The sequence below is a fragment of the Hoplias malabaricus genome, chromosome Y (assembly GCF_029633855.1).
Source record: "Hoplias malabaricus isolate fHopMal1 chromosome Y, fHopMal1.hap1, whole genome shotgun sequence".
Lineage (NCBI taxonomy): Eukaryota > Metazoa > Chordata > Actinopteri > Characiformes > Erythrinidae > Hoplias > Hoplias malabaricus.
In genome coordinates this window covers 48285360-48357448 of record NC_089820.1, presented here as the reverse complement: position 1 = coordinate 48357448, position 72089 = coordinate 48285360, and the positions used below count along the sequence as shown (strand labels likewise).

The following is a 72089-nucleotide window of genomic DNA, read 5'->3' as shown; positions in this document are numbered from 1 at the left end:
AATAATGATAAAATGAAATCAATAATACAAATTGGTACAGTAATCATACATCCCAGCTCCCTTAGCTTTATAGATCCAATACTAAACAATAAAAAAACTTCATATATTAAACAAGGGTTGTCTCCTACTAGGGAAAGTGTTTTTGCTTTAATAAAAAGAGAGACCACAAAAGAGATGATTTAGTGTGTAACAATAGCATGCAGTGAGGAATTAATAGACTCATGCTGTTCAGCCTTGACTTGTCTCAGTGGTGCTTCTAACAGAACATAGAAGGAAGGCATAATCATTTACCTAAAGACTTCTCTTAAGAATTCTAGTGGAAGACAATTTTAGATTGTGTTGTAATCTGTCTGCAAGACTGGTGCTGCATACATTCTTACAGATGCCCTTGAGGGCCCTAAAGAAAGAGAAAGAGGAAGAGAGAGGAAGACAGGCAGCTGTAGATTGGATGCACAAACAGTGGATGTTAAATTGTGATGATAATCTCATTACCGACTCCCTCTGGGATTCTACGATACATTTGTTTGATGATGATTGCCCATTAAAGCCACACCTGATGCCAGAGTAAAGGTAAAACACAAAGCCTTTAGGCTGCCAGTGTTTGAGGCTGGCACACACATGTCCAGCTGGGATCTGGCTGGGGAAAGCATGGAGCTGTTCCATGCTCACTCTGCAGTAAAAAGAAGAGGCAGTTCCAGCCTGGGGTATCCATCTCCAGATGTGAACACAGCTTTTTGTTCCTGGCCCTGAAACACAAACAAGATCCAAAACCAAGAGATGCACTCACCTCCAGCGGCATGTTATGGGACTAATTTTCCAGTTATCGATACTGATTACACAGTGCAATGAAACAACTGGCCCAAATGTATTAGCAATATTTTCTTCATCTGCCCTTGTGAGGTAAAACAGTCATAAGATCTTATTAGAATTATTATATATAAATAATGGAAACCTAATAAACTGCCTACGTCCTTAAACTACTGCATCAATCAGTCTTATCTCTTTGACATTATTCTCAATTATTTTCTTTGCCAGATAGTGGGGAAATGTAATTTCTCAGTGTTTCAGCAGTCTTAGCGTTGGCTAGCGAAAAACATATATCTCCATTTTTGTCCGTTTTTAGTATACGACATCATTTGAACACAGCAGGTGTCCTGCACATCGTGTAAAACTCCATGATTAATGAACCAATAGAAATGCTCCAAAATTAATAGGAATTAAATATTTGTACATTGACTAACACTGAAAGAAGGCATTTTCATCTCCTATAAAGTTACTATTTTTGGAGATTTGTATTTTTCATTGGACACGGACAATGAGAAATCAAAGGTTTGAGCCCAAGTTTTGCCTCAGCTCTCTGAGGTCAGGGTCCCCAAAGAGTACAACAGACCTTGCTCTCTGTGTGGGTAGGATAGCCTCTCCACTTCCCATATCTCTCTGCTCACTGTGCTAGCTAGCACAAAGATTAGTCAGCTGATAGGACAGATCTTGGCTGTCTCTTATTCTCCTCCTGTACGTTAAGCTGTTCAGTGGTGCTAGATCAGCAGTTGTTAGAAAGGAAGAAATAGGCTGGCTTTATGTTTTCCAGAGGAAGCATGTATTTGAAGCATGTGATCAGTTGAGTGTCATTGACAGGTAACTGTGATGACTTATTATTAGGCAGAAACTTCAGCAATTTTTTTTTCAGGCAGTTTTCATTATAATATTTGATGCAGAATGCGGCGGCATGTTTATAACAGATATATAAATTATCACATTTTTATTGTTGCCCCTCTAAAACACTGTTTTTATGTTTGTGTTTTATCTTTTGTATCTTCAGTTGTCTTGTGTATTCTTATCTTAATGCACAGTACCTTGGTAAATTAAAGTTTTAAGAGGGCTTTATAAATAAAACGTACCTACTTACTAAATTTACCAAAATTGTCTGTTGTTTTTCATTATAATATTAGCTGTCTTTATGTGCTTATTAGTTTTTTCTGTTATATTTTGCTTCTTTATGGCAATTACTTCAACAGGTTTTGCTTGTAAATCATTATGTAGCTTACAAATATCAAGTTTATGTCAATTACAGTCTGAGAGCTTGAATGATTTAAGGGGGGAAAAAATGTTGGATTCCACTTAACTTTGTGCCTGCTCAGCTTATGTTGATCCTTATCAGAATGTTCAAAGCACTTCAGCTTTATTGATGCTTAAGGCCGGCATGATCAAAAGATGAGTTTCCTTTCCATGAATCCCTATCCTTTATTCTGTCCAAACTCCTTGGCTTCTGCTCAAGCCACTAATGTACATCAGATAGAGAAAATAAGCATAATTATTCGTAAAGAAAGATGGAACAGAAAAATATCGCTTGGCTATTGTTTCCAGTATGAACTGTTGTTTGCCCCCTGGGTAAAAAAATTTTCTTTATGACAATTTTTCTGGGGTCTTTGCAAATCCAGACCAGATTTTGATTTCAGGGCTTATTAAATGTGAGACAGCAAACCTACTCACAAGAGAGAAAGAGAGAGAGAGAGAGAGAGAGAGAGAGAGAGTGAAAGAATAAGAGAGCATGGAATGGATACCAGTTCTTCTGATTTATTTTTAATATGTTTTAGGCCGAGTGTTATCAATGTGTTTATATAGGAGGAAATTGTGTTTACTGTTATTTATATGAATTCTTATTAAATATGAATAGTAATCGACTGGATTTTCCTACATTTCCTTTTGGTCAGAAGTGAAGTGCTGTCTTTAGATTGTGCTCTACCTGTAAAAGGGAAAAAAATAAAAATGAATATATATATAATAAAATATTTGTGCATGCTTTTCTGAGGTGATTATACAAGCTGTGTCAACATTAGCTGAATTTACTATTTATTAAGGGAAGTACATCTTTGGGACATTAAAAATGGATATGCAACGTGCTGGATTGACTTTTCGTGTGTTTGGAGCTCTTTCAAACTCTCAGAAAATGGCATCGCAAAAGGAACTGCAAGAGTGTAGCAAAAATAATTCACAACTGAATTTGTGTGTGGGTGTGTAAGTGTGTGTGTGTGTGTGTGTGTGTGTGTCCGCACGCCTATGTGCAAGGTACACTTGCACCCTGTACTAAAGTAAGCCTGTGTGCATGCTTGCTCTCAGGTGCCATCAAATACGTCAAGCTGCAACTTTGTTCTTAAAAGTACAATACTCATCACCTACCAGGGAAACCTTTTTAACAGGCGCAGTGTTATTCACTAAAATACTTCCTTAACAGTGCTTTTAGATGGAAGAATAATCCAACACTAATAACTCTGATCAAAAAAACAATAAGGAGGATTCTTCTGTTGAAAGCCATCGACTGTTGTTTATTAATTCAGAACAGTGTTATGATCTTTACAATCTGTATAATCAAATATTCCTCCACTGCATTGAGTGCAAACCCATGTCTGTGAAGTAATGGCGCAGAGAGCGGAGTGGGGGGCACGGTATAAACTATTTACATGCAAAGGAAAGATGGGTACAATCGCTAATGTTTGTAGCATTAGCCCATCTGACATAGCCTGCCAGAGAAAACCATTCTCCAGGTTTTAACGGATTGAAGAGAAAGCACTTGTTTATTCTTGTGTCTCTTTCCACCTCTTTCCAGAGATTGCAGTCTTGGTAAGGACAGCATAGTCTCTACCTGTCTTCTCTTTTTGATGACCTACATTATGTTTGACATAGGCTTTGATGTCTGTGTGTCTGTGTGTGTCTGTCTGTCCCCCTCTCACATGAAAGAGAATATTTAGCTCCTTGGGGACCCCTCAGTAGTAGACGTCCCTTCCTCATTACCTGTAATGCAATGATCCAACCCTTTATCCTTCCACTATGTGCCTGATCTTCCTGTAGCTTTACGTAGCTGCTCATCAAACACTCAAGTCTGTGAGTGTGTGATGACAGGACTGACTTACTTTTTGATGTGTGCAACCATTTATAGACTACCTCTAGGTATAAAAATCAGCAGTGAACCTAGTGGGCCTAATGTTTTCCTTTTCCACTGACAGTGGGCCTAGAATTTTTGATCCATTTAAGGGGACGGTCAGGCAAAGAATTGTATTTACAAAGTTTTCTCTATTAACCCAAATGTAACTAGCATTTGTTGTCCTAAGTTTGCTTCTGAAATTTGGGCCTAGATCTATAATTCTAATGTACCTAGCATACATAAAGAAATCTCCTGTTTATGTGCTTATTTGATAGTGTATGATATGCTATTGTTTATGAAAATTGATAGACATTTTTGATTAAAAAAAGACAAGCAAGTAAATTCTTAACTAAACCTTCAAACACACACTAAAAAGTAATATATAACTCCTTTCTACTTTCTGACATTCTGCAACATACTTTCTATAAAAACTGATTGTAAAAACCACATCGTTATACACAAAAGTAGCAGTCTTGAAGTGTGAATTTTCTCTTTACTTTTGTACAGCCAGCATGTTTACATGTACAAAACAATCTGATAACTACAGAAAATTTGATTTTTACAAGCACTTCAACAAACTGATCTTGAGAAATCTTTGGGTCTGCATGTCAGTGCATGATGTATGCTACTACCATTGCCTAGAAGCCTGTCAGTAAGCTCACTGGTTAAGCATAGCATGTGATGCAAAATTCAAATTTCTTGCAGCAACAATGATAAATATTTATTAGGGGGTATATATGGCTCCAAGTTGCACATGTTGTAGTCATTTGTTACCATTGCGTGGTCATCTCCTCTCTGTTTTTATACAGTATTTGCATGCATTTAGAAAAAAGAAAAATGAAAGATCAGAGGGTATATGATTATAGATCACATTATTTTGAATTAAACTTATAAAGAAATTAGTCAGAATTTGAAGAAGGCTTAATCTGTTTATATGATTGCTGGATTAATCATATAACTGTTGGAAAAAGTTAACATGTTATCATTAGTATGACATTCTCAATTTGTCATACTGTCAGTAACTACAAAAGAAAATCTGTTTATGGTTAAAATATTTTGTTTATCGTATTTTACAGAAACTGTGTGGATTATTTAGCAATGAACCGCAGATATAGACTCTCCATATGAACTTTATAAAGCTCCTGCTTTTACAAGAATTACCTCGGCTGCCTGCAGATTTGCAATGTTAAGTTCATATCTCTCTTTCAGCATGTCTAAACTCCCTGGAGCATTTTTAACTCAGACGAGCTACTGGACACTTATCTGTCTGTGTTAAACCCACATGCACCAGACACTACTTTGTCGAACACGTCGCACGGGTGTCTGTTAACATCTTAATCACAATCTTGCTTCCCCAAAGTGACACTTGGGGATTTTAAGCTCCTGCTTGCGTTCTTAGGAAACTTTAAGTTTGGTGTTATCCCTGTGAGCGTCGCCGGACGGGAAGCCAGTTTAAGCCCCATTAGGAGTGATTAGCCCCAGCCAATCTCATTGCAGGAAGAGCCGAATAAAAAAAATTATATTGCCTGGATTAATGTTTTAATCCAGCTCTTTAAAATGCTAATGTCCATTTTATGCCCATTAAATCTCAGTGTGCTTTTTCTTTGATGCATGCAATTTCTATCAATTAAATACAGCCAGGATGGAGCAAGCGTGAGTAGATTAGCTATTTCGCTCCAAGCGAGAAATTCTGCCTCTTTTTTTCAGTTTTTCCATATTTTCACTAAATGAGGAGTGAGAGAGAAAAAGAGAGAGAGTATAAAAGAGTCAATTACTGAATTATGGGAGCTTTATGTTGTCTTCTCTCTCAATTACACAAATCATCCGTCTATTAGAAGCTTTATTGGCAGGATATTCATTTTTATGTCCTTGATTCTGTCTTGTTTTATTGTAAAAGAGGTATAACAGCTCATGGGACTTCAATTCCACAATTAAATAAGTAAATACATGAATAAAGTTTTTAAAGTTTTTTCTTTTTTTGGTACAGACAGTGGTTCTTTAAACTTCATAATTCCAATTCTAAAGTTCTCTGTCCTGAATGTTTTTTTATAGATAGAAAATGTCCTAAAAAATAGATTCTATGTAATAACAAATGTGTTTCACTATTGTCATAAGCTGAAGATCCCTATTCAGTACTGTACAGAAAACGTTTTGAGTGTATGATTACAGTGTGCACACTGTGGTTAGCTTTGAAATAAACCAGTGAATGGATATAGGCTGCAGAAATTTGTCACACAGAGAGTGACATTTGGAAAACACTCTTGCAAACTGAAATGGCACCAAATGAACTAAAAGTAAAGTTGACCTTAAAATGTTTCCAGATTCGTCACCACACACAGGCAGATCTTTACTGTTCATTGATTGTTTCCAGTAGACGCACATTTATCAAAGCTATGACTATTTTGAAGCTGAAACCTTTAAATGATTTACTGATTTTCTGCTCCTTCCATCCAGATTCCATTTAGACAAATCTCTAATGTATCATATCCAGATTTTTTAAGAAAACGCAACAAAAACAAGAATCTATGATTTGTTCATTCTCTTGAATATTTGTAGTACAATTCCAGTGTTTTGCATATGAAATACATTACCAATGTGTGACATCACATTTCATTTTAATTAGTTATTTGTATGTTAGTGAAAGGGTGGTCTGTCCAATTGCACTTTACTATACATTTTAGTTGATTAAACTTTTTTAGTTGATTAAACATTAAACAATTGCAGAAGGAGTGCTGTAACAAAATTACGAGTCAGGAAAAACTGTTATCCCATAGGCATACATTACAGTAGTTACCCTACAGCATTGCACTTTAACCCCTGGAAGTTTTAAATTTTAAGCCTTAATATTCAATAACTAGTATTAATTATTCAGCAACTACTATGAAATTGAGTTATGCAGTTATGAGAATAAGAAGCTGAAATTTGAAATTATATACAGCCTTGATTACTAGAGCAAGTGCTTAAATAAATTATACTTATGGCTCATAATGGTCCTGATGCTTTAAAGCTTTCTGGGTTGGTTACAGTAGTTCAGTTGGAGCCCTGAACTCATCAACATCTCTTCAGAAGAAAGTCCAAGAGGACTTTTCAGTGGGATTCTAGAGAACTTTATTAATATCAGTCTATTTTTGTTTGATAAATGAAAGCTGTGGTTGGTGGTTCATGGCTCGTTTGGTTCTGAGTGTACAGAGAGCTGAGAACAGAACTGGAAAATGAGGCTAAAGCTCATATTAGCCAGCAGTCACTCAGAGACACTGTGCAGAGGAAAAGGATGACTGCCCAAAAGATGCATTAAAACCATGGTTATAGTGAGATAAGTAGAAGATATTCTCATCATTATAATGTTACACTATTATATGTACTGAACTGCATCCACAAACTCTCACAAACTCAGTGTTTTAAGTTAATTAGTTAATATTCGATGCAAGGATCTTCAAGGATGTCTGTTAATAAGAAAAATTAATTTAAGAAAGATGACTGTAAACTATTGTGTTAGACACTTATCTTAGCTCTACTGGGAATAAGAAAACTTACCCCTTCTGATCTCCTAGGGTTAGCTCTTAGGGTTATGGTTAGGGTTTAGTCATTTTTCACACTGGATAGATATCAGAACTTGCATATCTTTGGGAGGCAATATATAGTTTGTACACACTGTACAAATTCAAGAATTAGTATTTAATATGAAATCTTGAGAGCCAGCTTGATTTAGAGAAGAACTATATAAAAGGTTTTCTCTTTTGGATGAAGATATGGAATAAAAAACACAATGTACTATTTGTATTAGCACATTTCTAATACAAATAGTTACCAGTGGTATAACTACTTAAACACAAGGCACTAAGAGGTTTAGCACTCATATAAAACAACATGAACATGTATTTAAATTAATAAATGGTAAAATTAAGATTTGTAGTCATATTGCGAGGAAATGTTTACTGCTGAAGGAGGACAGGAACTACATTATTGAATTTCTGTCATTTCATTCACTAGCTTTTGCATTTTAAGTAATTTTGCAAACCAAATTACGTACAGCACTGATGAGTCTATGCATATGTAGAAAAACCACGTCTTCTTGGGCAAAACAACATGGTGTTTGAGTTTGAATTGTCATGTTCAATGCTCTGGGATCTCCCCCAGCATCGTGATTGGTCTTTACCACTGTATTATGATTTAAATATATCTACTGCTATGGTTAAAAAAAAAAAAAAACATTAAAATGTTTTAAAGTTAGTGATTTCAATTTGAATTTAAGGAATCACAGACACACATGCATTCTCACTTTCCCCAAGCCATTGCAATGTAGTTACACCCATGTTGTGTTGAAACAAAATTAGCCGCATCTGTGGCTTGTGTCTCTGGGACAGTAATGCAGACGAGCGCTTCCCTTCTGCTCACTGTAATTATGTCATTTGTAGTTTCTGGTAGCTGCAAACAGGATGTCCTTAAACCAAGCCATTCCCACAGGGGGGAACCAGTCAGTTCTGGCTGAGGTGGTAAGGCAACCTGATAGAAGGGGACACTTCCAGCATGATGCGGTTATCTGACAGTGGGTTCATTTCCCTCTCTTTCCCTTTCTCTCTCTATTCCTCTTTCTCATGAGTAAGTGCTGGCGACTTTGTTCAGTGACAGGCTAAATGTTCTTTTATTGGTTTACCACAAGGTCTTTTTTGCAGAAGGAGAGTTTGTAATGCCAGCCCTCATGTGTTCCCTAGTCCAGGGTGTTATTACCATGGGACAAGTAGTCGTGTGTGGCCTATGGCTGCTTTTCAAGGGAACACTGATGGCTCTTGCTGCTGTAGCTAGTTCAGCATGAGGAAAAGGTCTTAAACAGATCATTTCTGTAACTGTTAGGAGGGATATTTTTGGTCTCTGAGTGATGAAGGCCTGTGCTTGAATTATAGACCATAAACATCACATACAGCAGAGCAGCAGCATCTGGGCCACAGATATGAGTATACATACATCCACTGTCACTCTTCTTTTTCAGAAAAAAAAAAAGCCCACAGATTTTGGCTGTTTGGTTTGTTTGGCTCCAAAGTGCTGGCGACAGAGCGTACAGTCTGATTTATGTAATGTCATATGTTATGGACTTAAGCATTTGCGATGGTGAGCCACAGAGGGAAAAACATGCAATCACATCTGAACAACGGCCCTTAATCAAACAATTTTACTACTTGATCTCTTGTTTTTTGGGACCTCTCCCAGTTCTCTCTCACTCAGATCAGTTCATCCTCTGGCTGGACTTACACGTGCACTAATCTCTGCACAGATGTGAACCTGCAAAATAATTCAGTGGTATTTTATTTAATCAGTCTGTTTTACAATTGACATTGTCAAAAAGCTGCTTTACTAAAAGCAGGCCCACGACTTAAATGAGCAAGCGAAGTGCTGGGTGCATTTATTGATTCAGATCAATTAAATAATTTTTAGCAGTTTAAACTACTTATCAAGGCATTTATCTGAGCTTCAAAATGGAAATCTACAACTAAACCATGAATTCACAAAGTACCTTGGCCATAGGTGTGTGACAGTTCTTACATGATTGTGTGATTGGAGTTACATTTCATATTTGCTAGCTTTCATAATTTTAATGTTTATGCTGCAAAATAAAGTGAATTATGTTCAGCTGAGTTGAAGCTAATGCATGAAAAAATAAAACATTAAATTATTTTAAAATGTCATTAATCTTACAAACACAAGAAATGTTTCTGATTTCTCACTTGGCACCTCACAGTGAGTAATATGTCTTCGTAGGGGCCTGTTTCTGTCTTCAGTGCAGCGCTACTAAGTATCTTGATAGCTAGAAAGCTAGGAAACAAACAGGCTTATCTGGCAATCTGTTTTGAGTCTGTAATGTCATTTTTGTCAACCATAGGGCTATAACAACAGTCTACAATTTTGTTAGTTCTTATAAATATTAATTTTGAAGAAGCAATTCAGAAAGAAATTGGACTGGTTGCCAGTTTCATGTAACATATTTAGAGCAACCAAGGAACAAGCTAAAAGGAAGCTCACTTACTCTTCAGTCTCCAAGTGTGTATTTGTGCCTGTGTTCCTGTTTCTGATTGGGCTGTAATGAAGACGGCCTTCATTAATATTCGCTTTGAGGCAGACAGGCCGCCAGGTACCGATCCTCCATTTGTTCCTGCACGTCTGAGACACTGCCACATCAATAAGCTACACTCCGGTCTTAACAAGAACAACTGTAGCCCTTTCATCTCCTCTCCTCAGGTTGCCATTGTGCTCTGAATAATGAAACGCAATTAGGTAGGTATACAAAGCCCCGCGGCCGTCCAGGGTTTTGTTTTCATTTCCGTCCACAACAACAGACAACACAAATGTTGAAGTGTATGAACAAGGAGGAGATCCTTTGGGCCATGGCTGAGACCAACTCTGCCAGCTAGTTCTTATATCTGATTTTTTTTTTATTATTATTATTATTTAACTTGGTATATCTTCCATTGAAATGGATGGAAGATGGAGAAGGCAACCAAGAGGTGGGTCATGTGGGGGAATTGCGACAGACCGAGCAGAAGGAAATAAGAGAGGGCAGCACAGATTGTAACTGGTGATTAATTATTCAGCGTCCAGCTTCTCTATCCAATGACCCCGCTAACAGAACACAAATTATTTAGTGAGCTGCCAGAACAAATGCTAGCGACACACGCGTGAGGCCACAGCCTTCCCAAAGAGGAACTATGGCCATGCAAGGCCACCAGGGGAAGGATACGACAGAGAAAGAGACAGACAGGCAGACTAATACATATTCAATAGTGGTATCACCTCACCAAGGCACTGATCTCCAGTTGCAGTTAATGCCCCTCTCTTGCCAAGTTACCAGGTTAAAGCAAGGGCTGTATGAGTGCATTAGGGAACTGACCTATCTATAGTCTGCATTCTTTCAAAGCAACTGCTGTAAGGTTGGACAAGCTGTACACCGAATGCTGCCAATAAATCTCTTCAGCCCAGTATGGAAATTAATAATGAATTATTCCTTTAGAAAGTACGCATGAGAAAGTAAACACTTTTAGGACAGCTTGTGTTTAGCTTGGTGAGTACAGGTGACATTCTGCCACTAGATGTCGCAACAGAGCATTAGCATTTCAGACTAAAACAAATGCTTCATAATCATCTCGACATTAACTTCAGTCATGCCTTCCTTGTGCCAAGGGTATACACCTGCTTAACACAGATGAGCACAACAGAGCAGTTATATTTCTCAGTCAGATGTCGATTTAGCTATGTATGCCTCTATAAAGCTTTTTGTGGAGGCAATATAACATATGGGGCAGGTCAGAGTTTCTAAAGAGCATTACTAAAGTGCACACATGGCTGGCTACGAAAACAAAGAGCAGAAAACAACACATACAGAGAGTGTGTAATTTCACTGTCAGCACATGATGCCTTTCCTCCCCTATATATTTACTTAGAATTTATATAAATTTTAATGCAGTGGGACGTTATACCCTTCAAGCTTGTGTTTGGCATTGGACAAGGTGGCATTAGGTTTACGTTGGTTTGGGACAGTGGTGCAATGTTAAAAGACACTGGTAAAAGTGTCTTAGGTATCACCTCCAACTGTCACTTGCTACCTGTAACCTGCAAGGAGAGACACACCTGAAGTCACTGAGCTTTAAAACTGCATGTGTTTGGTGCTACGCTCTTGCGTAACAATTACTTTCCTCAGATGATGTTGCGTGGTGTGGATCAGATGGGGATTAATTAGACTCAATTACCCAGAAACCCGAACTGTGGCTTTCCTCTCCTCTGCAGTCACGCTCCAACAAGCTCAGCTAGATATCTCAGTCTCTACCTAAAGAGTTTCGTTCCAAAATGCTGTATATATTTTGGTACCAATATTATTTTTTTCAGATATTGGTTGGACAAAAACAGAATAACATTTTTAATAGTTTATATTGCTTGGTATTAATCATGATGTAGCCTTGACATTTCTTGCATATGTAAAGCCCACTATCAAGACATATGTTCATTCATTCATAATTGTTTCACCTTTATCAGGGACCTAACCAGATTCACACTGAAGGAATATACATCTGACAGGGCAAGGAATAGTTCAGAGAGTTAATGTTGCAGACAGACAGCTAAAATTAATTTTCATCAACTTATACCATTGTCTGTTCCTAAGCAAATGTATACAAACTATACAAATTTTAACCTATATTATATCTGCAGAGAAGTGTGGGCCTTGTGATTGTGCAGCACATGGTAATATTTTTATGCAGGCCTTCCATAAGTGCTAGAAATCCAGAGTGTGCCCAAAGAAAGTGGAAGGGAAGGTGGGGGTGTAGGTTTTGGAGGGTAGTAGTGTTAGCTCTTGATCTTGTTAGCAGTGATTGGCTCACTAAGACCTCACACTGGGCCTGTGCTGTAATTGCCTCTGGCAGGCGCAGGGCTGAAGAGTGGCAATCGGGGAGGAGAGTGCCATGCCTTTGTTTGTGGCAGCCACCACATGCCGCTCTGTGTGGCACAAGCTTTGGGGAGATGATGGTTACAGCCCTGGTGCTGCCTTTTAAAATCGCTTTAATGGGGGGAATGCATTTCACAGGCAGAAGCAGAGAGACTTGGGAAACTCACATCACAGAGCACAGCTCAAGAGAACAGCAGTGGGCCAACTGTGGAGAAAGTCTGCCACCTGCTGTCCACAAGTTAAGAATCAATGCAGAGTTTCTCATTTTTATGTTTATATATATATATATATAAATATATTGATCCAGTGCTGGAATTTGATGGAGATTTTTTTGCGTTGTGTTAAAACTCCTGACTTTTAAATCCCTGACTGTTAAAATTGCACTTTAAAATCACTGTTGTACCTTTAGTGACCAATACGTACCAGTTGTACCTCTACAATACCATTTTTTTCTGATAGTGTAGGTTTTCTTAAAACCTGCTACCTATCTTTGCAAAAATACTGAAATTAAGCATCTCCTCAAATGTCCAAATATATAAAAGCATCTGGCAATAGGAACCAGATTTCTGGAGACTTTGATGCATCTAAATATTCCTGCAAAGAAAGGCATTGCAGAATGTGTGTGTGTGTGTGTGTGTGTGTATATATATATATATATATATATATATATATATATATGGCTTGATTCCTGAGATATTGCTTCCAGATTTATATTTAAGTTGTTTTATTAAGTAGTTTGCCTAAAATATTTATCAGTTTTATACAGAAAAAAAGAGCTACATGTACAGTGCTAAATAACACCCCAAATTCCCTTTTCTGGAGTGAATAATTTATTTAATGCTATCAATATCGTGAATATAAGCTTATTTTATATAATTTCATCTTAGTACTACAAAAAAAAACTGCCTCCACTGCAAAAATGACACTTAGTCAATATGTTTCTCTACACAACACAAATATACATCAGACCACCAAGAATGGCTGCATGAATTATTCTTTAACCCCACTGGAAGGACATTTGTTACTGTATATTTTAGTGCAAGGTGTGCTAAGCGAGCTACTCATGTATGTCAGATATATACAGACTCAGGTTGCCAGAGCTGTTTGTATTATAAACGCAGATGGAAAGTGAAAGGGGCCACAGGCATTAGCTCATGAATGAAGTGAGCAGCTGGATTGTAACAGAGCAGAGTTGTGCAGTCTCTAATGTGTTTGCCCAAACGATCCTTAAGAGTAGCTCTAAGTAGATGAGTTCCCCATGCCCCGCCTGCTCTAAGTGTCTTCTTTAATTTAATTCAATAATCCTGATAAATGAAATAAATCCCTTTTGGGACACCCATCTCTTGGCTAGTGCGATAATGCGAAATGAGGTTCTGAGAGGGAAAAATTAGGACATTATGGTTGATTGAGCTTTCACAAAAAGGAGAAATATTAATACGGAGATATGCTTTATGTTTATAATTTTAGTTTAATGAATGGACGCATCCATGCGCAGCACAATCAGTCCAAATGGATGGAAGTGATTGGTGCAGGCTTAGTGTGGGAACAAATTAGCATTGCATCCAATCCCAATGCAAATTGTTCTCTTTTGACTTTTCATTTTTAGTTTGTGTCCTGACTCATGCTCTTCACTTCTGCGTTTCGGTGGCTTGCATATGTCAAAGAGGTGATTTTTTAATTGAATGCTTTAATAAATTTTATAGTAGTATTTACAACAGTGTTATTGTTCATATAAAACATGTGATGTGAGTGATTGTACACACTAATTTCATCTCACCTGTATATTTTAATACAGATAATATTTTAGAATATTCTGTTAAGCTAAATGCCAGCCATAATCCATGTTTCCATCGTCTATCTCTATGTCAATGTTACCTAACGACGCCCTCTAGTGTCAAAAGCAATAATCAGGCAGTCCTCACTAATTTATCTTCAAGTTACTGCAGAAAATTAGCAGCGATTATGTGATATTCACAAGAGCTGATTATATATAGGTGCTTTAGTCTGTGATGCTTCATTTAATAATGGTGCACTACATGGACAAATGTATTGGGACACACCTCCTGATCACTGAATTTAGGTGAGATTTTGTTTTCCGTCCCACTGCTTTAGGTGTATAAACTCAATCATCGTCATGTAGGCTGCCTGTACAAACATTTGTGAAAGAATGGGACATTCTAAAGAGCTTACTGAATTTCAGCACGGCACTATAATAGGATGCCACTGATGCAGCGAGTCGGTTTATGAAATTTCTTCTCTTTTAGATTTTCCACAATTAACTGAGGGTGCATAGCAAATTCTCCAGTGTTCCTAAAACTATTAGTGTTAACGTAACACTGAGAGTGTTAAATTGTTACACTAAACGTGTTAATTTAACACTAATAGTGTTGATTCAACACTTGTGAATTTACTGTGTGGTATTATTAAATATGGAAAGGTTTAGGAACCACAGTAAATCAGCCACAAAGTGACAGGCCATGAAAAGTAGAAAAAAAAAAACCCAGAAACATCTACAGTAGCATGAAATAAAACACAAAAAATGACCTTGAATTCTTGGCCAAATGTAGAATAAATTAACATGTATTCACATTCCAGTGCTCACAATCTGTTTATAGTTAATGAAATTATTGTCAAACAATCACCTTTTTTATGTTTGTTGTTGTGTCTATAGTGAAAATGAAACAGCACTATTTCTCTTGTGAAGAGTTAAGCTACCTTGGTGCACTACCTTTCATCTCTCTCTCTCTCTCTCTCTCTCTCTCTCTCTCTCTCTCTCTCTCTCTCTCTCTCTCTCTCTCTCAATCTCTCACTGGCAGCAGCCATGATGACGGCAGCCACTCTGTGCTAAGTAATATTGAATGAGTTGTCCTTGAACATCTGTTGTTCTGCCAACCCTCAAAGGTAATCACAGTAATGGACTTCTAACTTATCTACATACACACATAAATAAATATGTTTCCAAAGAGACTTGCTCATTGACTGACTTGCTAATCAATTGTGCGGCTGCATCTGTTGATTGAGGCTTGGGAAATGCAGAGTAAGATATACGTGTAGATCGATGCCTGATGGCTGAGCTGCTCCAGCTTCTAGCGACACTAGGCTCCAGCTACACTGGCACTTTAGGTCTCTGCAAATTTGAGCTTTATACTAATTATCACAATCTAAAACGGCTCAAAATTGACACTTTTCTTTATTTAGTCTATAATAGGTCCTCAACTGTATCTTCAATTTTTTTTTCTTTCTGATGTTGATAATGTACATTTTTTTTGGTGTGAAGGGGTGGGGGTTGGTTTTTGTGATATTTAAATGTAAAGTTGTTGTATTTTGCAGCTTGGTTTCCACAGACCATGTGGATTGAGGAGTGAATGGAATGCTGTGAAACTGCAATACGTTCCCATACTACATCAGACTTTTGCGTGTCCATTATATGGACTTCGGTGAGAATCTAATGCACAGTGATCAACTGGCAACCTGTCCACGGTGTGTTCTAACTTGTGTCCAATGATTACACATACTCTGGACTCTGGACTCAGGTCAAGTCTTGATTAGAATGATGTGGTTACAGAAGATGAATGAATAAATAAATATGGACTTAAATTCACAGGTTGCATTTAAGTCCATGCTTTATAAAATCTGAACACATCCAACATGAAAGGAGGCCAAATAATGGAGATATGCTATAGTTTCTATATTTATGAGCAGTATAAATGCAATGCTATAGACCTGCCCTTCTCTGGAATAGAATAGAATACCATGGATTTATTTTCAGTGTGCAAAAATGATATTTGTTTTTGACTAAATAATGTAGCCTGCAAAATAGTAGTTAAAATCACAATAATATAAAATTAGATAAATAATAAAATACATAGGAAATTATGCACAGAGTGCTACTGTAATAAAGTGCAAAGGAACAGCTCTCATGACTCTTGTCCATGTTTTTATGAACTGTATTCTTTGATGTAGTCTCTGTTAATACCTAGGCCTTTGTGACATGTGCTATGCAGTTCAGCAAGGCAATGAAATGGAGACATTGTTCACCTAGTTTACATATGGTGTGTTTGTCCCTTCCTGGTCCATTTCTGTTTATTAAAATGCTTATTTGAATATCTTGGTTCTTAGTGGTTGTCTTTAGAAGAACTCCTCACCCTCTCTTCCTCTCTCTCTCTCTCTCTCTCTCTCTCTCTCTCTCTCTCTCTCTCTCTCTCTCTCTCTCTGAGCCACATTAGAGCGCATCTACTTCCAGGACTGACAGCTGAAGCCTGGCTTTTTTGGGATAACCCCTGCCTCTGTGCAATATTCATAAATTTAATTTCCAATCCTCTCATCCTTTTATTAGTTTGGGTGTTATTAAATGAGATTGCTTCATCTTAATATATATCCAGAGCCAGGAAGGCGCCTGTGAGCTGGTATTCAAATCCAATAACATGGCCTGTACTTAGAGCACAGCACTAATAAAGGGTGTCGTGTGCCATGCATATGCAGACACACTGCACACAGGACTCAGAGAAGGCAATAATGCGCCCACTGGCCTTCAGAGGCCCAGGGCTGCTTCCATTTTTCCTGAATGTGAAAATAAAAATACTGTGAGTCCAGGCCACTATAGGTTGGTAGAGATCAGGGTTGCACTTGTTGGACAGAAGTTGGTCTGGGATACTGATTGAGGTGATATTTGGACAATGGCCATACATGTTGAGTGCTCTAGTTCAGGTCAGTCAGAACTGAGAGAGAGAGAAGCCCAAGCTAATAAAAATAGCCTGGTATTTTCAGCAATTTGCATAGGCTGCTATTTCTGTTTGTGAGTACTATTACATTTAAAGCTTCATCAGGATATTCCTTGGCTTGGATGGCTAACTTAATGTAGACATACACTACAGCTCTTCTGTACACATCACACAAGCATGAGAACTGCTTCCAAAATGAAACGTCATTTCGGAATGGGATTTATTCTAAGCAATATATCAGTGGGCGGAACATATTTGTTTTTGTCAATTTAGGCCTAATTTAGTGTTCTATATTAGAACCTTCCTTCATAAATTTTCTTTTATGGACTTATCAAAGGGCGGCACGGTGGCGCAGCAGGTAGTGTCGCAGTCATACAGCTCCAGTGGCCTGGAGGTTGTGGGTTTGATTTCCGCTCCGGGTGACTGTCTGTGAGGAGTTTGGTGTGTTCTCCCTGTGTCCGCGTGGGTTTCCTTCATTCAAAAACACACGTTGATAGATGGAATGGTGACTCAAAATTGTCTGTAGGTATGTCTGTGTTGCCCTGTGAAGGACTGGCGCCCCCTCCAGGGTGTGTTCCTGCCTTGCGCCCAATGATTCCAGGTAGGCTCTGGACCCACCGTGACCCTGAACTGGATAAGTGCTTACAGATAAAGAATGAATGGACCTATCAAAGTCAACATCACACTTAAAAGCAATACACATATATCTGAACCTAAATGAACATGGTAAATCATCATTGTGTAAATTCAGCACTTTATTATTAGTCTGAATTAAGGACTTTTACACTGAACAATCACTTTTGTAATAACCCAGTATGGATTAAACATGTTAAACGAAGTAGTCTGTATAATACAATCAGGATTTTAACCAGGCTTTAAATGCTCATATTTATGGCTTGTAACTCACTTCAAATACAATGGAAGAAATTTTGTAAAACAACTTTTGGTTGTGCCTGTCATATTCATAACTAGTCAGAATCAGTCTGGAGTATTGTTTCAGTTTTAAATTAGTTTCCCTATGGAGCTTTAGGGGCTATTTTATACACTACAGCAAAATGGGATATAAGGAATACAGGTGTCAAACTCATTTTTCCCTCCCTCTCTCTCTCTCTCTCTCTCTCTCTGTCTCTCTCTCGTACTCTTTGCCAAGAAAGGTTGCAGCTTAGGTAAGCTTAGCCCATTCTGGAAATGACCTTTTACTTTTAATATGAATATTTCATTTTCATCATTATTTTTATTATTATCATCCTACAGTGAAATCTATGCACATGATCAGGCACAATGGATTTTCCTTTTTTCATTAGTGCAGTAAAATGCCACTCACTGGGCGGAAGGGGCTTCAAGCTCAGCCAGATTACCCTGACCCTCCATTTCTCTAACCAGGGCTCAGAGATGAGAATTAATATGTGTACAGTTCTACTCATTCTCTTTCTGTCTCTCTCTCCCGCTCTTGGCTGGGGTTCAACGGGCAACTTTATCAGGGGGAACATTATTGAGAGCTTTGCCGGAAGCTTCTTCATCACGTTCACATCGGAGCCAGCCCAACACTTGTCACTGTCAATCACTAGGTGGTAATACACTGAAGATTCCCTCATTTGGTTTAATAAAATCTCCAGGCTTATTTGAACTGCAGTCATTACAGCTAATAATTGCTGCATTGAGGTGTTAGCTGGGCTGTAGCCTAAGGGATAAGACAGACCTATTGCTCTATGAAGGACTTGGTAGTGCTCTCTTTTTCTGTCTCACGCTCTCTTTCTCTCTCCTTTTCCCTCACTCCCTAGTCACGCATATTCCAACAATGAATATTGCATTTGAATCCAGCTTTGCCTTTTCTTATTCAAACTAACATTGTTATTACTTAATATCTAGATGTGGAGTCATTCGTTCTGCCTCCTTTATGGCTTCTGCTGTCATGGCAGATTTCACCAGGGGCTGCCAATCGCAATTTTTAACTGTCAGCTATACCAAATTGCAGATCAGGCTGAGTGGGACTTCAGACAGAATGAGAGTGACAGAGAGAATGAGAACAGGACATATTTCATCCACAATTCAGCCACCGTGGACTGGAGATTAGCACTTATTGGAAGGGTGGTGCACCTTGTGGAGTGCAAAAGATTGCAGATTGGCGCGATGGTCATTTCCTTAATCTGGTAATTTCATATTTGCAAAATAATCTTTTTTTTTATCCTGAGTATATAAAAATATATCTTTGCGATCCCTGTAGGATGAGGGAGGTGACTGCTGTAAGTGCATCAGGTATCATCCACAAATGCTGCAAGCTGGCAAGCTCCCAGTAAAGCCACAGACTGCGCTAGCATGCTGACCTGTGGCAAACAACACTGCGTCATAACCTTGTAGCAGTTCCGAGGAAAAGCAACTGCTATCTTGTTCTAGCACAGAATTCCAATCAGCCAGGTTTGACCTAACATGCCAAGCGCCAAGCCCAACAGATGAGCTCTCTCCTCCACTTTCACACATTACAACTCCCCCAGAGATCAGCCTATTGTTGTGGCGTCTACACAAGCAAATAGTGTATGAATATTAAACACTTTCATTGTAGAAGGGGGATATTAAAAGTTCAATGTCTCCTTGTCTTCTGCTCCGTATCAGGTCATCATTAAAAAGATTAGCTTCAATCCAACCACCGGATTGTTTTTGTGGCCCTAGTTAATGTGCTCGCCAGACAAAGCAACCAGCCACTACAGCTTCAGCAACAGATCACATGCATCTGGGCTCAGGCAAGATGAAGGGGGTTGGAATATCAAAGCCGTGCAGCGAGTCATCACCTTTTTCCTAACGGACATTTTGAAAATGCCAACGGAAGCCTAACAAATATGAGGCCATTTGTGTTAATGGAGTTTCTGATTTTGAAAGTGTCAGAGAGGCCCGTGACCTTGCCTTGTTTACTGACCGCACAAGGAAACCACAGGCCAATTACCTTTATTAACAGAGTGTAGTGGAAACAAAATGGAATCAGACAATTAAGCAATAATGAAGTCAATAATTAGTTCCTCCTTTCAAATTTGGACAATGTCATTTTCCTCAATTAAGTAAATCAGTGAAGCAGTAAATTAGTTCTTCTTTCCCCCTCCTTAATGATCATCAATAAAAGGGGTCAAGAAATCAATCAATCAAACATTGTCCACTGAAGAAATACTAATTAGAAAGAGGCTAAAATAAACAGACAGGCATATTGTGTATGCCATCTGCAACATGCATCCTAAAATGCATCACGTGCCATGCAATAAAAGTGATCCCATTGGAATCCTGTTAAAATGTGAGTACATACCCCAAGCCAAGTAAAGTAAAATTGTCTAAGCTGAGCACAAAATGTCCCATTTTACATTGTGCTGTATGGATATAAAGTAATTCCAAACCTGATTAAAACACCAGTATCAAACAGATAGCATAGGTTTTTTTGCAGCTGAATGAATATGAGAGTAGTTTAATTTAGATAGTACTCTAGTCACTAAATGGAGTGAAGTTTCGACTAGCATGGATGTCTTTTTTCAGGCCAATAAAAATATTTTTTATTTTTATTCAACAATAATTTCCCTTTGAAAAAAAGAAACACCAAAAGTATCTTTTCACATTCTTGAGCATTGAATAGGACATGCTCAAATAGCACATCTGGTCACACTGTTTATATATATATATATATATATATATATATATATACAAGACTTGGTATATACAAGTACTTAGATTCAAGAACTGAAAAGTTGAGACATTTTCCCTTCTTCTTTAACCCTGATTCAAGAAATCGGTCTATTATCTATTCCTCTGGGAGCTGTCAGGGGATTGGGAGTATAGGAAATACACTGCACTCTGTCTGAAACACCTAACCGTGTCAGTGGCTCAGGACACAATTCTAAGTGTGTGTCTCCCCCTGCTGCTGAAGAAGCGATATGGCAGATTGGTTTGAAAATAAATTTCATTTGAAAATATCCTGTCCTTCATCAGTCCTCCTTTTATCGTCTTCTTTCATCCATTTCTCTTGTTGAAGGTCATGTTTACAATATGTCGATTACATGCAAACAATGGATACAGTTTCATTTTCATTACAGACCACTTTGTTCCCTACATTTGCCTCTCTCTCAAAATTCAGCACAGTATCTAAAATGTCACTAAAATATTCAGTCTTTAAGCAAGGCCTTTGCATATAATATTTCACTGTTCCCCATACTAAACAATGTTTAGTATAATATTTATTTAAATTAGTCAGGCTATGGCAGGTGTACAGTAGACAAGGAGTGACATAATGACACACTGCCCAAACAACATTTCACTGTGAACACTATATGTCCATCCATCCATTATCTGTAACTCTTATCCAGTTCAGGGTCGTGGTGGGTCCAGAGCCTACCTGGAATCATTGGGTGCAAGGCGGGAATACACCCTGGAGGGGGTGCCAGTCCTTCACAGGGCAACACACACACTCACACATTTACACCTATGGACACTTTTGAGTCACCGATCCACCTATCAACGTGTGTTTTTGGACTATGGGAGGAAACCGGAGCACCCGGAGGAAACCCACACAGACACGGGGAGAACACACCATCTCCTCACAGAGAGTCACCCGGAGCAGGAATCAAACCCACAACCTCCAGGTCCCTGGAGCTGTGTGACTGCGAAACCCCATTTCTTCCTATCCAGGATCAAACTTATCTCAGAGATTTTGCCCAAGTTATTCAAAAACATTTTCAGATTGGATTAAGTTGGTCCAGGTATCTCAAGATTTTTTTGTGTGTGTGTGATTTAATACTCCTCAATATTGCCAGATGCTGGACAAAAAAATTACCATTTTTGTTAATGAAAAATAAAATGATTAAATCAAGCATTTTAATAGAGCAATCTATTCCCTTTATTCAATCTCTACACTTTAATTATTTATTTATATTTTAATTGTTTATTTACATTTTATCCTATCTTCAATTTTATTTTAATGGTCTACACTTTACATTTACAACTTTGTCTGAAAAACACTGAGTTAGATGTATATATATGAAACAAATTACTAAAATTTCAATGATCGCAAGATAACTAAAGGTATTTAATAAAGCATTCCTCATTCATAATTGTTTCTTACTCTTGCCAACATATTTTAAAAAGAGTTAAAAAAAATTTTATTGTAAATATGTTTGAGTGTGAGTGCTTTAAAATCACTTTTACAGAACACTGGTTTATTTCCAAGTTCTTTCTATGCCAAGTGTGTCCTCAACACACTTGAATCCTGCTGAAATCCACCTCTCAAAGTGGGATCATGATAATCCTGTTATTTGGTATCAAAACTATCCTGCCAGAAGTTTTGAAACACCCAACTGTGGCATTTAATCCTGATTAAAGATAGGATTGGATTACAGAATCCAGATCCAAATCTTCAGGTTTAAAAAACTTGTAATCTGTTTTGGAAACCCCATTGTTTAAGTTTAATCCAACTAGACTGTTTTAATCTTGTCTGATATCTTTTGAAAAAACGGCTCCTGGAGATTAGGATTAGACACACCCACTCAGCGCTGTTTACATTTACTTCAGTTTGGGAAGTGGCTTGTTAACTAAATCAACTGTATCGTGTTTGTTGTATTCAAGGAAAGTATTGTAATGGGTACGATTGTCGTACCAAGACAAGGATTAAAAATCATTACAATAACAATGTTGTCCAGCCGATGATGATGTAGAAGTGACACAAAGCGGTTGAATAATGTTTTTCAGCTATACAGGTACAGGTCATAAAATTAGAATATCATGAAAAGTTGATTTATTTCAGTATTCCATTCAAAAAGTGAAACTTGTATATTATACTCATTCATTACACGGACTGATATATTTCAAGAGTTTATTTATTTTAGTTTGATTATTATAACTGACAACTAATTCATTCATTCATTATCTGTAACCGCTTATCCAGTTCAGGGTCGCGGTGAGTCCAGAGCCTAACTGGAATCATTGGGCACAAGGCGGGAATACACCCTGGAGGGGGCGCCAGCCCTTTACAGAGCAACACACACACACACATTTACACCTACAGACACTTTTAAGTCGCCAATCCACCTACCAATGTGTGTTTTTGGACTGTGGGAGGAAACCGGAGCACCCGGAGGAAACCCATACACCAACTCCTCACAGTCACCCGGAGCAGGAATCGAACCCACAACCTCCAGGTCCCTGGAGCTGTGTGACTGTGACACTACCTGCTGCACCACCCTGACCACTAATGTATAACCCAAAATAGAAAAATAGAATATTGTGAAAAGTTTCAATATTGAAGACTTATGGTGCCATACTCTAATCAGCTAATTAAGTCAAAACACCTGCAAAGGCCTTTAAACGGTCTCTCAGTCTAGTTCTGTAGGCTACACAATCGTGGCGAAGACTGCTGACTTGACAGTTGTCCAAAATACGACCACTGACACCTTACACAAGCAGGGCAAGACACAAAAGGTCATTGCTAAAGAGGCTGGCTGTTCACAGAGCTGTGTCCAAGCACATTAAAAGAGATGTGAAGGGAAGGAAAAGGTGTGGTAGAAAAAAGTGTACAAGCAATAGGGATAACCGCACCCTGGACAAAACCTTTTCAAAAATGTGGGGGGGGTTCACCAAGACTGGACTGCAGCTGGAGTCAGTGCTTCAAGAACCACCAAGCACAGATTTATGCAAGACATGGGTTTCAGCTGTCGCATTCCTTGTGTAATACCACTCTTGAAAAAGATACAGCATCAGAAGCATCTCGCCTGAGCTAAAGACAAAAAGGACTGGGCTGCTGCTGAGTAGTCCAAAGTTATGTTCTCTGATGAAAGTAAATTTTGCATTTCATTTGGAAATCAGAGTCCCAGAGTTTAGAAAAAGAGGCACAGAATCCATGTTGTTTGAGGTCCAGTGTAAAGTTTCCACAGTCAGTGATGGTTTGGGTTGCCATGTCATCTGCTGGTGTTGATCCACTGTGTTTTCTGAGGTCCAAGGTCAACTCATCTACCAGGAAGTTTCAGAGCACTTCATGCTTCCTGCTGCTGACCAACTTTATGGAGATGCAGATTTTTCATTTTCCAACAGGACTTGGCACCTGCACACAGTGCCAAAGCTACCAGTACCTGGTTTAAGGACCATGGTATCCCTTTTCTTAATTGGCCAGCAAACTCGCCTGACCTTAACCCCATAGAAAATCTATGGAGTATTGTGAAGAGGAAGATGGAATACACCAGGCCCAACAATGCAGAAGAGCTGAAGGCCACTATCAGAGAAACCTGGGCTCTCAGAACACCTGAGGAGTGCCACAGACTGATTGACTCCATGCCACACTGCATTACTGCAGTAATTCAAGCAAAAGGAGCCTCAACTAAGTACTGAGTGCTGTACATGCTCATACTTTATGTTCATACTTTTCAGTTGGCCAGCATTTCTAAAAATCCTTTTTGTGTATTGGTCTTGTGAAATATTCAAATTTTCTGAGATACTGAATTTGGGGTTTTCATTAGTTGTCAGTTATAATCATCAAATTAAAGGAAATAAACACTTGAAATATATCATGTCTGTGTGTAATAAATGAGTATATACAAGGTGCACTTTTTGAATTTAATTATGGAAATAAATCAACTTTTTCATGATATTTCATGAATTTTATGACCAGCACCTGTATATGGATTCATCATCTTCTTGTGCCTTAAAACCTTTTACAATAAATATAATGGAAATAAATTATTCCTCAATATATTCTTCATTTATGAAATTAATGATGTGGTGTGTATACACCCAGCAGTAGTCTGTATGGGCCAGGGGTGGGATGAGAAATCCCAAATTGCTGACCACCTCAGATTACCACACCTGGATGCATAGACATTGACAAAGCAGATACTATTAACACACTGTACAAATCTCAGTTGAATGTGTTGAGCCAAGCACTCCAGTTAAGAGAAGGCCTAACACAGGGTTTATTTTCAGAGATTGGTAGCTCCCCACAGATGGAGAAACCCTCCTGTCCTGGTAAATTCTACCTCCACTTGAAGGAACAAATAAACTTTAAAGCTCTAATATATACACCACCAACTAGAAGGTCTTCAGGAGGCACTCTTTCTACCTGCCAGGAATTTAGGGTGTACTCACACTAGACTATCCATACCATGCCCAAGCAAAGTCCAGGTAGTTTGAAAAGTGTGAGTGCTCTGTACCATGCCCAGGCACAGTTCATTTGGATGTGGTTTGCATGAATGTGAGCCCAACCCTTGCCTGGGCATGGAACGTGAACATGCTCTAAAATTCACTTTTAACACACATAGCAGCAAAAAGATTATTCTGGTTACTCATAGACATATATACAGGGTGTACTGCTGGGGTGCAAGGTTTGCTGCTAGTGTTTGCTGAGATATTTTGTAACATTTTGTAGTGCAGTATGATTAAAGGAACATCATTGCGCAACATAATCAATTAATCTAAGGCATGTTAGAGTCACTACTGAAAAATGACTACAAATAAGCCATAAATTACAATCCTGAGCTTCACTGTGCTGTGTAAAAGCACTTGTTTTCTCAAAATAAATGCCTCTAATACTCAGTCTCCAAATATTTAAACACAGTGTGAAGACAGGGTGGCAGTGGGAATGGGGAGAACCATACTCTGGCAAGGTTTGATTCAATCAGGCCAAGTGTGAGTACACCTTTAGACTGGACACAAGACTTTCTGGATAGCCAAGTGACCTTTTACCTGGTCCTATTGCATTCTGTCTGGCTACCTCTCCTTTGGCTGGCTACCTGGCCTTCAGCTAGCTACTGGCTTTTCAGGCAGCCCCCTGGCCTTCTTGTTGTCTTTTGTCAGGATGCATGCTATTCTGGCTGAGTAACTTAACTCATTGGTTCCCAAAGTAGTGGTGCGGAGCTATTGCAGGGGGGTGCAGCAAGGCAAATGAGCTACGCATATTTGAGCACTGCTAGCAAAAGATGGACAAATTTGTGAGAGCTAAACCTCCAGCAGGTGATGAGTTTTCCAAAGGGAAAACATGAAAATATGAGGCATATCTCAAAGCAAGCTCATACCAGTCACTGAAGAGATATGGGGATTAAATGTGTTATTTATGCAGAGTAAATGTGCAGGTTTTAGGCTTTTTCTCTCAGGAAGCTGTTTTATATATTTTATTATTTTTATTTTTAATTATTTTGTGCATAGAAGCAATTAGGAACAAATATGTTTAACAATGACTGTTAAGCACAATCACTTTATTTTTATTTTTTCTACAAGTAGTTGCAGTTTTGTATGAATCACCTGGCTTTTAGGCTGGCCACTTTTCTGTCCACATTTGCCACACTGGCTAGACAATCCAGCCTGGCCTCTCTGGTTCACGTGGCCAATCTGTCCACCCTAGCCACACTGACAATTCTGCCTATGCCTCCTCCCTCATCCTCCTTCTTCTCCCGTGTTCCTCTTCCTTCCTACACCTACTTCCAAATTTGTCAGAGCAGTTGTATAAGGCAAAACTCCCTACTTGACTTTCAGTATACTTTTTGGTCAAATAAATCATTCATTCATTCATTATCTGTAAGCGCTTATCGAGTTCAGGGTCGCGGTGGGTCCAGAGCCTACCTGGAATCATTGGGCGCAAGGCGGGAATACACCCTGGAGGGGGCGCCAGTCCTTCACAAGGCAACACACGCACTCACACCTACAGACAATTTTGTGTCACCAATCCACCTACCAACATGTGTTTTTGGACTGTGGGGGGAAACCCACGCAGACACGGGGAGAACACACCAACTCCTCACAGACAGTCACCCAGAGCAGGACTCAAACCAACAACCTCCAGGTCCCTGGAGCTGTGTGACTGCGACACTACCTGCTGTGCCACCGTGCCGCCCTATAGAAATCATACTCTCATTATTTTTGTAATGTACAGTGAGGTTTACTAAGGGCCCATGCACACAGATCCAGATATTTTTTAAAAACTAAGGTTTTCCTGCCTCCTATTTTGAAAATATGCCTGTCCAGACAAATAAAAAAACAGTTGCATTTACCATCCAGTCCAGTAGAATTTATTTATTTATTTATTTATTTATTTAATTGGTTTTGCTCCTGGGCCCTCTACCTAACTGTAATTGATTTTACAGTGCTGTACTAAAATCAGTGGGCTGGGGAGGGAAAACTAAAATGGTGCAATGCTGAGCCCAACTTAGCAATGACAGGTGCTCTGTTTTCCATATTACAGCTCAGTGAAGCATCACAATGATTTTGAAGCTGTAATTTTAAAAGAAAAAAATATTCCATATTGTTCCTTTAAGTGACAGCTTTTGTAAAAAAACAAAACAAAAAAAAAAACCAGTGACTGGCATATTAAAAGTGTTACTTGGCTAAGTTTTATACATGACTAAAGTAAAGCTGATCAACCTGAGAATCTGCTTAAGCACGTTTGCGCATGCGCGTCATACACAGAGCCTCTCAGTTCCCTGCTGTAGCCGCTCGGTGACTCGCTGTGTAGGGAGTAGGAGCCATTTGAGGTACAGCCTGAATCCTGAGTTTCTTTTACTTAGACGCGATTTCGCCGACCCCTCGGAGATAGTATCCCGTGTTGTATTTTCACCAGTTTAATGTAAAACTGGACACTCATCACAGGAGGAGAAACACAATAAATAAGGTATATTTTCTTCTTTTCACGGAAGCTCATGAAAATCATTACTCCAACTAACGCTACAACTCCACAGTTGTCTAGCGGGGTTCAGTAACAACACAATACTGAGTTTACAGATCGAAGTTAAACATGCCCCGTTCTCAACTCTGTTATCTCACAGATGTTTCTAGAGCAAATTTCTAACGTTCAGTTTTACTGCAGACTGAAATGTCTCTTATACTCTAACATTTATTTGACTCAAAAAGGAGAGCATCGTTAATGTTAGCTGCTGATCTCAGTTGTAGAGAAAGGCCAGGTCTGGGCCTGCAGTGCTACAGCATAAAATAACGTATTAATTACGACGTTAAGTTTGATTTTTTGATTTTCTAAGTACATTAACAGTTGTATGTCATGTGAGAAAAGTTAACGAAAGATATCTTTGGATTCTAGTTAGATTTCCATTCCACCTTTAATGTTGCAGCAGCGACGTATTTGGTTTAAGGTGGAACGGAGAACTCCAGGAGACAGTTCGTAAACAACAGGGTGTTAAAAGCTAGCTACCTTTTAGCTTTACGTAGTAATTGTTTAATAATACCGAACTACCGACTAACTTATAAACAATATGAAAACTTACACAAGCGAGCTATTAGTCTGTCGCTGTCTTCAGCAGACACTTGATAGCATCTGTAGCTAACGCTACTTTCTTATTTGGAAAGGCAAAGGGTTTAGCACCGTTAAGTTACAATTAGGCTGGGTAACTAATGCTAGCTAAAACCGAGATGTTAAACTATTTTATACCAACACTTAATTTGCTGCATTCATTTGTTCCATAAATGGCGGGTCATCAAGCTTTGCTTGAATGTTATCAGTTAGTTTAGCTAGCTAGCTATAATTTGCTAGCTACAATTTGTTTCTAAGGCAACAAGCTATTACAAGTGGCTTAGTCAAAATATGGGTTAACCCTGAATATCCACGGTGAAATTGGGTAGTTTCAAAAGTATTTTGACTCGTGAGAACAACTGATAGTCGGAAAGATAAGATCTGCATTTTTAAAGTAGCTAGCCAATCAGGACACCCACATTCTGATGAGTCCAAATACATTTTGTTATTATTTGTTGCACTGGAATAAATGGATCAGACAGCAGTGCTGTTTGAGTTTTTTTTAACCACCTCAGTCTTGCTGCCGAACAGAGGATAGTCCACCAACAAAAAGTTGCAGCCAGCAGTGTCCTATGGCTACTGATGAAGGAATAGAAGATGACCAACCCCAACTCAGTTGGCCAGTGACGTGGGACAGAGTTTAAAAATCTAGCATAACTACTTTGACTTATTCATACTTACCAGTGCAGCACACAATAACATGCAATCGCAATGTCATGGTCACAGCAGTGCTGAGAATAATCCACCATAAAATACCTTCTCTGTGGGGGGTCTTTACAACAAAAGAACAGGGTGAAAGGGGTGGTAACAAGGTATGCAGCAGCTCATGCATAAAATGGATTAATCTTTAATATACATTCAATAATGAATATGACTAGGTTCTCCACAATATGAGCTCTTCGGGTGTTTCCTGATCGCAGCATCTATGATTGTGGGGAAAAATGATGTCGTCCCTGGTTTGTTTATGTCAAGTTTTTCACATGTTTTAAGGTGGAATAGTATGTTTGTGGGGAAAAACACGACTTGTTTGTATGTGGTTAAAATTAAACTTTTCTTTAAGTTTTTATTCACTCTTTGAGGTACCACCGAAAATCATTTGTAACTGGAGTTGTTGTGGCACTTATGTCTGTGTCATACTACTCATCTATGGAGCAGGAATAGAGAAATATCCTAGCATATCAGATCAGGGCCCATTGTTTTTTTGTTTTGTTTTTTTAACCCATTTACAGACACAGGCTTCATAAATGCATTTCAATCTAACTAAAAGACTGAAGAGCTAGTATATGGTGAGGAAACATCCTCAGAATTTTATTAGAAAAAAAAAAGATTTTTGATTAAAATTGTAAACAACACTTTAAGTAAAAAGACATATACACCCTTTTCCACATGTTAACACTAAGGGGTCTTAGATAAATACATGTAACATGCTTTGGTCAATGTAGGTGTTCCAAATCCACAAACGTATGTGGTATTACACTGAAAATGTGATTTATTCTCTTTTAAAGAAATCACACAGAGGATCCAAGCATAAGAAAATGCATTGATTGAATGTTTGCAGATCTCCATAGGTTTCTCATGTCAGTGGTATGTGTTAAATATCTTGTGTAAAATCTTCACAGTATGGCAGAACCAAAAGCCTACACAAGGAAACTTAAACCTCGTGTGTCAAATAAGGAGCGTTTTCACTGTATCACTGCAGAGATGAATATATCACAATTTCCAGTATTAAAGGTAAGTCCAGAATTGAAATATTTTATCTTCTTTTGACTAAGAGTGTGTTTGACTAAACTAACAACAGTGACTTTATTGATTAGGACTGGCTTCCAAGTCATCATGAATATCACATCTGTGATTACAAGGCCATAAGGCAGACACCGGATCACATAGATTTTGCCACCACAATTAGAATGTCACTGTCAACTATTGAAGAAATTCAGCAGTTCATTAAAGAACTGCCCATCACCTGGAGGATTGATAGAACCAGACCACCCAAAGGACAAAGAGTTCTTTTTAAGGTAAGAAAAAAGATAATGTAAGACTTTATTGATTCCTTGGGCATATTTACTTTTTATAGTGAGGAGACACATAAGAACAAAAAATAAAAACAAAGAGCTATCGCTGAGCCTGTACATAAAACACACAATGTGGAGCACTACACTAAAACAAGTTCCTCATGTATGTATGGGATTATTATTGCACAGAACAAATGCTATTGTATATGGCACATGACAGATTATATCACACGGATCAGCATGAAATAAAGATGAGATGAATGGATAGTGATAAGTGCGCTGATAGGCAGCTCAGATGTTAAGTGGTAGCTGGTTGGATATTAGAGTTAAGGAAAAAAGAAAAACAATGATAGTGTTTTATTGTTGAACAGTCTGACTGCAGATGGGAGGAAAGACATGTGCTTCTTTATTACACTGGTGTTGTGGATTCTGTTGCCCCCACACACTCCTCCCATAGATGAGAGGTGTTGTCAGGATGGTTGAGAGATTGGCTACCATTCTCTTTTCTGCCACCTCGTCTACAGATATGAGGACAATCCAGGACAGAACTAGTTCTTTTAACCTGTTTAATAAGTCTCTCCTTGCAGTCTCAGAGCACCTCCCCAGCACAACACTGTATAGAGGATAGTTGGTGTTACCCAGTGTTTTTAAAATGTCCTTAACAGTGGTCTGCACACTGGGCCTCTGTCTCCTCAGCAGGTAGAGATGAACCCAGCCCTTTCTGTACAGGACATCTGTGTTGCTAAACAAGTCCAGTTAGTTGTTGAGGTGAAGACCCAGATAGTTATATTCCCTAGTTATTTCAACAATCCCTGTATAATCACACTGTTCTGAGGCATGCTATTTCGGAAGGTCACCTTTCATACACGAAAGCAATTAAAGGGGTTTAACAGGGACAGTACAGGGAGATGCTCATGTACAGTTGGAGAAGATGTGAGGCACAGAGTCAAGGCCAGAAATCAGTTGTTGTATTTGAGGAAAAAAATTATTACAGGCACAATTTGTCTAAATAATACATATCCTCTAAGGTGGATTACAGATGCCATCACAACACAAAACCAAGAAAGAGTCTTGAAGGCTCTGGAAGACGGACGAAAAACACAAACTGCCCTGCAAAAATGGCTGTAACGCTGCAACGCCCGAAAGCAAGTTATGGAAGACAGTGTCGGTGGGTAGCCCCATGTTAACCCTAAACTCATTCTAGTGTTGTAAATCATATACTTCTGGACATGTATTCTTTGTAAAAGTGATATATTTATATGTTTTTAAACCTTTCTCTATATAGAAGCACAGATCCTCACATGCCAATCTTGCCAACAATAGTGCACATTACCAATGAGCACAATCATAACATCCATGTAGGAGATGCCTTAAGGTACAAGGATGTTGGTGATGAAGCTATACAAAAGCTGAGGAAGCTTTTTGAAGCTGGTCATTCACCTTCTACAGCTCTGGATGTTTTAAAATATGACCTCCAGATTGAACATGGAGATAAATTTCCAAATGCATCAGCTGATCGATCCATCTGTCCTGATCTTCAATTCTGCTACAGGTGAATATTGAACAGTTATCATTTTATATTGACTGTAGTTTAGCTAATATAATATAAACTAATTACTTGCTTTGTAAGCGGTTAATTCCTCACACACTAGCCAGCATAAAAATACACCCCTTATGTTCTACATGGTTGCAGTTTAGTCTTGAACATGGTCTTTAGTCATTTAAAAGAGAATTTCAAGGAGTACTAGCAAATAATGCCTCCTTTAGCAAGAGTGTAACAATACAAACATTTACAGGTTTAATTCAATGTTCAGTTGTAACACCAACAGAGCAGATTTTATACGACAAACATACTTAAGATTGTTTACTATCTACTGTACAAGAAACTAGTGAAATGATTTTCTAATGTATTAGCAGTTTTATATTCAACCCCAGTCCAGAAAATTTCATATACAGTCCAAAATGTAAAGAAAATCAGAATGCAATGATGTGCGAATAGTTTAGATCAAATAATTAAAGGGCTAATATGTCACTCTGTAAAATGAGTGCATTATGAGAGGAAGTTGTGGCCAAATTTGGTAAACATACATCATTTTATACAAGAACCCTGCTTATTGAGAAGATAATAACATACATTTAAGTGACTTGCACAGGATTATACATAGTACATTTTTCATGGATGGCAGCAAATCAGTTTTATCAATGTTTTGGACATTCTTTTGACGTCATTTGTTTTATGCAAATTCCAAACATGGTTGCTTAAGGTATCCTAATAAGTTTGAATTGTGGAGTATCCGAAATATGCAGTGAAATATAAAATACATAACTTCCTCTTTTTTGGCAGGTTGTACCATCAAGTTTCTAAACCGGAGCTTTCAGTTTGTGAGGGGTCAGGGATGGCTGAAGCTTTAGAAAGGCAGATTGCCATGTTCAGCAATGTTCAACAGTGCATCGACCAATGCACCAAGCTGGCCACTGTGTCAGTCAGTCCACCTTCCACACTTCCTCCTGACCCAGACCCTATAGACACCTCCATGCCAGAGGAAGACGATTCTACACAGACCTGTGTGATGGAGCAAGAAGTGACCAAGGCAGCAGAAGGTCAGCATTCTAGGAAAATTTTATGCTAAGGATAAAGTGTAAAGAAATATATGAAAAATATTTTTTCCTTGCATAAATTATACTTACAGAGGATAGAAAAAATTAATAGTGATGCAAGTAACCAGTTAATATTAAGAAATATCTTAGTAAATTGCAAACACAGTGGTCAGCACAGCAAACACAGTTCCTTATTCACATTAGAGAATAATACATTAATTTACCAGATAAAATGACTAAACCCTTAGTAAACGAATATCAGTGATGGACACATGCATTGCCCAGCTGTACATGAGAACAAGAGACACATTAACAGTAAAATGTTATGTTTAAATATTAAATTGAAGGAAGCAACTTCTGGGTCCTCACAAAAAAAAAAAAAAAAAAAAAAAAAAACTCAATAGAAATCAAAATGATAAAATTTTACAAAATTAACTTTTTAATTTCAGGTGCAGAGGCTGCCAACCCTGTGGACAAGTTGAAGTCATGCTTATCTGGTTTGTGTGACCTCATAGAGAAAGACTCAAGTTTATGGCCTGCAGCACATGACTTAATCAGAGGAATTGAAAAGGTCCAACACAGCCCATCGAAGCTAGCATCAGCAATGCACGCCTTTGGCTGCTATAGCTGTATGACACTAATGACAAAAAGAGTTAAACCCTTAAGGAAGCGTTCACAGATCTCGTCAGTTGCTCAAAAGCCCAAAGTTGGGAGACGTCGACTGGCCACAGCAACACCAGACAAGACATCAGTGCCTGACCTTGAGAACTGTCAGCCAGAAGACAGACAGTGATGTTCAGTCACCCTAGCTTTGCATAGTCTGTGGCACAATGTAAAACTAGTGCTAATTTTCAGTGTGTCTGTTGCAGCCCCTAAACCCTCTGCCCATGTGGATATGTGGACACACATTCTCACACCAAGGCTTCAATGCCACTTTGTGTATATGTATATAGTTGTTTTTACAAATTTATCTCAAGTGACCAGGTGTTACAGTCTATAGTACTTTTTACGAACCTGTTCAAAACGACTCAATATTAGTATCACGTTATTATTCCATCCTCTGGCCCAAGCACATAATGCAGAAAACCTTATTTGTTGTAGGATTTTTATTATTGTTTCCTGATGCTGGGTTGCAGAAGCTATGTAAAAAGCAACATTCAAGAGGGGAAGTTATCATAATTTGCCTTGTAGTGTTAATACAATGGCACATTTTATTTCGGTCCATATCTCTTGAACTGTATAGTTCATTGCATACCATGAAATGGATAACAAAACTATTTATTGATTCACAAAGATGTCTATCATCCAAAAAAGGTGTCCTTTAGAAAGTATATTGACAGTAAATGCAAATTAATGATTTTTCAAGTGAGGATTAATGTGGGTAGTTTTTGGACTCATCTAATTGAAAGGCTGAGTACAGTGTGGGCTAAATACTTGTATCTGTTGATGCACTCAGAATAAGTGTTGCCAAATTCTTAAGCTTCATGGTTATATTTCCCATAATCAGGAAAAAAAATCAATTTTTAAAATCTGAAGATCATGTGAGAATTACCTGTTTTTCAATTGGTCATATTTATTTCAGCTTGATTCTCTTTAAATAAGTTCACTGTGTTGGGGAACGGGACTTAACAACATAGCTTGAAGATGATATAGATATTTTTGGAAAAAATCTTGTCAGTGTCAATGCTACAGAGTTGTGTTTGGCTGAAGAACACTTACTTAATCTGTTTGTTAGAAATATGTCATAAAAAAGGAAGGATACATGTACACATTATAGTTTTGCACAAAAGCCCTAGAGGCCCATTCATTTTCTCTTCCACCTAAAGTTTCAAAATCATCAGCCACTCAGGATTCCAAAAGCAAAAATAGTAAAGGTATACTTATGTATTAGCATGATAAATGATGAGTACAAGGCGAGTTAGAAAAGCTTCTGCTTTCTTTCACAAATTGTGATCAGAATTTGTAATTTGTTTGTGTTTTGTAGGGATACATTTACATTAGTTTTTGAGGCAGTCTGGATATCAGATAAATGTAATGTATATATTTTCTGATGCTTGAACATTTTTAAAATACAGAAATTGGCCCTAAGTCTACCTGCGTTCACATAATTGAAAACAGAACCATTAATCTGTATTGATTTACAAAGTCAGTAATAGTTTATGAAATGCAGATATTACAGTATAATAGCACAGCATTTTTTAACACATCTGCTGATATCATCCTGTCTTTAAACATTTAATATATGTTTCACCTGCTTATATTTCAATGGTCTCATTGGGTCAGACACATGTAATGACCTATGTGACCCCTTGGAAGAAATATAGATAGTGTTGCTCTGGTGTGGAACAGATTTTCTAACTCAAACGGAACATGTCAGAGTGTTCTCAGGAACCTGTAGAGTTGGGTTTACTTGTGAAGTAGTGCTGCCCCCAATACTTTCTGATTATTAGTTTCAAACATTTCTACAATATTTGCATGGACTTCCTCAGTTGCTACTGTGAACAGATTCCTATATATCGTTACTTAATAGGAAGATTTACAGTTAGTCTTGGTTCATTTGAATATTGCTTTAATGTTTTATAAAATCAGGTGCACTTAGTCAAATAGTTTTTATGATGATCAACACTTACTCGACCAAATGAAGACGAATATTGTCGTTGTCCAAAGAAAAACGTATCTTCAAAATAGTACATTTACAGAAGGAAATAAAAACCTTCACTTTCAATGGATTTCAAGGTGAAATAAAGATTTTGGAGCATTTCTATTAGTCCATTCATCCATGAGGTTTTCACACGGTGTGAAGGACATCCATTGTGTTCAAATGGTGAAGTAAATATCAACGAAAAAGGAGATGCATGTTATTCTTTGGGCTACAATGATATATAAAGGCATTGTGTTTCACGTATAGCAGCATAATAAAGTAGAACTTTATTAGTTGTACTAATAGTTGTACTTTATAGTTTGCTGTGGTATAATTATGACCTCCAATGGTGTAGGATGTAACAGGAAAATTTAAAATGATACCATTTTAAATGTAGTTAAAAGTTATGTTTGTAGCAACCGTTCTTTTCTGCATGATGTCCTAACATCACTGGTAATAAACTCACTTCCCCCATACTTATCTGATTCTCTTGTAAACAGACCATATCATAGACAACAATTATTTCCTTTGCTCTAGTCCCAAGTGAAAGAGTTTGATGTAGTATGTAAACGATGTCCATATAAAATCTTATGAAAAATAAATTGTTTTGAATATATGGTTTTTGTTCATTTACTCCTCTGTGCTGTAAAATGAATGATAGTGGGCTTGCACATTATGTCTATTCAGCACACAACATATGAATTTACCCCATCCAACATCATTCATTTATTATCTGTAACCGCTTATCCAATTCAGGGTCACGGTGGGTCCAGAGCCTACCTGGAATCATTGGACGCAAGGTGGGGAATACACCCTGGAGGGGGCGCCAGTCCTTCACAGGGAAATACACATTCACACCTACGGACAATATTGGAGTCACCAATCCACCTACCAATGTGTGTTTTTGGACTGTGGGAGGAAACCCATGCGGACACGGGGAGAACACACCAACTCCTCACAGACAGTCATTCGGAGTGGGAATCGAACCCACAACCTCCAGGTCCCTGGAGGTGTGTGACACTACCTGCTGCACCACCGTGCCACCCCCCATCCAAATTACCAAAAAAAAATCATTATTCAACACTTCTCTCTAAGGCATTAGCAACCATTCAATAAAAACATTTTTTTTATAAGTACCTTATGTAGAATTTCAAACCAGCAACACATTCATTTTCTGGAAGTTATACTCTGTCCTGAGCCTGCTTGCCAAGCAGTTTTTTTGCTGTTGTGGGAAGATGGAGAACATGCCACACTCCTCACAGTGAGTTACCTTGCAGGCAGGGATTGAACCTACAATCCCAGAACTCTGGTGTGACCACCATTCATCCACTGTCTGTAACCACATACCTAGTTCAGGAGTCTGCACCAGACACTCATAATGGACATTCCCAGCAAAACACATGATATTCTAAAACACAACCAGTCTCTTGAAATCTTATCTTTATTCGTTCTGCTTTGTGTAAGTGGACTGTTTCTGCTCCAGCTGATTAAAGCCCTTCCATTCCTCGTTCTGAAACAGTTCAAATGCCTGTCCAGGTGCCAGATCAGGATACGTCAAGAGCTGTTCACTGATCAGGGTAGAAGTCTCCAGCATCTCTCATTCCCTGACTAAGCTGAGCCTTTGGGGCAGTCATGGGCCTCACAGGGGCCTTTGCTTCCTCCTTCTGCCAAACAGGCACAGGTGAAGGTGCACATTTGTCTGCTGGACCTGCATGACCCTGTGCTACACTTCTCTGCCTAACTGCAGCCTTGTTCGTTGCACTGCTGACAGCTGCGGACTCCACACGAGCCTCCTCTGCCTTCCTCTGCCTAAAATGGCTTTTCAATGTGGGCACCTTGCTCCCTGTCATTATTGAAACATCATTTGTTATTTTAGTCAGTTCAATTTCACTGTTGTTGTATATTAAAATCATGAACACAGATTTCTGATATTAGTTGCTTTACCATTTGTTATTGAATATAATTTCATAGCCTTTAAGTATAAAGTTCTGCAGTACTGGAACATACCTGGTGTCACATAGGTCAAGTATTGTCTATCTAGCTTGGCAGAAGCAGGTGGAGGGACAAATGCATGGGAAATGTATAGCTCCAGAGACTTGGCCAACTGCATCTCCTCCTGATTTAGTGGATACAGAAGAAACAGAGCAAGCCTTAATATGTAGCTCATTCACTGATATTTGTTTTAGAACATGAGTTCGACTTGCCCATGTATCAGGAAATGTTCTTATTTAGACCTCATTTACAGGGCTCTTGTCAATACAGAAGCTGTTGTACAGCGCATGTATGAAGTGTGTGTCTCACCTCCATGATGGTTCTCTGGCAGTCGTGATGTAGCTTGGCCAGCAGGAATTTTGCTTTACGCTCTGCCCGGTCATACACCAGTTTCAAGCGCTTTAACTTTCTCTTCCTGTTTAAAAAACAGACATTAAAAAGGGATGAATGTGTGGAAAGTGACCTAAATACTACATCATTGTCTCGTTACAAACTCTGTTCTTTCTGCTAGGATTTGTTTTAAAGCAAAAAAACTAAATACCTTTCCTCTTCCTGCTTCCTGATGAACTCAGACACTTTCTTCCTCTGTGTAGAGAAGCCTTCCCATTTTGGGATCTTGCTTCCTATAATTAGTTGTAAAATATACATGTCATTTTCTATTCTAAAGATTAGTTGTGATAGCATTAGCTGTTGGAAGATGTCTATTTATTCTGTAAGTTACATAAGTAATGGTTAAGTTCAGGTTTGTGTCTATTTTAACTTCTAATAGATTAGAAATCTATTAATTAGCAATGAGCAGTTTACTGGAATGCTACAAAACCACTGTTGACTTCATTTCTGCTCTGTAGTGATCTAGGACTCATTTTTTCAATGCTGATACTTACCTGGTTCATAGTAGACCTTTTTCTGTTGCATGTGGCAGACGAGGTTTACTGGTGTAGGCGGCCTGGGTGGGACATGCCTACTGAAGCTCATGGGCTTTACGTTCTGAGCTGCTATTTCAGCCTGCACATGCTGGCCCTGTCGCTCTGGGGAATGATACCTCAGTAAAGGTGCATCAACATCCAGATCAAAGAAATTAGACATGCTGCTGCATATCTTCCTCTGTGTGCTGAGGCGTATGGAGGGGATCTGCGACCCAAAGGGGGAGCTCTCCTGCACAACAGCCACATTTGAGATTCGAACTCTGCAATGAGACGTCAGCTTTTGTCGACGTGGTTCCAGTGGTGGGGAAGGCTTCAACATGTGTCGACGGCGAATGGGATCCACAACACCCATTTGATCCGTCTCGCTGAACCTTCCAAGGAGTCTCCTGTCGGACTGCTGATCCAGTGCTTGTGCTGAATTCTGGATTGAGCTCTGGATCCGTTTTAGGATGGACTCCTGGATCTGCTCCATTCTATCTAGGTTGTTAAAGATGGAGTCCTAGTGTTGAAACAGAAAAAAATATATTCCACACATCATTCTAAACACCAGGATCTACACAGGCTTTATTTAATTTGGCTTGTCAAAGCCAAATGACTGTTTTTTTTTCTTATTATTAAGTTGGCTAGGAAGAGCCAACTTGCTGTTGTTCATATCTTTTTATTATTACTCTTCTTACGGTTTTTGGATTGCTCCTCCTCCTAGACAGGAGTAGAGCCTAGAGAAGGCAGAGCCACAAAACTATACAGGATCATAGACCTACAGCCAATTATATTGCTTATGCTTTGTTGGTTTCTGAATACGAGCTTCCAAAGTGGGAATTTTTGGAATACATTGAACAAAATTTCAAACTGCTGTACTGTGGTTTCTACCTACGAGATTTCATGAGACCTGGGCACACCAGAACCCATCACGTGAAGTCTGAGATGAATCACACTCATCCATTTCATTTCATCCCTCGTTCAATATCTATTTCTTCTAAAAATCTTTATACTTTCACCTAGACACTTAATTTAAATTTTAAATGGCAGGAATTTTAAAATAATGTACAATTATATGTACAACAAAATGTGTCTTCAGCATTTAAACCATCTGTGGCAGCAAAGACACGCACACTAGTGAACTAGGGGCTGTGAACACACACCCAGAGCAGTGGGCAGCCATCCCCAGTGCCCAGGGAACATTTGTGGGCAACTGCCCATATTTTGAGGACTGAGTGATCAAGAAACACTAGTAACGTCACATAGGAAAAGTAAGGTATCATTTGCCACCCCATGAAAATTGTCTGGCTGCACCACTAATTACACACAGACTCATACATATACAGCCTAATACACAGCTATATCAGCATAAGGGACTGACTTAGGGGGACTTAGGGAACCCCTAGATAAATGTGGCAGGATTTTTAAGGTGTAATGTGAAGTTACAGCAGCAGCTTTTTGAACATGGCAGTCTTAATAAAAACATTAACATAAAAGTAATAATAATTTATTTAAAACTTGTTGAGATGTCAGATGTAATAAAAACTGCTGTTAATCTTTCAGCACTGAATCCAATGCACTGAAACAAAAAAGATCTTATATATAAAGACAACAGAATATGAAATTCCTAATTTGTTCTTTGTATCTAATAAATTAGAGGGGAAAGGTTTGTGGAAGAATTAGAATTTGGCTTGTCAAATATTGCTAACACTGTTGCAACATTAGCTTATCCTGCTTGATAGCCACAATCCAGTACTGCCATTTAAATACCACCAGCTAAAAAAGACAATACATTTTAAACGTGCCCTTAAAAAATTACCATCTCAAATAACCCTTAAACTCTAAAAAACTGCAAGGATTTTTTGACCTCTACATTAAAAACAAATCCACCTTTTAAAACTCTCACTTTATTTAGACTTCCAGTTTAAGTAAACAACCACATCAAATAAACGGACGCATTAAAAAAATTACCACCTTTATATTAATCTTTTCTTCAATTCCATTTAAAGTGTATTTTCAACTGTTAAATCAATTAATGTTAACACTTTCTGCAAAAGAATGAAACATAATTAATAAAATAAAGTTCTTTTTCTTACCTGTTTTCTCCTGCTGTTCTCTTTTAGTGAACGCTCTCTACTCATCTCTGCAAGCAGTTGGTGATGATTCCTTCAAATAATGAAAATGCTGTAAGATGGGCCCTATATGTACACCTGTTGGTGTGGCTTCATTATGACATCATATCACTAGGAGTGACCCTTTTCACACAACTGCCAACCTTTATGATGTCATTTTGGTCTGTGAAGAATATGGCCCTTGCAGAGGCTTTTTTTTTGTTTGTTTTTTGTTTTTTTGGTTTTTTTGGTTTTACAACAAGCACTGGTTAAAAAAACACTGCACTGTCATACAAGCCACCATCACTTTGACAAGAAGGTTGAGGTGACGGTGGGTACACAGACACAGGGAGAGACCCATTATGGCAAGACTCTCATCACAAGAAGACCCCATTTTACCACTGAAAACACTGATACCATAAGACTCAGCATGCACAAAGGCTCAATGAAAACATTTTCAAGCAACTAAAGCAGGCTGAACTCAACAAGAAATAAGTCTCTAACTTTTTATATTTAGATATTAATATATTCAATCACTGATTGCTTGAAATTGAATTAAACCTCTACAAGTGTGGGGTGTATTTTAATATGGAATGATATGTTTGACTGAGGGCGGCACGGTGGCGCAGCAGGTAGTGTCGCAGACTGTCTGCGTGATGTGTGGTGTGTTCTCCTTGTGTCCACGTGGGTTTCCTTTCACAGTCCAAAAACACACGTTGGTAGGTGAATTGGCGACTCAAAAGTGTCCGTAGGTGTGATTGTGTGACTGTGTGTGTGTTGCCATGTGAAGGACTGGCGCCCCCTCCAGAGTGTATTCCCGCCTTGCGCCCAATGATTCCAGGTAGGCTCTGGACCCACCTCAACCCTGAACAGGATTAGCAGTTACAGATAATGAATGAATGTTTGCATGATTTATTATTTTTTTATTATGTGGCTGAATTTTAACTTGTAAATTTTTATTCACTGTTTGAATGACCACTGAATCTCGTTTGTAACTCGAGTTCTTAAGTTTTGTAGCACATTCGGTAATGCAGTCGTCTCCTGTGTTTGGAGACATTTCCACCTTAAGTGATCTGAAACAGCAAAGATAAGTCAATATTACTAACTTATGGAGCAGGAATCGAGCAATCCTCATTTCCATTCATGATTTTCAACCTTTGGATTTCTCTCTATTGTCTAAAAAAAGAGAGGGAGATAAAGCCTAGCATACTGGATGAGACCGTTTGTGTGTTTTTTACTTATTTACAGACACAGGGGCTTCTTAAACATGCTAGAGCAGTTTCAAGTATGCAAACAGACTGGAGAGCTAGCAAATGGAAACATTTTCTGAATTTTATAAACCATTTTTAACTTCAGTGGTTAACTTTGCCTTTAAGTAGTTGTCATTTTATAAGAAAATTATTTACCTTGAAAATCATTAAAACTTCTCTGAATCTCTTCTTCCTCTAAAACTGGAGAAGAATGTAGAGTGAAGCTCACCAAAAATTCCAGACCTGGGGTACCTGCTTGTGCTAAAGTTAGCGTGTACAAGACTGTCACAATTCTGTTGTTGAATATTATTGTTTAAACAACATCATCATGAGGAAGAATGACTGCCGATTCACTGTTTAACTACAGATAACCAAGCTGTGTAAGGTTCCATTTTGGAAAATCTACCTATTGTCTATGAAGGCAGTGGGGAGAAATACAGCTCATATACTGAGGCAATGGCAACATCCTCAATCATGTCTTCAGTTTCAGCCTTCTTTTCACATTCTGCTATATTTAAGTACACTTTTTTCACACTGAACCTTTAAAGCACTTTCTTGTTTTCACACATAATAAGCTGAACTTATTGTTGGACCAAGTTTTAACAAATTTACCAAGTGTGCTCAGAGACGTTTTATGTTAGTTTAAACACAGTAAATGTGTTATCGACTTGAGTTACTGAACACACAAATGTGTTATTATTGCACAATACATGTTTATTGTGTGTAATCTAGGTACTGATTTAAAAACACCCCCCCCCCCCAAAAAAAAAAATAAATAAATAAATAAATAAAACAGGAAAAAATATATAAAATAAACAGCTATTTATTTATCAGAGAAACAATAGTTTCACAGCATAAGACATGCAGTTTTACTCAAATGCACCTTTCATTTGTGAAAGTATAATGCCTATTAAAAGCAGCTATAATAATTAAATGGCATTAAAACATGTTGATCATTTAATTATTTAAAAACGTAACTTTATAGGGGAACAAAAATTATATTTCTTAACATTTAATTTCACTTAAAGGGGAACTCCACAGATTTATTTATTATTTTTTGTTTTAAAGTCTCCAAAGAATTGTTCTAATCACTATTTTACAATTATAACATAAAATCAAAAACTCCAAAGACATGTGGAGGTTCACCAGTGGTTTTGATTATTATCTGTGTTGTAGATATTGAGAACCCAGGGTCCATGCTGAATAAATATGTTCATATTTACAGGAGATAATTATATTTAAGTACATTTTAAAAAATGGTAATGTCATTTAAGTTGCTGAAAAGAAATAATCAAAAATAGCACATTCATAAAACCACAATAGCACATAGATATAGAAAACCTTGTGGTTTTATTTCTTTTAACTTCTGAACCTATACAATCTTTTATCTTGTGGTGTTGGCATTACTAAACCTTGACAGTTTATCAAGGGATCAAACATCTACAGCACCATTTATATGTCATAGATGTTTGTTTACTTCTCTACATATACATAAACATGCTCAAAGTACTTGACTGAAATAATCTTTTTAAACATCAATTCAAATCACCAAATAACTTAGCAGTGAGTCATTAAATTTTGCAAACTACGTAGTTTTTTTTTTTTCAAAATCTTTTTACCATGTCACATTTCTTGTTACCTCCATATGTGTGAGGCATATCCAAAATAGGGCAAATACCTTTGGAGGTTTCCAGTCCTGGTGAGGGAATGCTTGGCTATTGATCTGCACCGGGTGAATGTTTTCTGGACTGCAGACTTGATTTAGGATATGTTATCTCCAGGTGGTCTAAGTCTTTTCATCAAGTTCATCCACGCAGGTTTTCCCGTACCAATGTCCCATTACTGGTAGAATTTGGTCCATCACTGCTTTAATCACACATCCTGTAATGTCACTGGCAATGCTCTAGATGCCAGCAGATGATGTCTCATTTCCACACAATATATACATTTAAATTGAAAAATCAAATGTGAAATGCCCTAGTTGACTGAACACTTTTGACACAGAGAACAAATACTGTGTTAAATCTTTTATTACATTGTTTTCTTACAGCAGTGAAGTCTAAAATTTAACACAAGTTAAAAAGAAAATAAAAATAAATCTTAAATAGTGACCAAGAAAATATTACAGAATCTTAAATCTTTTTTATTAACGTTTTAACATTTTGTCTGTTTTTTTTTTTTTTTTTAATTCTATGAAATTCTTTTGCTAGAATTTTAATTAAAAATAATAATTCAAGGTGTTCCAGGCTGTCCCTTATGTAAGCTCGTCTCTGCCACATAAAATAATTTTAAAAAAGGCACCCATTTTTTTCAGTAATATGCAAGTTGCTATCTCAATATTTCAAGATACTATCTCATTATTTTGAGATACTAAGTCAAGACTGAGTTTTAGGCTTCAATTGCAGAAAGACTTTTATTTTGATGAGCCTGAATACGGGTGGAGTCGGAAACCACTGTTTTTACTGCCGGAGTACTTGCCTGAATGTGGTAGAGTGTTGCCTTTATCGATAATCACATTTAGACACTCGTCTATCACTGGGGCTGAGGTGGCCGAGGTGGTAAGGAAACTCCTTGGCAGTAGGGCCCCGGGGGTGGATGAGGCTCGCCCTGGGTTCCTCAAGGCTTTGGATATTGTGGGGCTGTCCTGGCTCATACGTCTTTGCAACATCGCCTAGACATCGGGGGCAGTGCCTCTGGACTGGCAGACTGGGGTGGTGGTTCCTCTTTTTAAAAAGGGGGATCAGAGGGTGTGTTCCAACTATAGGGGGATCACACTCCTCAGCCTCCCCGGTAAGGTCTATGCAGGGGTACTGGAGAAGAGAGTCCGACTGAGAGTTGAACCTCGGATCCAGGAGGAACAATGCAGATTCCGCCCCGGTCGTGGAACACAGGACCAGCTCTTTACCCTCGCTAGGATCCTGGAGGGTGCATGGGAGTTTGTTCAACCAATCTACATGTGTTTTGTGGATCTGGAGAAGGCATTCGACCGTGTCCCTCGGGGTATTCTGTGGGGGGTGCTCAGGGAGTATGGGGTACTGGGCTCTTTGCTACGAGCTATCCAGTCCCTGTACAAACAGAGCAGGAGTCTGGTTCGTATGGCTGGCAGTAAGTCCGACTGGTTTCCAGTCAGAGTTGGAGTCCGTCAGGGCTGCCCGTTGTCACCGGTTCTGTTCATAATTTTTATGGACAGAATTTCTCGGCGTAGCCAAGTGGCGGAGGGTGTCCGGTTTGGTGGTCTCAGGATTCCATGTCTCCTTTTTGCAGATGATGTGGTCTTTTTGGCTTCATCGAGCCAGGACCTCCAGCTCTTGCTGGACCAGTTTGCAGCCGAGTGTGAAGCGGTAGGGATGAGGATCAGCACCTCCAAGTCCGAGTCCATGATGTTCAGTCGGAAAAGGGTGGAGTGCTCTCTCCAGGTTGGAAGTGAGATCCTGCCTCAAGTGGAGGAGTTTAAATACCTTGAGGTCTTGTTCACGAGTGAGGGAAAGATGGAGCGTGAGATTGACAGGCGGATCGGTGCAGCGTCAGCAGTAATGCGGGCTCTGTACCGCTCCGTTGTGGTGAAGAGAGAGCTGAGCAGAAGAGCAAAGCTCTCAATTTACCGTTCAATCTATGTCCCAACCCTCACATATGGTCACGAACTTTGGGTAGTGACCGAAAGAACGAGATCGCGGGTACAAGCGACTGAAATGAGTTTTCTCCGCAGGGTGTCTGGACTCTCCCTTAGAGACAGGGTTAGGAGCTCAGGCATCCAGGAGAGACTCGGAGTGGTGTCGCTGCTCCTCCACATCGAGAGGAGCCAGTTGAGGTGGTCCGGGCATCTGGTCTGGATGCCTCCTGGTGAGGTGTTCTGCGTATGTCCAACGGGACACGCTGGAGAGACTACATGTCTCGACTGGCCTAGGAACGCCTCGTTATACCCCCTGAGGAGCTGGAGATGGTGGATGGGGAGAGGGAGGTCTGGGTTTCTTTGCTCTGACTGCATCCTCCGCCACCCGGACCCGGATAAGCGTTGGATAATGGATGGATGGATGGATGGATGGATACCCAAATATTGGGAGCCAGTCCTATTGTTAAAAAATCAGTCCTCAGCGCCCTCTCTTTGGCCACACTCTGTATAATGTGACCTGTATCTGAACAGATCATGCTCCTGAACTGATCCGCATGCGCAAAGGATGAGGCTTGAGGCGCTGACCAGAAGAAAATGTTTCACACAAAGCACTTTCGTTTTTTAAATGAAGGAATGGGACCGGACTGTGCAACGCTGTATCACAAAACCTCCCTTTTCTTTGTGAGCTCTATGTTAAAGACAGAGTATTAATTAAAGACTGTAAAGGATATTAAAATGTGAACGGATATAATATTTTAAAAACTTTGAGAGTGAATAATTTATATTTCAGGTTAACATTGCCCATTTTTATAAAACATAAGCAGGTTTTGTTCAATAAAATGTATAAAAATATCTAAATTTATTTTCTAAAAGAGTGACACAAAAATATGTAGTGTAATCTAGTATTTATATGACACATTCAGGTGTTTGAAAAAAATAATACTTGAATTACTATTAAATACTGTTTTGTGCAAACTTTATAATTTTTTGTGGACTGTAAATTAGCATTTATGTATTTGTGGCTTGTTTTCTGCTTGGAGCTTTAGAAATTAAACACTCATTTTTGCACCCTAAATTTTACATTAAAACATTAAAATCAGAAGGTCTAATTAAAAGCAGGGACACTTCTTCTTACAGTTATACACGGCATGTGCAGACATTTATGGAAAACAGTAGGGACCAGTAAGACATTTCCTGTCTTGTACTCTATTGGGATGGCCTTAGAGTAGAATTCTCTCTCTCTCTCTCTCTCTCTCTCTCTCTCTCTCTCTCTCTCTCTCTCTCTCTCTCTCTCTCTTCAATTTTTCAATTCAAGGTGCTTTATTGACATGATAAATTATTTACATTTGTATTGTCAAAGCCTGGGTTACAATTTTAAAAGGTTAAAAAGAACAAATATTTAAGTAAACAATAAAATATTGAATTAAATAAATACAGGGTGTAACTTATTAGAAATGTGGAAACAGTAACATTTACCACTAACACTGGACTGGAACTGGGGGAAAAGGTAATATATGGGGTCAGTGTGTGTGTGTGTTTGTGTGTTTGACAGGGTCACTCACTGTCCCTTTTGCGTTGGCAGGCGAGGACGTATCGGGCTGCGAGAGTGCAGCTCTCTCTCTGTTCTCCCAGCAGATACGGGAGTCTGTGGGGGTCAGGGCCGTGAAGGACGGGTGTGTTTTACTAAATTTAATGTAGAACTCAACAGTGGTCTGCACACTGGGCCTCTGTCTCCTCAGCAGGTGGAGATGAACCCGGCCCTTCCTATACAGGACATCTGTGTTGCTAGACAAGTCCAGTTAGTTGCTGAGGTGAAGACCCTGATAGTTATATTCCCTCGCTATTTCATCAATCCCTATATAATCACACTGTTCTGAGGCATGATTTTTCAGAAAGGTCACCTTTCATACACAAAGGCAATTAAAAGGGTTTAACAGGGACAGTACAGGGAGATGCTCACGTACAGTTGGAGATGATGTGAGGCACAGAGTCAAGGCCAGAAATCTGTCACAAATTGTCTGAATAATAGATATCCTCTAAGGTGGATTACAGATGCCATCACAACACAAAACCAAGAAAGAGTCTTGAAGGCTCTGGAAGACGGACGAATAACACAAACTGCCCTGCAAAAATGGCTGTAACTCTGCAACGCCCGAAAGCAAGTTATGGAAGACAGTGTCGGTGGGTAGCCCCATGTTAACCCTAAACTCATTCTAGTGTTGTAAATCATATACTTCTGGTCATGTATTCTTTGTAAAAGTGATATATTTATATGTTTTTAAACCTTTCTCTATATAGAAGCACAGATCCTCACATGCCAATCTTGCCAACAATAGTGCACATCACCAATGAGCACAATCATAACATCCATGTAGGAGATGCCTTGAGGTACAAGGATGTTGGTGGTGAAGCTATACAAAAGCTGAGGAAGCTTTTTGAAGCTGGTCATTCACCTTCTACAGCTCTGGATGTTTTAAAATATGACCTCCAGATTGAACATGGAGATAAATTTCCAAATGCATCAGCTGATCGATCCATCTGTCCTGATCTTCAATTCTGCTACAGGTGAATATTGAACAGTTATCATTTTATATTGACTGTAGTTTAGCTAATATAATATAAACTAATTACTTGCTTTGTAAGCGGTTAATTCCTCACACACTAGCCAGCATAAAAATACACCCCTTATGTTCTACATGGTTGCAGTTTAGTCTTGAACATGGTCTTTAGTCATTTAAAAGGGAATTTCAAGGAGTACTAGCAAATAATGCCTCCTTTAGCAAGAGTGTAACAATACAAACATTTACAGGTTTAATTCAATGTTCAGTTGTAACACCAACAGAGCAGATTTTATACGACAAACATACTTAAGATTGTTTACTATCTACTGTACAAGAAACTAGTCAAATGATTTTCTAATGTATTAGCAGTTTTATATTCAACCCCAGTCCAGAAAATTTCATATACAGTCCAAAATGTAAAGAAAATCAGAATGCAATGATGTGCGAATAGTTTAGATCAAATAATTAAATGGCTAATATGTCACTCTTTAAAATGAGTGCATTATGAGAGGATGTTGTGGCCAAATTTGGTAAACATACATCATTTTATACAAGAACCCTGCTTATTGAGAAGATAATAACATACATTTAAGTGACTTGCACAGGATTATACATAGTACATTTTTCATGGATGGCAGCAAATCAGTTTTATCAGTGTTTTGGACATTCTTTTGTCGTCATTTGTTTTATGCAAATTCCAAACATGGTTGCTTAAGGTATCCTAATAAGTTTGAATTGTGGAGTATCCGAAATATGCAGTGCAATATAAAATACATAACTTCCTCTTTTTGGCAGGATGTACCATCAAGTTTCTAAACAGGAGCTTTCAGTGTGTGAGGGGTCAGAGATGGCTGAAGCTTTAGAAAGGCAGATTGCCATGTTCAGCAATGTTCAACAGTGCATCGACCAATGCACCAAGCTGGCCACTGTGTCAGTCAGCCCGCCTTCCACACTTCCTCCTGACCCAGACCCTATAGACACCTCCATGCCAGAGGAAGACGATTCTACACAGACCTGTGTGATGGAGCAAGAAGTGACCAAGGCAGCAGAAGGTCAGCATTCTAGGAAAATTTTATGCTAAGGATAAAGTGTAAAGAAATATATGAAAAATATTTTTTCCTTGCATAAATTATACTTACAGAGAATAGTAAAAAAGTAATAGTGATGCAAGTAACCAGTTAATATTAAGAAATATCTTAGTAAATTGCAAACACAGTGGTCAGCACAGCAAACTCAGTTCCTTATTCACATTAGAGAATAATACATTAATTTACCAGATAAAATGACTAAACCCTTGGTAAACGAATATCAGTGATGGACACATGCATTGCCCAGCTGTACATGAGAACAAGAGACACATTAACAGTAAAATGTTATGTTTAAATATTAAATTGAAGGAAGCAAGTTCTGGGTCCTCACCAAAAAAAATAAATAAATAAATAAACTCAACAGAAACCAAAGTGATAAAATTTTACAAAATTAACTTTTTAATTTCAGGTGCAGAGGCTGCCAACCCTGTGGACAAGTTGAAGTCATGCTTATCTGGTTTGTGTGACCTCATAGAGAAAGACTCAAGTTTTTGGCCTGCAGCACATGACTAAATCAGAGGAATTGAAAAGGTCCAACACAGCCCATCGAAGCTAGCATCAGCAATGCACTCCTTTGGCTGCTATACCTGTATGACACTAATGACAAAAAGAGTTAAACCCTTAAGGAAGCGTTCACAGACCTCGTCAGTTGCTCAAAAGCCCAAAGTTGGGAGACATCGGCTGGCCACAGCAACACCAGACAAGACATCAGTGCCTGACCTTGAGAACAGTCAGCCAGAAGACAGACAGTGATGTTCAGTCCCCCTAGCTTTGCATAGTCTGTAGCACAATTTTCAGTGTGTCTATAGCAGCCCCTAAACCCTATGCCCATGTGGATGTGTGGACACACATTCTCACACCAAGGCTTCAATGCCACTTTGTGTATATGTATATAGTTGTTTTTGCAAACTTATCTCAAGTGACCAGGTGTTACAGTCTATAGTACTTTTTACGAACCTGTTCAAAACAACTCGATATTAGTATCAAGTTATTTTTCCATCCTCTGGCCCAAGCACATAATGCAGAAACCCTTATTTGTTGTAGGGTCTTTATTATTGTTTCCTGATGCTGGGTTGCAGAAGTTTTGTAAAAAGCAACATTCAAGAGGGGAAGTTATCATAATTTGCCTTGTAGTGTTAATACAATGGCACTTTTATTTCGGTCCATATCTCTTGAACTGTATAGTTCATTGCATACCATGAAATGGATAACAAAAATATTTATTGATTCACAAAGATGTCTATCATCCACAAAATGTGTCCTTTAGAAAGTATATTGACAGTAAATGCAAATTAATGACTGTTTTATTTTTCAAGTGAGGATTAATGTGGGTAGTTTTTGGACTCATCTAATTCACTGTTGAAAGGCTGAGTACAGTGTGGGCTAAATACTTGTATCTGTTGATGCACTCAGTGTTGCCAAGTTCTTAAGCTTCATGGTTATATTTCCCATAATCAGGAAAAAATATCAATTTTTAAAATCTGAAGATCATGTGAGAATTACCTGTTTTTGAATTGGTCATATTTATTTCAGCTTGATTCTCTTTAAATAAGTTCACTGTGTTGGGGAACAGGACTTAACAACATAGCTTGAAGATGATATAGATATTTTTGGAAAAAATCTTGTCAGTGTCAATGCTACAGAGTTGTGTTTGGCTGAAGAACACTTACTTAATCTGTTTGTTAGAAATATGTCATAAAAAAGGAAGAATACATGTACACATTATAGTTTTGCACAAAAGCCCTAGAGGCCCATTCATTTTCTCTTCCACCTAAAGTTTCAAAATCATCAGCCACTCAGGATTCCAAAAGCAAAAATAGTAAAGGTATACTTATGTATTAGCATGATAAATGATGAGTACAAGGCGAGTTAGAAAAGCTTCTGCTTTCTTTCACAAATTGTGATCAGAATTTGTAATTTGTTTGTGTTTTGTAGGGATACATTTACATTAGTTTTTGAGGCAGTCTGGATATCAGATAAATGTAATGTATATATTTTCTGATGCTTGAACATTTTTAAAATACAGAAATTGGCCCTAAGTCTACCTGCGTTCACATAATTGAAAACAGAACCATTAATCTGTATTGATTTACAAAGTCAGTAATAGTTTATGAAATGCAGATATTACAGTATAATAGCACAGCATTTTTTAACACATCTGCTGATATCATCCTGTCTTTAAACATTTAATATATGTTTCACCTGCTTATATTTCAATGGTCTCATTGGGTCAGACACATGTAATGACCTATGTGACCCCTTGGAAGAAATATAGATAGTGTTGCTCTGGTGTGGAACAGATTTTCTAACTCAAACGGAACATGTCAGAGTGTTCTCAGGAACCTGTAGAGTTGGGTTTACTTGTGAAGTAGTGCTGCCCCTAATACTTTCTGATTATTAGTTTCAAACATTTCTACAATATTTGCATGGACTTCCTCAGTTGCTACTGGGAACAGATTCCTATATATCGTTACTTAATAGGAAGATTTACAGTTAGTCTTGGTTCATTTAAATATTGCTTTAATGTTTTGTAAAATCAGGTGCACTTAGTCAAATAGTTTTTATGATGATCAACACTTACTCGACCAAATGAAGACGAATATCGTCGTTGTCCAAAGAAAAACGTATCTTCAAAATAGTACATTTACAGAAGGAAATAAAAACCTTCACTTTCAATGGATTTCAAGGTGAAATAGAGATTTTGGAGCATTTCTATTAGTCCATTCATCCATGAGGTTTTCACACGGTGTGAAGGACATCCATTGTGTTCAAATGGTGAAGTAATTATCAACGAAAAAGGAGATGCATGTTATTCTTTGGGCTACAATGATATAAAAAGGCATTGTGTTTCACGTATAGCAGCATAATAAAGTAGAACTTTATTAGTTGTACTAATAGTTGTACTTTATAGTTTGCTGTGGTATAATTATGACCTCCAATGGTGTAGGATGTAACAGGAAAATTTAAAATGATACCATTTTAAATGTAGTTAAAAGTTATGTTTGTAGCAACCGTTCTTTTCTGCATGATGTCCTAACATCACTGGTAATAAACTCACTTCCCCCATACTTATCTGATTCTCTTGTAAACAGACCATATCATAGACAACAATTATTTCCTTTGCTCTAGTCCCAAGTGAAAGAGTTTGATGTAGTATGTAAACGATGTCCATATAAAATCTTATGAAAAATAAATTGTTTTGAATATATGGTTTTTGTTCATTTACTCTTCTGTGCTGTAAAATGAATGATAGTGGGCTTGCACATTATGTCTATTCAGCACACAACATATGAATTTACCCCATCCAATATCATTCATTTATTATCTGTAACCGCTTATCCAATTCAGGGTCACGGTGGGTCCAGAGCCTACCTGGAATCATTGGACGCAAGGCGGGGAATACACCCTGGAGGGGGCACCAGGGGAGTCACCAATCCACCTACCAATGTGTGTTTTTGGACTGTGGGAGGAAACCCATGCGGACACGGGGAGAACACACCAACTCCTCACAGACAGTCATCCGGAGTGGGAATCGAACCCACAACCTCCAGGTCCCTGGAGCTGTGTGAAACTACCTGCTGCGCCACCGTGCCACCCCCCATCCAATTTACCAAAAAAAATCATTATTCAACACTGCTCTCTAAGGCATTAGCAACCATTCAATGAAAACAAATTTTTTATAAGTACCTTATGTAGAATTTCAAACCAGCAACACATTCATTTTCTGGAAGATATACTCTGTCCTGAGCCTGCTTGCCAAGCAGTTTTTTGCTGTTGTGGGGAGACGGAGAACACGCCACACTCCTCACAGTGAGTTACCTTGCAGGCAGGGATTGAACCTACAATCCCAGAACTCTGGTGTGACCACCATTCATCCATTGTCTGTAACCACATACCCAGTTCAGGAGTCTGCACCAGACACTCATAAAGGACATTCCCTGCAAAACACATGATATTCTAAAACACAACCAGTCTCTTGAAATCTTATCTTTATTCGTTCTGCTTTGTCTAAGTGGACTGTTTCTGCTCCAGCTGATTAAAGCCCTCCCATTCCTCATTCTGAAACAGTTCAAATGCCTGTCCAGGTGCCAGATCAAGACACGTCAAGAGCTGTTCACTGATCAGGGTAGAAGTCTCCAGCATCTCTCATTCCCTGACTAAGCTGAGCCTTTGGGGCAGGCATAGGCCTCACAGGGGCCTTTGCTTCCTCCTTCTGCCAAACAGGCACAGGTGAAGGTGCATATTTGTCTGCTGGACCTGCATGACCCTGTGCTACACTTCTCTGCCTAACTGCAGCCTTATTCGTTGCACTGCTGACAGCTGTGGACTCCACATGAGCCTCCTCTGCCTTCCTCTGCCTAAAATGGCTTTTCAATGTGGCCACCTTGCTCCCTGTCATTATTGAAACATCATTTGTTATTTTAGTCAGTTCACTTTCACTGTTGTTGTATATTAAAATCATGAACACAGATTTCTGATATTAGTTGCCATACCATTTGTTATTGAATCTAATTTCATAGCCTTTAAGGATAAAGTTCTGCAGCACTGGAACATACCTGGTGTCACATAGGTCAAGTATTGTCTATCTAGCTTGGCAGAAGCAGGTGGAGGGACAAATGCATGGGAAATGTATAGCTCCAGAGACTTGGCCAACTGCATCTCCTCCTGATTTAGTGGATACAGGAGAAACAGAGCAAGCCTTAATATGTAGCTCATTCACTGATATTTGTTTTAGAACATGAGTTCTACTTGCCCATGTATCAGGAAATGTTCTTATTTAGACCTCATTTACAGGGCTCTTGTCAATACAGAAGCTGCTGTACAGCGCATGTATGAAGTGTGTGTCTCACCTCCATGATGGTTCTCTGGCAGTCGTGATGTAGCTTGGCCAGCAGGAATTTTGCTTTACGCTCTGCCCGGTCATACACCAGTTTCAAGCGCTTTAACTTTCTCTTCCTGTTTAAAAAACAGACATTAAAAAGGGATGAATGTGTGGAAAGTGACCTAAATACTACATCATTGTCTCATTACAAACTCTGTTTTTTCTGCTAGGATTTGTTTTAAGGCAAAAAAACTAAATACCTTTCCTCTTCCTGCTTCCTGATGAACTCAGACACTTTCTTCCTCTGTGTAGAGAAGCCTTCCCATTTTGGGATCTTGCTTCCTATAATTAGTTGTAAAATATACATGTCATTTTCTATTCTAAAGATTAGTTGTGATAGCATTAGCTGTTGGAAGATGTCTTTTTATTCTGTAAGTTACATAAGTAATGGTTAAGTTCAGGTTTGTGTCTATTTTAACTTCTAATAGATTAGAAATCTATTAATTAGCAATGAGCAGTTTACTGGAATGCTACAAAACCACTGTTGACTTTATTTCTGCTCTGTAGTGATCTAGGACTCATTTTTCCAATGCTGATACTTACCTGGTTCATAGTAGACCTTTTTCTGTCGCATGTGGCAGACGAGGTTTACTGGTGTAGGCGGCCTGGGTGGGACATGCCTACTGAAGCTCATGGGCTTTACGTTCTGAGCTGCTATTTCAGCCTGCACATGCTGGCCCTGTCGCTCTGGGGAATGATACCTCAGTAAAGGTGCATCAACATCCAGATCAAAGAAATTAGACATGCTGCTGCATATCTTCCTCTGTGTGCTGAGGCGTATGGAGGGTATCTGCGACCCAAAGGGGGAGCTCTCCTGCACAACAGCCACATTTGAGATTCGAACCCTGCAATGAGACGTCAGCTTTTGTCGACGTGGTTCCAGTGGTGGGGAAGGCTTCAACATGGGTCGACGGCGAATGGGATCCACAACACCCATTTGATCCGTCTAGCTGAACCTTCCAAGGAGTCTCCTGTTGGACTGCTGATTCAGTGCTTGTGCTGAATTCTGGATTGAGCTCTGGATCCGTTTTAGGATGGACTCCTGGATCTGCTCCATTATATCTAGGTTGTTAAAGATGGAGTCCTAGTTTTGAAACAGAAAAAAATATATTCCACACATCATTCTAAACACCAGGATCTACACAGGCTTTATTTAATTTGGCTTGTCAAAGCCAAATGACTGTTTTTTTTTTCTTATTAATAAGTTGGCTAGGAAGAGCCAACTTGCTGTTGTTCATATCTTTTTATTATTACTCTTCTTACGGTTTTTGGATTGCTCCTCCTCCTAGACAGGAGTAGAGCCTAGAGAAGGCAGAGCCACAAAACTTCACAGGATCATAGACCTACAGCCAATTACATTGCTTATGCTTTGTTGGTTTCTGAATACGAGCTTCCAAAGTGGGAATTTTTGGAATACATTGAATAAAATTTCAAACTGCTGTACTGTGGTTTCTACCTACGAGATTTCATGAGACCTGGGCACACCAGAACCCATCACGTGATCTGAGATCAATCACACTCATCCATTTCATTTCATCCCTCGTTCAATATCTATTTCTTCTAAAATCTTTATACTTTCACCTAGACACTTAATTTAAATTTTAAATGGCAGGAATTTTAAAATAATGTACAATTATATGTACAACAAAATGTGTCTTCAGCATTTAAACCGTCTGTGGCAGCAAAGACACGCACACTAGTGAACTAGGGGCTGTGAACACACACCCAGAGCAGTGGGCAGCCATCCCCAGTGCCCAGGGAACAGTTGTGGGTTTGGTGCCTTGCTCAAGGGGAACTCAGTCATGGATTGAGGGACGAGGACAGTGCTGTTCCTTCACTCCCACAGCCCCCAATTTTACTGCCAGTCGTAGGAATTGAACCAATAATCTTGCAGCCGTAACTCTTCTTCTCTAACCATTAGGCTGCCCATATTTTGAGGACTGAGTGATCAAGAAACACTAGTAACGTCACATAGGAAAAGTAAGCTATCATTTGCCACCCCATGAAAATTGTCTGGCTGCACCACTAATTACACACAGACTCATACATATAGAGCCTAATACACAGCTATATCAGCATAAGGGACTGACTTAGGGGGACTTAGGGAACCCCCAGATAAATCTGGCAGGATTTTTAAGGTGTAATGTGAAGTTACAGCAGCAGCTTTTTGAACATGGCAGTCTTAATAAAAACATTAACATAAAAGTAATAATAATTTATTTAAAACTTGTTGAGGTCAGATGTAATAAAAACTGCTGTTAATCTTTCAGCACTGAATCCAATGCACTGAAACAAAAAAGATCTTATATATAAAGAAAACAGAACATGAAATTCCTAATTTGTTCTTTGTATCTAATAAATTAGAGGGGAAAGGTTTGTGGAAGAACTAGAATTTGGCTTGTCAAATATTGCTAACACTGTTGCAACATTAGCTTATCCTGCTTGATAGCCACAATCCAGTACTGCCATTTAAATACCACCAGCTTAAAAAGACAATACATTTTAAACGTGCCCTTAAAAAATTACCATCTCAAATAACCCTTAAACTCTAAAAAACTGCAAGGATTTTTTGACCTCTACATTAAAAACAAGTCCACCTTTTAAAACTCTCACTTTATTTAGACCTCCAGTTTAAGTAAACAACCACATCAAATAAACGGACGCATTAAAAAAATTTTACCACCCTTGTATTAGTCTTTTCTTCAATTCCATTTAAAGTGTATTTTCAACTGTTAAATCAATTAATGTTAACACTTTCTGCAAAAGAATCATAATTAATAAAATAAAGTTCTTTTTCTTACCTGTTTTCTCCTGCTGTTCTCTTTTAGTGAACGCTCTCTACTCATCTCTGCAAGCAGTTGGTGATGATTCCTTCAAATAATGAAAATGCTGTAAGACGGGCCCTATATATACACCTGTTGGTGTGGCTTCATTATGACATCATATCACTAGGAGTGACCCTTTTCACACAACTGCCAACCTTTATGATGTCATTTTGGTCTGTGAAGAATATGGCCCTTGCAGAGGCTTTTTTTTTTTGTTGGTTTTTTTTTTGTTTTTTTTTTTTGTTTTTTTGGTTTTACAACAAGCACTGGTTAAAAAAACACTGCACTGTCATACAAGCCACCATCACTTTGACAAGAAGGTTGAGGTGACGGTGGGTACACAGACACAGGGAGAGACCCATTATGGCAAGACTCTCATCACAAGAAGACCCCATTTTACCACTGAAAACACTGATACCATAAGACTCAGCATGCACAAAGGCTCAATGAAAACATTTTCAAGCAACTAAAGCAGGCTGAACTCAACAAGCAATAAGTCTCTAACTTTTTATATTTAGATATTAATATATTCAATCACTGATTGCTTGAAATTGAATTAAACCTCTACAGTTGTGGGGTGTATTTTAATATGGAATGATATGTTTGACTGAGGGCAGCACTGTGGCGCAGCAGGTGGTGTCACAGTCACACAGCTCCAGGGACCTGGAGGTTGTGGGTTTGATTCCTGCTCTCGGTGACTGTCTGTGAGGAGTGTGGTGTGTTCTCCTCGTGTCCGCGTGGGTTTCCTTCCACAGTCCAAAAACACACGTTGGTAGGTAGATTGGCGACTCAAAAGTGTCCGTAGGTGTGAATGTGTGACTGTGTGTGTGTTGCCCTGTGAAAGACTGGCGCCCCCTCCAGGGTGTATTCCCGCTTTGCGCCCAATGATTCCAGGTAGGCTCTGGACCCACCTCGACCTTGAACTGGATAAGCAGTTACAGATAATGAATGAATGTTTGCATGATTTATTATTTTTTTATTATGTGGCTGAATTTTAACTTGTAAATTTTTATTCACTGTTTGAATGACCACTGAATCTCGTTTGTAACTCGAGTTCTTAAGTTTTGTAGCACATTCAGTAATGCAGTCGTCTCCCGTGTTTGGAGACATTTCCACCTTAAGTGATCTGAAACAGCAAAGATAAGTCAATATTACTAACTTATGGAGCAGGAATCGAGCAATCCTCATTTCCATTCATGATTTTCAACATTTGGGGTTCTCTCTATTGTCTAAAAAAAAAGAGAGGGAGATAAAGTCTAGCATACTGGATGAGACCATTTGTGTGTTTTTTACTCATTTACAGACATGGGCTTCTTAAACATGCTAGAGCAGTTTCAAGTATGCAAACAGACTGGAGAGCTAGCAAATGGAAACATTTTCTGAATTTTATAAACCATTTTTAACTCCAATCGTTAACTTTGCCTTTAAGTAGTTGTCATTTTATAAGAAAATTATTTACCTTGAAAATCATTAAAACTTCTCTGAATCTCTTCTTCCTCTAAAACTGGAGAAGAATGTAGAGTGAAGCTCACCAAAAATTCCAGACCTGGGGTACCTGCTTGTGCTAAAGTTAGTCTGTACAAGACTGTCACAAATCTGTTGTTGAATATTATTGTTTAAACAACATCATCATGAGGAAGAATGACTACCGATTCACTGTTTAACTACAGATAACCAAGCTGTGTAAGGTTCCATTTTGGAAAATCTACCTATTGTCTATGAAGGCAGTGGGGAGAAATACAGCTCATATACTGAGGCAATGGCAACATCTTCAATCATGTCTTAAGTTTCTGCCTTCTTTTTACATTCTGCTATATTTAGGTACACTTTTTTCACACTGAACCTTTAAAGCACTTTCTTGTTTTCACACATAATAAGCTGAACTTATTGTTGGACCAAGTTTTAACAAATTTATCAAGTGTGCTCAGAGACGTTTTATGTTAGTTTAAACTCAGTAAATGTGTTAACGACTTAAGTTACTGAACACACAAATGTGTTATTATTGCACAATACATGTTGATTGTGTGTAATCTAGGTACAGATTTAAAAACACCCCCCCCAAAAAAAAAAAAATAAATAAATAAATAAATAAAACAGGAAAAAATATATAAAATAAACAGCTATCTATTTATCAGAGAAACAACAGTTTTACAACATAAGACATGCAGTTCCACTCAAATGGACCTTTCATTTGTGAAAGTATAATGCCTATTAAAAGCAGCTATAATAATTAAATGGCATTAAAACATGTTGATCATTTAATTATTTAAAAACGTAACTTTATAGGGGAACAAAAATTATATTTCTTAACATTTAATTTCACTTAAAGGGGAACTCCACAGATTTATTTATTATTTTTTGTTTTAAAGTCTCCAAAGAATTGTTCTAATCACTATTTTACCATTATAACATAAAATCAAAAACTCCAAAGACATGTGGAGGTTCACCAGTGGTTTTGATTATTATCTGTGTTGTAGATATTGAGAACCCAGGGTCCATGCTGAATAAATATGTTCATATTTACAGGAGAGAATTATATTTAATTACATTTTAAAAAATGGTAATGTCATTTAAGTTGCTGAAAAAAAATAATCAAAAATAGCACATTCATAAAACCACAGTAGCACATAGATATAGAAAACCTTGTGGTTTTATTTCTTTTAACTTCTGAACCTATACAATCTTTTATCTTGTGGTGTTGGCATTACTAAACCTTGACAGTTTATCAAGGGATCAAACATCTACAGCATCATTTATATGGTTAATGTCATAGATGTTTGTTTACTTCTCTACATATACATAAACATGCTCAAAGTACTTGACTGAAATAATCTTTTTAAACATCAATTCAAATCACCAAATAACTTAGCAGTGAGTCACTGAATTTCGCAAACTATGTAGTTTTTTTTTCAAAATCTTTTTACCATGTCACATTTCTTGTTACCTCCATATGTGTGAGGCATATCCAAAATAGTGCAAATACCTTTGGAGGTTTCCAGTCCTGGTGAGGGAATGCTTGGCTATTGATCTGCACCGGGTGAATGTTTTCTGGACTGCAGACTTGATTTAGGATATGTTATCTCCAGGTGGTCTAAGTCTTTTCATCAAGTTCATCCACGCAGGTTTTCCCGTACCAATGTCCCATTACTGGTAGAATTTGGTCCATCACTGCTTTAATCACACATCCTGTAATGTCACTGACAATGCTCTAGATGCCAGCAGATGATGTCTCATTTCCACACAATATATAAATTTAAATTGAAAAATCAAATGTGAAATGCCGTTGTTGACTGAAGACTTTTGACACAGAGAACAAATACTTTGTTAAATCTTTTATTACATTGTTTTCTTACAGCAGTGAAGTCTAAAATTTAACACAAGTTAAAAAGAAAATAAAAATAAATCTTAAATAGTGACCAAGAAAATATTACAGAATCTTAAATCTTTTTTATTAACGTATTAACATTTTGTCTGTTTTTTTTTTTTTTAATTCTATGAAATTCTATTGCTAGAATTTTAATTAAAAATAATAATTCAAGGTGTTCCAGGCTGTCCCTTATGTAAGCTCGTCTCTGCCACATAAAATAATTTTAAAAAAGGCACCCATTTTTTCAGTAATATGCAAGTTGCTGTCTCAATATTTCGAGATACTATCTCATTATTTTGAGATACTAAGTCAAGTTTTAGGCTTCAATTGCAGAAAGACTTTTATTTTGATGAGCCTGAATACGGGTGGAGTCGGAAACCACTGTTTTTACTGCCGGAGTACTTGCCTGAATGTGGTAGAGTGTTGCCTTTATCGATAATCACATTTAGACACTCGTCTATCACTGGGGCTGAGGTGGCCGAGGTGGTAAGGAAACTCCTTGGCAGTAGGGCCCCGGGGGTGGATGAGGCTCGCCCCGGGTTCCTCAAGGCTCTGGATATTGTGGGGCTGTCCTGGCTCATACGTCTTTGCAACATCGCCTAGACATCGGGGGCAGTGCCTCTGGACTGGCAGACTGGGGTGGTGGTTCCTCTTTTTAAAAAGGGGGATCAGAGGGTGTGTTCCAACTATAGGGGGATCACACTCCTCAGCCTCCCCGGTAAGGTCTATGCAGGGGTACTGGAGAAGAGAGTCCGACTGATACCTCGAATCCAGGAGGAACAATGCGGATTCCGCCCCAGGCATGGAACACAGGACCAGCTCTTTACCCTCGCTAGGATCCTGGAGGGTGCATGGGAGTTTGCTCAACCAGTCTACATGTGTTTTGTGGATCTGGAGAAGGCATTCGACCGTGTCCCTCGGGGTATTCTGTGGGGGGTGCTCAGGGAGTATGGGGTACTGGGCTCTTTGCTACGAGCTATCCAGTCCCTGTACAAACAGAGCAGGAGTCTGGTTCGTATGGCTGGCAGTAAGTCCGACTGGTTTCCAGTCGGAGTTGGAGTCCGTCAGGGCTGCCCGTTGTCACCGGTTCTGTTCATAATTTTTATGGATAGAATTTCTCGGCATAGCCAAGTTGCGGAGGGTGTCCGGTTTGGTGGTCTCAGGATTCCATGTCTCCTTTTTGCAGATGATGTGGTCTTGTTGGCTTCATCGAGCCAGGACCTCCAGCTCTTGCTGGACCAGTTTGCAGCCGAGTGTGAAGCGGTAGGGATGAGGATCAGCACCTCCAAGTCCGAGTCCATGATGCTCAGTCGGAAAAGGGTGGAGTGCTCTCTCCAGGTTGGAAGTGAGATCCTGCCTCAAGTGGAGGAGTTTAAATACCTTGAGGTCTTGTTCACGAGTGAGGGAAAGATGGAACGTGAGATTGACAGGCGGATCGGTGCAGCGTCAGCAGTAATGGGGGCTCTGTACCGGTCCGTTGTGGTGAAGAGAGAGCTGAGCAGAAGAGCAAAGCTCTCAATTTACCGTTCAATCTATGTCCCAACCCTCACCTATGGTCACGAACTTTGGGTAGTGACCGAAAGAACGAGATCGCGGGTACAAGCAGCTGAAATGAGTTTTCTCCGCAGGGTGTCTGGACTCTCCCTTAGAGACAGGGTGAGGAGCTCAGGCATCCGGGAGAGACTCGGAGTGGTGCCGCTGCTCCTCCACATCGAGAGGAGCCAGTTGAGGTGGTTCGGGCATCTGGTCCGGATGCCTCCTGGTGAGGTGTTCTGCGTATGTCCAACGGGAATGAGGCCCCGGGGCAGACCAAGAACACGCTGGAGAGACTACATGTCTCGACTGGCCTGGGAACGCCTCGTTATACCCCCTGAGGGGCTGGAGATGGTGAATGGGGAGAGGGAGGTCTGGGTTTCTTTGCTCTGACTGCATCCTCCGCCACCCAGACCCGGATAAGCGTTGGATAATGGATGGATGGATACCCAAATATTGGGAGCCAGTCCTATTGTTAAAAAATCAGTTCTCAGCGCCCTCTCTTTGGCCACACTCTGTATAATGTGACCTGTATCTGAACAGATCATGCTCCTGAACTGATCCGCATGCGCAAAGGACGAGGCTTGAGGCGCTGACCAGAAGAAAATGTTTCACACAAAGCACTTTCGTTTTTTAAATGAAGGAATGGGACCGGACTGTGCAACGCTGTATCACAAAACCTCCCTTTTCTGTGTGAGCTCTATGTTAAAGACAGAGTATTAATTAAAGACTGTAAAGGATATTAAAATGTGAACGGATATAATATTTTAAAAACTTTGAGAGTGAATAATTTATATTTCAGGGTAACATTGCCCATTTTTATAAAACATAAGCAGGTTTTGTTAAATAAAATGTATAAAAATATCTAAATCTATTTTCTAAAAGAGTGACACAAAAATATGTAGTGTAATCTAGTATTTATATGACACATTCAGGTGTTTGAAACAAATAATACTTGAATTACTATTAAATACTGTTTTGTGCAAACTTTATAATTTTTTTGTGGACTGTAAATTAGCATTTATGTATTTGTGGCTTGTTTTCTGCTTGGAGCTTTAGAAATTAAACACTCATTTTTGCACCCTAAATTATACATTAAAACATTGAAATCAGAAGGTCTAACTAAAAGCAGGTACACTTCTTCTTACAGTTATACACGGCATGTGCAGACATTTATGGAAAACAGTAGGGACCAGTAAGACATTTCCTGTCTTGTACTCTATTGGGATGGCCTTAGAGTAGAATTCTCTCTCTCTCTCTCTCTCTCTCTCTCTCTCTCTCTCTCTCTCTCTCTCTCTCTCTCTTCAATTTTTCAATTCAAGGTGCTTTATTGACATGATAAATTATTTACATTTGTATTGTCAAAGCCTGGGTTACAATTTTAAAAGGTTAAAAAGAACAAATATTGAAGTAAACAATAAAATATTGAATTAAATAAATACAGAGTGTAACTTATTAGAAATGTTGAAACAGTAACATTTAACACTGGACTGGAACCGGGGGAAAAGGTAATATATGGGGTCAGTGTGTGTGTGTGTTTGTGTGTTTGACAGGGTCACTCACTGTCCCTTTTGCGTTGGCAGGCGAGGACGTATCGGGCTGCGAGAGTGCAGCTCTCTCTCTGTTCTCCCAGCAGATACGGGAGTCTGTGGGGGTCAGGGCCGTGAAGGACGGGTGTGTTTTACAAAATTTAATGTAGAACTCAACAGTGGTCTGCACACTGGGCCTCTGTCTCCTCAGCAGGTGGAGATGAACCCGGCCCTTCCTATACAGGACATCTGTGTTGCTAGACATGTCCAGTTAGTTGCTGAGGTGAAGACCCTGATAGTTATATTCCCTCGCTATTTCAACAATCCCTGTATAATCACGCTGTTCTGAGGCATGATTTTTCAGAAAGGTCACCTTTCATACACAAAGGCAATTAAAAGGGTTTAACAGGGACAGTACAGGGAGATGCTCACGTACAGTTGGAGATGATGTGAGGCACAGAGTCAAGGCCAGAAATCTGGCACAATTTGTCTGAATAATACATATCCTCTAAGGTGGATTACAGATGCCATCACAACACAAAACCAAGAAAGAGTCTTGAAGGCTCTGGAAGACGGACGAATAACACAAACTGCCCTGCAAAAATGGCTGTAACTCTGCAACGCCCGAAAGCAAGTTATGGAAGAAGGTGTCGGTGGGTAGCCCCATGTTAACCCAAAACTCATTCTAGTGTTTTAAATCATATACTTCTGGTCATGTATTCTTTGTAAAAGTGATATATTTATATGTTTTTAAACCTTTCTCTATATAGAAGCACAGATCCTCACATGCCAATCTTGCCAACAATAGTGCACATTACCAATGAGCACAATCATAACATCCATGTAGGAGATGCCTTGAGGTACAAGGATGTTGGTGATGAAGCTATACAAAAGCTGAGGAAGCTTTTTGAAGCTGGTCATTCACCTTCTACAGCTCTAGATGTTTTAAAATATGACCTCCAGATTGAACATGGAGATAAATTTCCAAATGCATCAGCTGATCGATCCATCTGTCCTGATCTTCAATTCTGCTACAGGTGAATATTGAACAGTTATCATTTTATATTGACTGTAGTTTAGCTAATATAATATAAACTAATTTATTGCTTTGTAAGCGGTTAATTCCTCACACACTAGCCAGCATAAAAATACACCCCTTATGTTCTACATGGTTGCAGTTTAGTCTTGAACATGGTCTTTAGTCATTTAAAAGGGAATTTCAAGGAGTACTAGCAAATAATGCCTTCTTTAGCAAGAGTGTAACAATACAAACATTTACAGGTTTAATTCAATGTTCAGTTGTAACACCAACAGAGCAGATTTTATACGACAAACATACTTAAGATTGTTTACTATCTACTGTACAAGAAACTAGTGAAATGATTTTCTAATGTATTAGCAGTTTTATATTCAACCCCAGTCCAGAAAATTTCATATACAGTCCAAAATGTAAAGAAAATCAGAATGCAATGATGTGCGAATAGTTTAGATCAAATAATTAAATGGCTAATATGTCACTCTGTAAAATGAGTGCATTATGAGAGGAAGTTGTGGCCAAATTTGGTAAACATACATCATTTTATACAAGAACCCTGCTTATTGAGAAGATAATAACATACATTTAAGTGACTTGCACAGGATTATACATAGTACATTTTTCATGGATGGCAGCAAATCAGTTTTATCAGTGTTTTAGACATTCTTTTGTCGTCATTTGTTTTATGCAAATCCCAAACATGGTTGCTTAAGGTATCCTAATAAGTTTGAATTGTGGAGTATCCGAAATATGCAGTGCAATATAAAATACATAACTTCCTCTTTTTTGGCAGGATGTACCATCAAGTTTCTAAACAGAAGCTTTCAGTTTGTGAGGGGTCAGGGATGGATGAAGCTTTAGAAAGGCAATGTTCAACAGTGCATCGACCAATGCACCAAGCTGGCCACTGTGTCAGTCAGTCCACCTTCCACACTTCCTCCTGACCCAGACCCTATAGACACCTCCATGCCAGAGGAAGACAATTCTACACAGACCTGTGTGATGGAGCAAGAAGTGACCAAGGCAGCAGAAGGTCAGCATTCTAGGAAAATTTTATGCTAAGGATAAAGTGTAAAGAAATATATGAAAAATATTTTTTCCTTGCATAAATTATACTTACAGAGAATAGTAAAAAAGTAATAGTGATGCAAGTAACCAGTTAATATTAAGAAATATCTTAGTAAATTGCAAACACAGTGGTCAGCACAGCAAACTCAGTTCCTTATTCACATTAGAGAATAATACATTAATTTACCAGATAAAATGACTAAACCCTTGGTAAACAAATATCAGTGATGGACACATGCATTGCCCAGCTGTACATGAGAACAAAAGACACATTAAAAGTAAAATGTTATGTTTAAATATTAAATTGAAGGAAGCAAGTACTGGGCCCTCACAAAAAAAAAAAAAAAAAAAAAAGAAACCAAAATGTAAAAAACAAATTTTACAAAGTTCACTTTTTAATTTCAGGTGCAGAGGCTGCCAACCCTGTGGACAAGTTGAAGTCATGCTTATCTGGTTTGTGTGACCTCATAGAGAAAGACTCAAGTTTATGGCCTGCAGCACATGACTTAATCAGAGGAATTGAAAAGGTCCAACACAGCCCATCGAAGCTAGCATCAGCAATGCACGCCTTTGGCTGCTATAGCTGTATGACACTAATGACAAAAAGAGTTAAACCCTTAAGGAAGCGTTCGTAGACCTCTCAGTTGCTCAAAAGCCCAAAGTTGGGAGACGTTGACTGGCCACAGCAACACCAGACAAGACATCAGTGCCTGACCTTGAGAACAGTCAGCCAGAAGACAGACAGTGATGTTCAGTCCCCCTAGCTTTGCATAGTCACAATGTAAAACTAGTGCTAATTTTCAGTGTGTCTGTTGCAGCCCCTAAACCCTCTGCCCATGTAGATGTGTGGACACACATTCTCACACCAAGGCTTCATTGCCACTTTGTGTATATGTATATAGTTGTTTTTACAAATGTATCTCAAGTGACCAGGTGTTACAGTCTATAGTACTTTTTACGAACCTGTTCAAAACAACTCGATATTAGTATCACTTTATTATTCCATCCTCTGGCCCAAGCACATAATGCAGAAACCCTTATTTGTTGTAGGATCTTTATTATTGTTTCCTGATGCTGGGTTGCAGAAGCTATGTAAAAAGCAACATTCAAGAGGGGAAGTTATCATAATTTGCCTTGTAGTGTTAATACAATGGCACATTTTATTTCAGTCCATATCTCTTGAACTGTATAGTTCATTGCATACCATGAAATGGATAACCAAAATATTTATTGATTCACAAAGATGTCTATCATCCAAAAAAGATATCCTTTAGAAAGTATATTGACAGTAAATGCAAATTAATGACTGTTTTATTTTTCAAGTGAGAATTAATGTGGGTAGTTTTTGGACTCATCTAATTCACTGTTGAAAGGCTGAGTACAGTGTGGGCTAAATACTTGTATCTGTTGCTGCACTCAGAATAAGTGTTGCCAAATTCTTAAGCTTCATGGTTATATTTCCCATAATCAGGAAAAAAAATATCAATTTTTAAAATCTGAAGATCATGTGAGAATTACCTGTTTTTGAATTGGTCATATTTATTTCAGCTTGATTCTCTTTAAATAAGTTCACTGTGTTGGGGAACAGGACTTAGCTTGTAGATGATATAGATATCTTTGGAATAAATCAATGGTCTCATTGGGTCAGACACATATACGAACCTATGTGACCCCTTGGAAGAAATATAGATAGAAAATCTGTTCCACACCAGAGCAACACTAACTCAAACGGAACGTGTCAGAGTGTTCTCAGGAAGCTGTAGAGTTGGGTTTACTTGTGAAGTAGTGCTGCCCCCAATACTTTCTGATTATTAGTTTCAAACATTTCTACAATATTTGCATGGACTTCCTCAGTTGCTACTGTGAACAGATTCCTATATATCGTTACTTAATAGGAAGATTTACAGTTAGTCTTGGTTCATTTGAATATTGCTTTAATGTTTTGTAAAATCAGGTGCACTTAGTCAAATAGGTTTTATGATGATCAACACTTACTCGACCAAATGAAGACGAATATCGTCGGTGTCCAAAAAAAAAACGTATCTTCAAAATAGTACATTTACAGAACGAAATAAAAATCTTCACTTTCAATGGATTTCAAGGTGAAATAAAGATTTTGGAGCATTTCTATTAGTCCATTCACCCATGAGGTTTTCACATGGTGTGAAGGACATCCATTGTGTTCAAATGTTGAAGTAAATATCAACAAAAAAGGAGATGCATGTTATTCTTTGGGCTACAATGATATATAAAGGCATTGTGTTTCACGTATAGCAGCATAATAAAGTAGAACTTTATTAGTTGTACTAATAGTTGTACTTTATAGTTTGCTGTGGTATATTTATGACCTCCAATGGTGTAGGATGTAACAGGAAAATTTAAAATTATACCATTTTAAATGTAGTTAAAAATTATTTGTAGCAACAGTTCTTTTCTGCATGATGTCCTAACATCACTGGTAATAAACTCACTTCCCCCATACTTATCTGATTCTCTTGTAAACAGATCATATCATAGACAACAATTATTTCCTTTGCTCTAGTCCCAAGTGAAAGAGTTTGATGTAGTATGTAAACGATGTCCATATAAAATTTTATCAAAGTAAATTGTTTTGAATATATGGTTTTTGTTCATTTACTCTTCAGTGATGTAAAATGAATGATAGTGGACCTGCACATTATTCAGCACACAACATATGAATTTACCACATCCAAATTACCAAAAAAATCAGTATTCAGCACTGCTCCCTAAGGCATTAGCAACCATTCAATAAAAACCAATTTTTTATTTTTTTGTTATACTATGTCCTGAGCCTGCTTGCCAAGCAGTTTTTTGCTGTTGTGGGGAGACGGAGAACACGCCACACTCCTCACAGTGAGTTACCTTGCAGGCAGGGATTGAACCTACAATCCCAGAACTCTGGTGTGACCACCATTCATCCATTGTCTGTAACCACATACCCAGTTCAGGAGTCTGCACCAGACACTCATAATGGACATTCCCAGCAAAACACATGATATTCTAAAACACAACCAGTCTCTTGAAATCTTATCTTTATTCGTTCTGCTTTGTGTAAGTGGACTGTTTCTGCTCCAGCTGATTAAAGCCCTCCCATTCCTCGTTCTGAAACAGTTCAAATGCCTGTCCAGGTGCCAGATCAGGACACGTCAAGAGCTGTTCACTGATCAGGGTAGAAGTCTCCAGCATCTCTCATTCCCTGACTAAGCTGAGCCTTTGGGGCAGGCATAGGCCTCACAGGGGCCTTTGCTTCCTCCTTCTGGCAAACAGGCACAGGTGAAGGTGCACATTTGTCTGCTGGACCTGCATGACCCTGTGCTACACTTCTCTGCCTAACTGCAGCCTTATTTGTTGCACTGCTGACAGCTGTGGACTCCACACGAGCCTCCTCTGCCTTCCTCTGCCTAAAATGGCTTTTCAATGTGGGCACCTTGCTCCCTGTCATTATTGAAACATCATTTGTTATTTTAGTCAGTTCACTTTCACTGTTGTTGTATATTAAAATCATGAACACAGATTTCTGATATTAGTTGCCATACCATTTGTTATTGAATATAATTTCATTTCAGCCTTTAAGGATAAAGTTCTGCAGTACTGGAACATACCTGGTGTCACATAGGTCAAGTATTGTCTACCCAGCTTGGCAGAAGCAGGTGGAGGGACAAATGCATGGGAAATGTATAGCTCCAGAGACTTGGCCAACTGCATCTCCTCCTGATTTAGTGGATACAGAAGAAACAGAGCAAGCCTTAATATGTAGCTCATTCACTGATATTTCTTTTAGAACATGAGTTCTACTTGCCCATGTATCAGGAAATGTTCTTATTTAGACATCATTTACAAGGCTCTTGTCAATACAGAAGCTGTTGTACAGCGCATGTATGAAGTGTGTGTCTCACCTCCATGATGGTTCTCTGGCAGTCGTGATGTAGCTTGGCCAGCAGGAATTTTGCTTTACGCTCTGCCCCGTCATACACCAGTTTCAAGCGCTTTAACTTTCTCTTCCTGTTTAAAAAACAGACATTAAAAAGGGATGAATGTGTGGAAAGTGACCTAAATACTACATCATTGTCTCGTTACAAACTCTGTTTTTTCTGCTAGGATTTGTTTTAAGGCAAAAAAACTAAATACCTTTCTTCTTCCTGCTTCCTGATGAACTCAGACACTTTCTTCCTCTGTGTAGAGAAGCCTTCCCATTTTGGGATCTTGCTTCCTATAATTAGTTGTAAAATATACATGTCATTTTCTATTCTAAAGATTAGTTGTGATAGCATTAGCTGTTGGAAGATGTCTTTTTATTCTGTAAGTTACATAAGTAATGGTTAAGTTCAGGTTTGTGTCTATTTTAACTTCTAATAGATTATAAATCTATTAATTAGCAATGAGCAGTTTACTGGAATGCTACAAAACCACTGTTGACTTCATTTCTGCTCTGTAGTGATCTAGGACTCATTTTTCCAATGCTGATACTTACCTGGTTCATAGTAGACCTTTTTCTGTCGCATGTGGCAGACGAGGTTTACTGGTGTAGGCGGCCTGGGTGGGACATGCCTACTGAAGCTCATGGGCTTTACGTTCTGAGCTGCTATTTCAGCCTGCACATGCTGGCCCTGTTGCTCTGGGGAATGATACCTCAGTAAAGGTGCATCAACATCCAGATCAAAGAAATTAGACATGCTGCTGCATATCTTCCTCTGTGTGCTGAGGCGTATGGAGGGGATCTTCGACCCAAAGTGGGAGCTCTCCTGCACAACAGCCACATTTGAGATTCGAACCCTGCAATGAGACGTCAGCTTTTGTCGACGTGGTTCCAGTGGTGGGGAAGGCTTCAACATGGGTCGACGGCGAATGGGATCCACAACACCCATTTGATCCGTCTCGCTGAACCTTCCAAGGAGTCTCCTGTTGGACTGCTGATCCAGTGCTTGTGCTGAACTCTGGATTGAGCTCTGGATCCGTTTTAGGATGGACTCCTGGATCTGCTCCATTCTATCTAGGTTGTTAAAGATGGAGTCCTAGTGTTGAAACAGAGAAAATATATTCCACACATCATTCTAAACACCAGGATCTACACAGGCTTTATTTAATTTGGCTTGTCAAAGCCAAATGACTGTTATTTTTATGATTATTAAGTTGGCTAGGAAGAGCCAACTTGCTGTTGTTCATATCTTTTTATTATTACTCTTCTTACGGTTTTTGGATTGCTCCTCCTCCTAGACAGGAGTAGAGCCTAGAGAAGGCAGAGCCACAAAACTTCACAGGAACATAGACCTACAGCCAATTACATTGCTTATGCTTTGTTGGTTTCTGAATACGAGCTTCCAAAGTGGGAATTTTTGGAATACATTGAACAAAATTTCAAACTGCTGTACTGTGGTTTCTACCTATGAGATTTCATGAGACCTGGGCACACCAGAACCCATCATGTGAAGTCTGAGATCAATCACACTCATCCATTTCATTTCATCCCTCGTTCAATATCTATTTCTTCTAAAATCTTTATTCTTTCACCTAGACACTTAATTTAAATTTTAAATGGCAGGAATTTTAAAATAATGTAAAATAATTTACAATTATATGTACAACAAAATGTGTCTTCAGCATTTAAACTGTCTGTGGCAGCAAAGACACACACACTAGTGAACTAGGGGCTGTGAACACACACCCAGAGCAGTGGGCAGCCATCCCCAGTGCCCAGGGAACAGTTGTGGGCAACTGCCCATGTTTTGACGACTGAGTGATCAAGAAACACTAGTAACGTCACATAGGAAAAGTAAGGTATCATTTGCCACCCCATGAAAATTGTCTGGCTGCACCACTAATTACACACAGACTCATACATATAGAGCCTAATACACAGCTATATCAGCATAAGGGACTGACTTAGGGGGACTTAGGGAACCCCTAGATAAATGTGGCAGGACTTTTAAGGTGTAATGTGAAGTTACAGCAGCAGCTTTTTGAACATGGCAGTCTTAATAAAAACATTAACATAAAAGCAATAATAATTTATTTAAAACTTGTTGAGGTCAGATGTAATAAAAACTGCTGTTAATCTTTCAGCACTGAATCCAATGCACTGAAACAAAAAAGATCTTATATATAAAGACAACAGAACATGAAATTCCTAATTTGTTCTTTGTGTCTAATAAATTAGAGGGGAAAGGTTTGTGGAAGAACTAGAATTTGGCTTGTCAAATATTGCTAACACTGTTGCAACATTAGCTTATCCTGCTTGATAGCCACAATCCAATACTGCCATTTAAATACCACCAGCTTAAAAGGACAATACATTTTAAACGTGCCCTTAAAAAAGTACCATTTCAAATAACCCTTAAACTCTAAAAAACTGCAAGGATTTTTTGACCTCTACATTAAAAACAATTCCACCTTTTAAAACTGTCACTTTATTTAGACTTCCAGTTTAAGTAAACAACCACATCAAATAAACGGATGCATTAAAAAAAATTACCACCTTTATATTAATATTTTCTTCAATTCCATTTAAAGTATATTTTCAACTGTTAAATCAATTAATGTTAACACTTTCTTGGAAAAGAATGAAACATAATTAATAAAATAAAGTTCTTTTTCTTACCTGTTTTCTCCTGCTGTTCTCTTTTAGTGAACGCTCTCTACTCATCTCTGCAAGCAGTTGGTGATGATTCCTTCAAATAATGAAAATGCTGTAAGACGGGCCCCTATATATACACCTGTGGGTGCGGCTTCATTATGACATCATATCAC

At 38.6% G+C, this 72089-nt stretch overlaps 3 protein-coding genes across 3 annotated transcripts; 1 reads left to right on the top strand and 2 right to left on the bottom strand.

The window, feature by feature from the left end:
- Nucleotides 1-27486: 27486 nt before the first annotated feature.
- Nucleotides 27487-36143, top strand: LOC136678799 (uncharacterized). The gene is made up of 7 exons (XM_066656937.1): nucleotides 27487-27683; nucleotides 29936-30047; nucleotides 30131-30331; nucleotides 31357-31496; nucleotides 31614-31880; nucleotides 32673-32929; nucleotides 33376-36143. Exons 2-7 carry the CDS (start codon nucleotides 29937-29939, stop codon nucleotides 33717-33719), a joined length of 1320 nt encoding a protein of 439 aa, XP_066513034.1. The 5' UTR covers nucleotides 27487-27683; nucleotide 29936; the 3' UTR covers nucleotides 33720-36143.
- Nucleotides 36144-37132: 989 nt separating this feature from the next.
- Nucleotides 37133-38768, bottom strand: LOC136678449 (uncharacterized). Its single transcript, XM_066656499.1, has 5 exons — nucleotides 38444-38768; nucleotides 38101-38182; nucleotides 37869-37974; nucleotides 37575-37683; nucleotides 37133-37410 (listed from the first exon to the last, which is right to left on the bottom strand). Exons 1-5 carry the CDS (start codon nucleotides 38643-38645, stop codon nucleotides 37133-37135), a joined length of 777 nt encoding a protein of 258 aa, XP_066512596.1. The 5' UTR covers nucleotides 38646-38768.
- Nucleotides 38769-53198: 14430 nt separating this feature from the next.
- LOC136678447 (uncharacterized) lies at nucleotides 53199-54903 on the bottom strand. The gene is made up of 5 exons (XM_066656498.1): nucleotides 54510-54903; nucleotides 54167-54248; nucleotides 53935-54040; nucleotides 53641-53749; nucleotides 53199-53476 (listed from the first exon to the last, which is right to left on the bottom strand). Exons 1-5 carry the CDS (start codon nucleotides 54901-54903, stop codon nucleotides 53199-53201), a joined length of 969 nt encoding a protein of 322 aa, XP_066512595.1.
- Nucleotides 54904-72089: the final 17186 nt, after the last annotated feature.

Bases quoted from the DNA above. Each gene is read 5' to 3' on its own strand.
- LOC136678447 (XM_066656498.1), bottom strand. From the start codon at position 54,903: ATGGGTGTTGTGGATCCCATTCGCCGTCGACCCATGTTGAAGCCTTCC. The intron at 54,041-54,166 runs GTATTTAGTTTT...TTTTTTAAACAG, and splicing joins AGGAAGCAGGAAGAGGAAAG to GAAGAGAAAGTTAAAGCGCT. The intron at 53,750-53,934 runs GTGAGACACACA...CCACTAAATCAG, and splicing joins GCCAGAGAACCATCATGGAG to GAGGAGATGCAGTTGGCCAA.
- LOC136678799 (XM_066656937.1), top strand. From the start codon at position 29,937: ATGGCAGAACCAAAAGCCTACACAAGGAAACTTAAACCTCGTGTGTCA. The intron at 30,332-31,356 runs GTAAGAAAAAAG...ATATCCTCTAAG, and splicing joins GACAAAGAGTTCTTTTTAAG to GTGGATTACAGATGCCATCA. The intron at 31,497-31,613 runs GTGGGTAGCCCC...TTCTCTATATAG, and splicing joins AGTTATGGAAGACAGTGTCG to AAGCACAGATCCTCACATGC.
- LOC136678449 (XM_066656499.1), bottom strand. From the start codon at position 38,645: ATGTCTAATTTCTTTGATCTGGATGTTGATGCACCTTTACTGAGGTAT. The intron at 38,183-38,443 runs GTAAGTATCAGC...AACTAATTATAG, and splicing joins AAAGGTCTACTATGAACCAG to GAAGCAAGATCCCAAAATGG. The intron at 37,975-38,100 runs GTATTTAGTTTT...TTTTTTAAACAG, and splicing joins AGGAAGCAGGAAGAGGAAAG to GAAGAGAAAGTTAAAGCGCT.